We start from the raw sequence: 72089 nt of genomic DNA, 5'->3' as shown, positions 1-72089 counted from the left end.
CACCATCTTACTACATACAATGCAGCATTGCACCTGAAATCTAATGGATATTTTGTCACACACTTGCACTTTAGCACCTTATCATATGGCGCATATATCTATGAACGCTTTGCTAAGTATCACTGTCTAGTATGTGCTTCTGATGAACCTATTTTAGGAAAACGTGTCGAGGTTTGGCATACTATGTACTTGAGTTTGGCGTACTATGTGCTTGTTGGTAAATTCTATTGCCATCTATAATCTACTAGATATTATAATGTCTCTGGTGGGATGCCCCATGCCGAATTGTTGATAACTGACTATGAGCATTGTCCTCTATTTCTTATCTACTATGGTTACAGGTTGATGTGAAGAGAGCTGTGCCATTGGTAGCGATTTTTCTACTGATTTGTCAGTTATATTTATGTTAGTTTAGCAAATTTCTGCTTGTAGGGTCTAATGTTTTAGCATAGTGTATGTTCTGTGAGCTAAATTGTCATACTTATGCACTAGATAGATTATAAATTGTGATGCTTATGTACAAGATAGATTATTAGTTTAATCGGTGATTTTTTAAATATTTTTTAACATCAGGAGACTCAAGAATCGCATCTTACAGAAGACAAGAAGCCTAAATGCCGAAGGGTGATGACCTGTTGATGGCCCACAGCTGGAGGGTCATTACTTCTTGATGGCACAAGACTGGAAAGAAGATAAAAACATTTGATGGCACACAGCTGGAGGGTGATGACCTATTGATGGACATAGCCAGAGGGTCATTACCTGTTGATGGCACACAGCCGGACAGAGGATCATTACCTGTTGATGGCACACAGCCGGATGGTCATTACCTGTTCATGGCACACTGCCGGATGGCCATTACCTGTTGATGGCACACAGCCGGAGGGTGATGACCTATTGATGGCCATAGCCAGAGGGTCATTACCTGTTGATGGCACACAGCCGGACAGAGGATCATTACCTGTTGATGGCACACAGCCGGATGTTCATTATTACCTGTTCATGGCACACTGCCGGATGGTCATTACCTGTTGATGGCACACAGCCGGAGGGTGATGACCTATTGATGGCCATAGCCAGAGGGTCATTAACTGTTGATGGCGCACTGCCAGATGGTCATTACCTGTTGATGGCACACAGCTGGAGGGTGATGACCAGTTGATGTTTCACTGCCGGATGGTCTTTACCTGTTGATGGCACACAGCCGGAAAGAGGATCATTACCTGTTGATGGCACACAGTCGGTCAGAGGATAAGAACTTTTGATTGCATACACCGGGTCCCTCCCTGATAACAAGGAACCCTGGGGAATACTGGTCATCTTGATCCCCCACTGACTATATACTTGCTCCACCTCAGCCTACACCATCATGGAGGACACTTCCACCTGTGTTCGCTGTAAGGTTGGACTTTCTTTTATAATTACAGCAGATTAATAAACATCATAAAGCTGTAAAACTATCGAGTAATTTATTATAAATTATTATAAAGAAATATAAAGTATAATAGATAGCTATAAAGGGCACATAAGACGACTAACTATAGAAAGCATAGTATTGCCTGATATATACTGTATATTCGAGATGGCGCTATTACACTAAATACATCACAACCTCCAGGGTGATATTACCGTACAATGCGAGATCACTAATAATGGCCACAGATTATGAGAAAATGACCAGCTCCATAGTCCTGGAGTTATTATAAATGTCTCTAGTGTGAGGCAGGGACTGGACGAGTGTTGGAGGGAGGTATATTCCCCCAGGACGTCCTTTAAGTATCCATGCTGTAGAATCTGCCGTATACTTCTGTTCTAGCAGTCAGACATTTCACTCTGCAGATCACAGGCTCAACATTGTGTAAAACTACCACCTTATATAAGAGCACTCAGAATATAAACTAGCGGCAAGCCGTGCACTGCCCACGTCATGTGTACGGGATGTGACGCGCCCCCTGGGCCATGTTCAAGGGACACCCGGAGCCGGATCTGGATAGGGGTAGTAGTCCTTGTGGCGGTGACCCGGTCCGTGCCCAGGGTGGTCAAACTAAGTGTGTGGCAGTCTTTTGTAGATGTTGTTTAAGTGTCGACTACGCCACCCGTTGATTTGCGGCTAGGAGGCCGCCGCTGCAGAGCAGACCGCTGAGGCCGGTGGTAGGATGGTGCAGCAAGGATGGTATAACCCCCAACGGGAGGGGTATGGCCTCAGGGCAGCAGATGTGGAAGATGGTGGTTGTGATGGTGCAGCAAGGAAGCTCAGAGACATGCGATGCAGTTTCAGGGTTTTTACTCACAGGTGTTGTTCCGGTCACTCCGGCCTTGAGTGACCACCCGAGCCGTGCTGCGTCCACCAGGTGTGGGACTCGGCCAACTCCCAGGCAGTCCAGAGCGTGGTCCTGAGCTCCCCTCTCTTCCTTCCTACTGGCCGTTCCCACCAGGGATCCACCTTTGTCCGGCTCCCTCGGGCCTCTTGGTGGTAAAACCTTCTCTGGCTTTCCTGACCCTATTCGTGGTGTGCCTTCCTGGTGGATGTGGTGAGGGTCGCGCCAAAACTTGACCACGACCTCCGGTTCCTGGCTGAGGATCATTAGCCTCCACCAGTTTGGGATCCGGTACCCTGATCTGCCAACCCTTCACCCGTTAGCTTGTGGGATCTCAGGGTTCCCTCTTGTCCTGCGTCTCTGGGCCTCTCTTCCTCCTCCTCTCCACTGCAGGCCTGGCCCTGGAGCTGGGCCCAGCCGGAGCCACAGATCCCTGTCAGCCCTCCTGGCTGAACTCTCCCTCTCACTCTCTCAGCTCTCCCTGTCTCTAGATGGTGCCCACCATATATACTCCCTCTATGTGTGAGCCCAGGTGACTAGCACCCAATGGGCTCCTACCTCTATGCCCAGAGTCCCTCCCCTATCTGCCCCTACACTACTGGGATGTTCCTCCCCCCCTCCCACTCCAGCCAGGGACAGACGCTGTCGTACCTGCACATCTATCTGGTGGGAGTACCGTTGTTCTGTCCCCCGGAAATGGGATGAGTGTAGTGCATGCAGCTAGCTGAGCTCAGTCCCACACTCCATCCTTACCCGGGAGTGGAATACCACACCTCTGCATCGAGGTGCAATACCCCTGTAGCAGCCGAGTCCTCGGGGTGCTACATTCCCCCCTGGTAAATCACAGCACGTCCTCGGGCTGTAAAAGAATAAAACATACCAAAACATACAAAATTTTTAAAGTACACACTAACATATAAAACATTATAAAACATTATCAGAATATAATATGACAGGTAACTTATATATCATTCTAGCAATATAAACTTTTTCATATAAAACGTTCTTGTTCCTCCGGTCACGGTGCAACTTATGACCGGGTAAAGTGCAACAGTCACTAGAAGAAAATCAGTTCTTCCTATAAAACCGGTAGGGGGCGCTTTAGGAAGCGCAACTATTTACAGGGTATGGCCGCTCTCAGTCCTCGGCCAGTGGGGAAAAGGGATGGCTGCTCACAGTCCTCAGCCTGTGGGGAAGAGGGATGGCTGCTCACAGTCCTCAGCCTGTGGGGAAGAGGGATGGCTGCTCACAGTCCTCAGCCTGTTCAGGGATAGGGACACACAGCAAACAGTTCACACTAGTCCCAACGGGGACCACACTCTGATTTGCATCATATCAAGTACCCCTACGGGTAACTATATACAGTTCTCTTTATGCTACTTCCCTTCAGCAGCGGTGTCCTCTCCTTATCTCCTCCTGAGGGTAATCTTAAAACCCGTCCGGGTCCTTTTGTTCCTCCTCATCCCGCAGCTCTTCCTCCGTCAGCCGGTGCACATGAAGGGAGTACGGTCCTTTGGCACACTGATGCCGGGTGAAGGTGACCTCGTCACCCAGGTAAAGGTCACGTCCGCGGTGTCCCTCCGGCAGGTGAGATTCGACATCCCTGCGGGTGACAAAGACGTCGCCGGGGGTTTTGTGATCCCTGATAAAGCCCCAACCGTGCTCCAGTTGGAACTTGATTACAGTCCCGGTGGCGCGGGGACCGTGGGCTGCACGGGGGTTTCTCCGGGTCCGGCTTTTCTGCTCCGCGCTCTGGACCTGCAGCCGCTCCTCGCGGATCCGCCTCTCTCGCCGTTCTTTGTTGAAGACCTCCAGTTGTTGTTGGCAGCACTCCGCACGCTGGGCTGCGGCCGCCCGGGTCTCTTGGGTGAACCCCATGAGGTTTTCACCGGTGGGGTCCCATGCGAACTGCGCCTCCTCTAACGGGATTGGGGTGATCTTGGCGGGTGCCGGAGCCGGGATCAGGGGCTCACACAGGGGCGATTCCTTCCGGAATCGGGAATTGAGGTATTCCGGTGGCCACTCAAAGGGCTGCCCATCCGGGCAAGTATGTTGCGCAAATAGGTCTTCGCCTAGGGGCAGCTCTGTGAAGGTCGAGGGCGCGGTGGTGGTAGCGGCGCCCGGATTCACCAGGCCTTGCGACCAGGCCGGTGGCATTTCCTGCTTGGCCGCTCTCAGGGTTAAGGCGCGTGACGTCTCAGGGGGCGTGGCCGCGACTCCTGCCGCTTGAGGCCTAGTTCGGAGCGGTGGCAGTGCAGCAACGGGCACGGTCGGTGGGATTTCGGGCTCTGCGACGGGGAGCTGGGGCAGGCTTACGGCTTCTAGGCTTGGGGTAGTAACGTCCCCTTTACCTGCTTCCATCTCTTCAGCTCCTTCCACGGCGTCGTCTCCGGCCTTCGTCCCTCCTGCACCATCCTCAGAGGCAGACAGACTCCTCGTCCCGGGTGTCGTCCTTTGCTGGCGGGTTCCAGCCTGCAGGGCCATTTCTCTGCTCCACTCTGTCAGCACTTCTTGCTGCACTCGGGCCATCTTCCGAGCCAAGCCCTCCAGCGCGGTCTGTGCATGCTCCCGATCTTTGGGGAGCTGTGCCAGGATCTCCACCAGGCCTTCTGGGGTGGCGGCCTGCAACAGGCTCCTGACCAGAGGGTCGGTGCTGCCTGACTCTCCCTCCATCTCCGGGTGCGATCTTTCCAGACTCCTCCAGGCTGCACCCATCCTCTCTCTTTTGTTCTTGATCCGCCCCTCCTGAGGGTGGTCCCGGGGCCACTTGGTGATTGTCAGTTTCAGGGGCAGACCCCTCGCTCTGATGGACATCTCTATCATTGCAGTCTCTGCTGGTGGGGGCGGTCTCCGCTTTTGGCGCTCTTCTCGGACCAGACCCACGATGGGAGGTGGTCTCTTGCCACCCTCTGGCACGCCCATAATGGCGTCCGCTCTGCCAGGGCGGGAAATCGTCTCAGATGGCCGGAATCGTCTCCTTATGGCGGGAAACTCCGTGGATGGCGGGAAAAGGCTGCAGATGGCGGGCAAACGGCGGGAAACGATCCGAGATGGCGTCCGATGGCGGGGACCCTCCGGAACCGGCGGGAGACTTCTTCTTACGGTAAATATGAACTTTTCTTCAGGCACGCAGTACCCGGTGGTTGCGGGCACGTAATCCTGCCGACTACGCCAAAGTTGACGCGCCCCCTGGGCCATGTTCAAGGGACACCCGGAGCCGGATCTGGATAGGGGTAGTAGTCCTTGTGGCGGTGACCCGGTCCATGCCCAGGGTGGTCAAACTAAGTGTGTGGCAGTCTTTTGTAGATGTTGTTTAAGTGTCGACTACGCCACCCGTTGATTTGCGGCTAGGAGGCCGCCGCTGCAGAGCAGACCGCTGAGGCCGGTGGTAGGATGGTGCAGCAAGGATGGTATAACCCCCAACGGGAGGGGTATGGCCTCAGGGCAGCAGATGTGGAAGATGGTGGTTGTGATGGTGCAGCAAGGAAGCTCAGAGACATGCGATGCAGTTTCAGGGTTTTTACTCACAGGTGTTGTTCCGGTCACTCCGGCCTTGAGTGACCACCCGAGCCGTGCTGCGTCCACCAGGTGTGGGACTCGGCCAACTCCCAGGCAGTCCAGAGCGTGGTCCTGAGCTCCCCTCTCTTCCTTCCTACTGGCCGTTCCCACCAGGGATCCACCTTTGTCCGGCTCCCTCGGGCCTCTTGGTGGTAAAACCTTCTCTGGCTTTCCTGACCCTATTCGTGGTGTGCCTTCCTGGTGGATGTGGTGAGGGTCGCGCCAAAACTTGACCACGACCTCCGGTTCCTGGCTGAGGATCATTAGCCTCCACCAGTTTGGGATCCGGTACCCTGATCTGCTAACCCTTCACCCGTTAGCTTGTGGGATCTCAGGGTTCCCTCTTGTCCTGCGTCTCTGGGCCTCTCTTCCTCCTCCTCTCCACTGCAGGCCTGGCCCTGGAGCTGGGCCCAGCCGGAGCCACAGCTCCCTGTCAGCCCTCCTGGCTGAACTCTCCCTCTCACTCTCTCAGCTCTCCCTGTCTCTAGATGGTGCCCACCATATATACTCCCTCTATGTGTGAGCCCAGGTGACTAGCACCCAATGGGCTCCTACCTCTATGCCCAGAGTCCCTCCCCTATCTGCCCCTACACTACTGGGATGTTCCTCCCCCCCTCCCACTCCAGCCAGGGACAGACGCTGTCGTACCTGCACATCTATCTGGTGGGAGTACCGTTGTTCTGTCCCCCGGAAATGGGATGAGTGTAGTGCATGCAGCTAGCTGAGCTCAGTCCCACACTCCATCCTTACCCGGGAGTGGAATACCACACCTCTGGATCGAGGTGCAATACCCCTGTAGCAGCCGAGTCCTGGGGGTGCTACAGATGCAGGACCTGCAGGACCTGGTACGGCCATTATAGTTGATAGATTAATGATACCTGTGCAGATGAAGGGAAAAAAAATATGTGCAACAACAGGAGGAGAAAGTCTCAAAATGTAATTTGAAGAGTATAATAGAGAAATGGGAAACTTCTGGAGATGCAGATAAGTGGTACCAGGGCGAAACGTAAGTGTAGTCAGACAAGGGAAAAGTGCAAATGATCCAGCGTAAAGGTTTGTCTAGTAGAAAAAATATCAAAACTTAGCTTTTATTAGCCATATAAAACACTGCTCCACAAAGAATACAGCAAATGTGCAACTATCATAGCTTACAGACCTACGCGTTTCAACAAATCATGTCTTAATTATGGCCCTACTACTAGAATGACAAAAAGGCGCATATATATATATATATATATATATATATATACATACATATACATATATATATCCACGTGCCTGTATGACCTCCCTACAATGCCTGGGCATGCTCCTGATGAGGTTGCGGATGGTCTCCTGTGGGATCTCCTCCCAGACCTGGACTAAAGCATCCGCCAACTCCTGGACAGTCTGTGGTGCAAAGTGACGTTGATGGATGGAGCGAGACATGATGTCCCAGATGTGCTCAATCGGATTCAGGTCTGGGGAACGGGCGGGCCAGTCCTTAGCTTCAATGCCTTCATCTTGCAGGAACTGCTGACACACTCCAGCCACATGAGGTCTGGCATTGTCCTGCATTAGGAGGAACCCAGGGCCAACCGCACCAGCATATGGTCTCACAAGGGGTCTGAGGATCTCATCTCGGTACCTAATGGAAGTCAGGCTACCTCTGGCGAGCACATGGAGGGCTGTGCGGCCCTCCAAAGAAATGCCACCCCACACCATTACTCACCCACTGCCAAACCGGTCATGCTGAAGGATGTCGCTCACCACGACGTCTCCAGACTCTGTCACGTCTGTCACATGTGCTCAGTGTGAACCTGCTTTCATCTGTGAAGAGCACAGGGCGCGAGTGGCGACTTTGCCAATCCTGGTGTTCTGTGGCAAATGCCAAGCGTCCTGCATGGTGTTGGGCTGTGAGCACAACCCCTATCTGTGGACGTCGGGCCCTCATACCACCCTTATGGAGTCGGTAACTAACCGTTTGTGCAGACACATGCACATTTGTGGCCTGCTGGAGGTCATTTTGCAGGGCTCTGGCAGTGCTCCTCCTGTTCCTCCTTGCACAAAGGCGGAGGTAGCGGTCCTGCTGCTGGGTTGTTGCCCTCCTACGGCCCCCTCCACATCTCCTGGTGTACTGGCCTGTCTCCTGGTAGCGCCTCCAGCCTCTGGACACAGCCAACCTTCTTGCCACAGCTCGCATTGATGTGCCATCCTGGATGAGCTGCACTATCTGAGCAACTTCTGTGGGTTGTAGAGTCTGTCTCATGCTACCACGAGTGTGAAATCACAACCAACATTCAATAGTGTCCAAAACATCAGCCAGAAAGCATTGGTACTGAGATGTGGTCTGTGGTCCCCACCTGCAGAACCACTCCTTTATTGAGGGTGTCTTGATAATTGCCAATAATTTCCATCTATCGTCTATTCCATTTGCACATCAGCATGTGAAATTGATTGTCAATCAGTGTTGCTTCCTAAGTGGACAGTTTGATTTCACAGAAGTTTGATTTACTTGGAGTTATATTCTGTTGTTTTAAGTGTTCCCTTTATTTTTGGAGCAGTGTATACAGATACATACAGTGAGTACGGAAAGTATTCAGACTCCTTTAAATTTTTCACTCTTTGTTTCATTGCAGCCATTTGATAAATTCTAAAAAGTTCATTTTTTTTCTCATTAAAGTACACTCTGCACCCCATGTTGACTGAAAAAAACAGCAATGTAGAATTTTTTTGCAAATTTATTAAAAAAGAAAAACTGAAATATCACATGGTCATAAGTATTCAGATCCTTTGCTCAGACACTCATATTTAAGTCACATGCTGTCCATTTCCTTGTGATCCTCCTTGAGATGGTTCTACTCCTTCAATGGAGTCCAAATGTGTTTAATTAAACTGATAGGACTTGATTTGGAAAGGCACACACCTGTCTATATAAGACCCCACAGCTCACAGTGCATGTCAGACCAAATGAGAATCATGAGCTCAAAGGAACTGCCCAAGGAGCTCAGAGACAGAATTGTGGCAAGGCACACATCTAGCCAAGGTTATAAAAGAATTTCTGCATTACTCAAGGTTCATAAGAGCACAGTGGCCTCCATAATCCTTAAATGGAAGAAGTTTGGGACCACCAGAAGTCTTCCTAGACCTGGCCGTCCAGCCAAACTGAGCAATCGTGGGAGAAGAGCCTTGGTGAGAGAGGTAAAGAAGAACCCCAAGATCACTGTGGCTGAGCTCCAGAGATGCAGTAGGGAGATGGGAGAAAGTTCCACAAAGTCAACTATCACTACAGCCCTCCCCCAGTTGGGCCTTTATGGCAGAGTGGCCAGACGGAAGCCTCTCCTCATATGAAAGCCCGCATAGAGTTTGCTCAAAAACACATGAAAGACTCCCAGACTATGAGAAATAAGTTTCTCTGGTCTGATGAGATGAAGATAAAACTTTTTGGTGATAATTCTAAGTGGTATGTGTGGAGAAAACCAGGCACTGCTCATCACCTGCCTAATACAATCCCAACAGTGAAACATGGTGGTGGCAGTTGTTAGAACCCTTCTGTTAGTTTTTTCTATTTTGTGGTCACGTGACCTTCTGCCTATTTATTCCAGCTCCGCCCTTCAGGCTTTGCTGGACTTCAGTGTTACTTTGACTCTTAATCTAGCCAGGTGCTTTGTACCTACTGTATCTCTCTAGTTTGTTTGGTCCTTGGACCACTAAGTACTTTTGTCTGTTTGTCTTCTTCTGCTACTACTTCTGCCAGGAGGTGTCCAATTTTGTCCCAGTCCTTAGTTCTTTTAGGGACCCCTCCCTTTAATCTTTAGGTCTGCGTTCAGACTAGCCACGGACGAAGGCGGGTCTGTTCACAAGGAACAGGTTGCCCGCTGCATCGTAGGGAATCAGCTTAGTCCTATTGTATGGACAGATTTCCTCTCTTTCCTTAGTTCTTGTAACAGATCATAACAGCAGTATCATGCTATGGGTGTGTTTTTCAGCTGCAGGGACAGGACGACTGGTTGCAATTGAAGGAAACATGAATGCGGCCAAGTACAGAGATATCCTGGATGAAAACCTCTTCCAGAGTGCTCTGCACCTCAGACTTGGCCAAAGGTTCACCTTCCAACAAGACAATGACCCTAAGCACACAGCTAAAATAACAAAGGAGTGGCTTCAGAACAACTATGTGACCATTCTTGACTGGCCCAGCCAGAGCTCTGTCCTAAAGCCAATTGAGCATCTTTGGAGAGACCTGAAAATGGCTGTCCACCAACGTTTACCATTCATCCTGACGGAACTGGAGAGGATCTGCAAGGAAGAATGGCAGAGAATCCCAAAATGCAGGTGTGAAAAACTTGTTGCATCATTTCCAAGAAGACTCATGGCTGTACTAGCCCAAAAGGGTGCTTCTACTCAATACTGAGCAAAGGGTCTGAATACTTATGCCCGTGTGATATTTCAGTTTTTCTTTTTTATTAAATTTGCAAAAATTTCTACATTTCTGTTTTTTTTTCAGACAAGATGGGGTGCAGAGTGGACTTTAATGAGAAAAAAATGAACTTTTTAGAATTTACCAAATGGCTGCAATGAAACAAAGAGTGAAAAATGTAAAGGGGTCTGAATACTTTCCGTACCTAGTGTACATGCATGGAAATAAATGCAGAATTATATTTCTTAATACTGCAGTATCAGATCCTGTCTTGAATTTAACCCCTGTGGTATCCAATGTGAAAATCCACAGGGACTCCCGGTTCAGAAGTTTGCACTTATGATTCCCCCCTCGTGTGGATCTATATACCTTCTCTGTCTCCATATATTTAAAGAATGAGGTGTCACCTTTATGAACTCTCGCAAAATGCCTCGATACTGCTGATGTATTTATGGCTTCCAAATTAATCGCATCAGAAAGATGTCTTCTGATATGGACTTTCAGCGCACCTGTGGTACAACCCACATAGTGGACCTTCCACAAGGTGCATTCTATAAGGTATATAACCCCTGATGAATTACAATTGAGGAAATCATGAATTTTATATTCTCTATCATTACTTAAGGACATAAAACGATCTGTTTTAACCGCGTGTAGACACGCTTTTCACCGTTTGGCTCCACATCTGAAGAAACCTTTTGTGCTGAGCCAATTTGGTTGTACAGTATTAGTCTCACTGGTGTATAAGCTAGGAGAAAGGATGGTTCCCAGAGCGGGCGCTTTCCTGGCTACAAAGCGGATGGCATTAGAAAGTAGGTTTTTTAGTTTCTTGTTCTGATATATAATAGGGTTATACTTTTTAATTCTAGATGTAATTTTCTTATACTGAGGACTATAGGTGGTAGAAAACGTTACCCTAGTATCCAATGTGTTAATGTTATTTTTCTGTTTATTTCGGAGTATATCTTTCCGATTTATATTGGAGACAATTCTACTCGCTTTTCTTAAAGACCACTCGGGATAGCACCTATTGGATAGTCTGTTACACATTTTTTCTGATTCCTTCTGAAAAGTGATGTTATCTGAACAATTTCGTATTGTTCGTATTAGCTCACCGTAAGGGATATTTCTCTTAATATGTGGCGGATGACAACATTTAGCTGATAGAATAGAATTTGAGGCTGTAGATTTTCTGTGGGGATTCATTTTGACCAATTCTTTCTCCTTGGTAGCCTCAAGTTCGAGATCCAAAAAGTAATTTTGGATGAATGGTAGAACTAAGTGAATTTAAGATTAAAATGATTGCAGTTGATGTACTGTACAAATTGTACCACCTCCTCCTGTGTGCCCCCCACACCAGGAGGAGGTCATCAATAAATCTACCGTACCACACAATGTGTCCACTATATGTGTTATCATTATGGTAAATGAAAAGCTCCTCCACCTACACATCACTATGTTCACTAGCGAAGGAGAAAATTTGCTGCCCATGCTGACTCCTCTTTTCTGTAAAAAAAAACCTTTTATCAAAGCTAAAATAATTACGCTCTAAGAGGAACTGTACTGCTATGACCAGAAATTCTTTTATTTCTATAGTGTACTAACTGTATGTGTCAAGGTGGTAGGTTAAACATGCTAAAGCAATATGGGGTGGAATTGAGGGGGTATAATGCCACCACATCACAGGACAATCATCCAAAGTTTTTTGGCCATTCAAATTTATCAAAAATGGTCACTATGAATTTTGAATCCCTAATGTAACTCGGAGTTTCCTGAACCAGAGGCTGTAGGTAAAAATCCATCCAGGCACTTAATTTTTCACCATGGTAACCAATCCCCACCACTATGGGTCTTAACCCCTTTACAGCCCAGGGCGTACTAATACGTCCTGTACCTGCGCCCTGGGCTTTAAGAGCCAGGTACGTATTAGTACGCCCTGTTGATTTCGGCCACACACAGGCTGTGCGGGCGCGATCGCCGCCGGGTGTGAGCTGATTTTTGCTATGTGCTGGGAGCGGTCACGCACGGCTCCCAGCACATTAACCCCCGCAATGCTGCGATCGAAGTCGATCACAGCATTGCGGAGGTAAGTACTGCATACTCACCTCTTCCCCGCCGTCGCGCGCTGTCTGAGGCTGGGTTCCGTGGTTGTCATGGCAACCCAGATGTCGTCATGACAACATCCGGGTCACCAGACAGCAGAAAGATACTTTGATCATGCACAGTGCATGACCAAAGTATCTTCTGCATCTACAGCGCTGACAGCCTGTATAGCACAGGGATGATGCTCCATCCCTATGTTATACAGGCGATCAGAGTATAAAAAGTGAAAGTCCCATAGTGGGACAAAGTATAAAAGTAAAAAAAAGTGGTTTAAAAATGAAAAAAAAAAAAATCCACCAAAAATAAAAATATAATGTACCCATCAATAAATATTATAATGAAAAAAAACAAACAAAACAATAAAAGTACACATATTTGGTATCGCCACGTCCGGAACGACCTGACCTATAAAACTGTCTCACAAGTTAACTCGTTTAGTGAACACGATAAAAAATTAAAATAAAAAACAAAGCAAAAAACGATGCTTTATCATCATACCGCCAAATAAAAAATGGAATTAAACGCGATCAAAAAGATGAGTATAAATAAAAATGGTACCACTGAAAACGTCATCTTGTTCCACAAAAAACAAGCTGCCATACAGCTCCATCAGCTGAAAAATAAAAAAGTTATAGCTCTCAGAATAAAGTTATGCAAAAAAATAATTTTTTCTAGAAAATAGCTTTTATTGTGTAGAAGCGCCAAAACATAAAAAAAATATAAATGTGGTACCGCTGTAAACGTACAGACCCAAAGAATAAAGCTACCTCATCAATTTTACCACACGCGGAACAGCATAAAAAAATTAAAAAAACAATTCCTGAATTGTTGGTTTTTGCTTATTCTGCCTCCCAAAAATTGGAATAGAAAGCGATCAAAAAATGGCATGTGCCTGAAAATGGTACCAATAAAAACGTCAACTCATCCCGCAAAAAACAAGTTGTCAAATGACTCTGTCGGCCAAAATATGGAAAAAGTATAGCTCTCAAATTATGGCGATGCAAAAACTAGATTTTGCAAAAAAATGTGTCTTTTAGTGTGAGACAGCTGTCAATCATAAAAACCAGATAGGATTCTGGTATCGCTGTAATTGCACCGACCCAAAGAATAAAGTCGTCTAATCACTTATACTGCACAAGGAACGGTGTAAAAAATAAACTCTAGGGTTAGGGTTGTGCTAGGGTTGGGATTTTTTTCAAAAGCAAAAAAAAAAAAAGATGACGATATGGCGACTAGTGTTGAGCACAAGTGCTCGCTACTTGAGTTTGCATCGGGTGCTCGGGTATGCATTGAATATTGCGGGTGCTCGAGTCTCTGCCCCATATGCTTCACAGTCAAAAAAAACGTGCGGGGATTGCCTGCCATGCACCAGCAATCCCTGCATGTTTGTTTTGGGTGTCTAATAACCGTGAAACATGTGGGCAGGACTCGAGCATGTCACTCGAGCACGTGCGATACATGGTGCATACCCGAGTACACGATGCAAACTCAAGTAGCGAGCACTTTTGCTCAAGACTAATGACAACTTATTCAATATGATGACCTAATGTTATCAAATTATGTGTCGTACCGGGTTCAAAATGTTCATTATACCCCTTGATAAAATCCTTGAGGGGTGTAGTTTCCAAAATGGGGTCACTTGTGGGGGGTTTCAACTATTTAGGCACATCAGGGGCTCTTCAAACGTGACATGGCGTCCGCCCTCAATTCCAGCCAATTTTGTGTTCAAAAAGTCACACAATGCTCCTTCCCTTCTGAACTCTGCCGTGCACCCAAACACTGTATTTTCCCCACATATAGGGTATTGGCGTACTCAGGAGAAATTGCAAAAAGTTTTTGGGGTCCATTTTCTCCTCTTACCCTTGTGAAAATAAATAAATTGGGGCTAAAACATAATTTTTGTGGAAAAAGTTTGATTATTTATTTTCATGGCTCCATGTTTAAACTTCTGTAAAGGTTCTCTGAGGGGTCTAGTTTGCAAAATGGAGTCACTTGTGGGGGGTTTCCACTGTTTAGGCACATCAGGGGCTCCCAAACACAACATGGCGTCCGCTAATTATTCAAGCAAATTTTACTTTCAAAAAGTCAAATGGCGCTCCTTCCCTTCCGAACTCTGCCGTACGCCTAAACAGTGGTTTTTCCCCACATATGGGGTATCTGTGTGGTCAGGGGAAATTGAACAACAAATTTTGGGGTCCATTTTTTCCTGTTAACCCTGTGAAAATAAAAAAAATTGGGTCTAAATTAACATTTTTGTGAAAAAGTTAAATGTTAATTTTTTTCTTCCACATTCCAAAAATTTCTGTGAAGCACTTGAAGGGTTAATAAATTTTTTGAATGTGGTTTTGAGCACCTTGGGGGTGCAGATTTTAGAGTGGTGTTACTTTTGGATATTTTCTGTCATAAAGACCCCTCAAAGTGACTTCAAATGTGATGTGGTCCCTAAAAAAATGGTTTTGTAAATTTTGTTGGAAAAATTAGAAATCTCTGATCAACTTTTAACCCTTATAGCTCTCTAATAAAAAAAAAAAAAATTGGGTTCCAAAATTGTGCTGATGTAAAGTAGATATGTGGTAAATGTTATTTATTAACTATTTTGTGTGACATATCTCTCTGATTTAAGGGCATAAAAATTCAAATTTTGAAAATTGCTACATTTTCAAAAATTTTCGCCAAATTTCAGTTTTTGTCACAAATAAATTCAAGTGTTATCGGGGAAATTTTACCACAATCATGAAGTACAATATGTCACGAAAAAACAATCTCAGAATCAGGGGGATCCGTTGAAGCGTTCCAGAGTAATTACCTCATAAAGTGACAGTGGTCAGAATTGTAAAAATTGGCCTGGTCATTAATGTGCAAACCACCTTGGGTAGTAAAGGGGTTAAAGGTGGTGGGAAAATATTTTTATGTATTTTTGGAGGCGAATGGTAAACTGGAACAATTGGGTGATCTACGTATAAATATTCCATTAATTTTTTTTTTAGGGCCCCTCAGTGCAAACCTTCGTTTAATAGATTATACATAGCAGCATTAAACTCAACAGTAGGATCTCTAGCTAACTCCAAATAAACATCCCTATTTTCTAAATCCATCAAATTCAATTTTTTATACAATCCTGCATTCAGTACTATAGTGCCACCTTTATCCGCTGAGCGGACTAGTATGTCTGAATTATCCTTTAATTTTTTCAGAGCGTCTTTTTCTCTATATGTCAGATTAGAGTCCAAATGATTAGTAGAAGATAATTCATTCTTTAATTCCACTAGTTCTTTTTCAATTAAGTCCTGGAACTGATCCAGAACCAATGGTCTGGACTGAAGTGGGTAAAAGAAAGGATTACCAGCCCGAAAGTCGTCATTTAAATTCACATTTGGAATTAAAGATTCCGTCTCGAATTGTTTCATTTGTAATAAAGACTGTTGTTCTGTGAATAATAACATGGAATCCTGGCTTGTCCTAGGAGAAACTTCTTCTGAAGCTGTATCCTGTGGATTTTTCATGTCCATAAAATGACATCGGATGGTGAGGTTACGTGCTAGTTTGTTAACATCCAGAATTGTTCTGAAAATGTTGAATTCGTTAGAAGGTGAAAAGCTCAGGCCTTTAGCCAGAAGAGAAATTTGACTCTCAGATAAGATGTAGCTAGATTCCAAACAGGTGACTCTAATAATGGCGTTTTTTCCTCTGTGTCGGGTATTTGTTTGCATTTACGCTTACGTCCCGTCCCGCCCTTGTGTGACCCGCCACTAGCTGTTTCAGTAGCGGCTAGCCCTCCCTTGGAAAGGGGTGTACTCGGACGGCGGGCCCAGTTGGTAGAATGGGGATGCAATAGCGGCCTCGGCCCGGTCCGTGCCCAGGGCGCACACATTAAAAATAGGGGCCAGTTCATGAGTGGCAATTATGAGTGGATAAACGACTACGCCACCTGTGGTGTCTGGTGATGCGCCACCAGCGCTCCTGCAGTCCTCTGAGGCGGGATGTTGTGGCAGCCGATGGTAGTACTACTCCCCACAGGCGGAGCAGGGCCTCAGGGCAGAGGAAAAAGGAGGATGAGGGGAGTCGTAGTAGGTGTAGTGGAGCGGTGTGGTGTCGCGCTGCAATAATGGACCAGAGGCAATGGATGTAGTCTTCCAAGCTTTACTCACGTTGATAGAGGTCAGCTGCAAGGCTTCTCCTTGCTCCTCATGGCATGCTGTGGCCACCAGAGAAGGGTAGCTTCAGGTGCGTCTATCAGGACACCCAGCACCAGTGTGTTCCTAGAAATCTCCCCCTTGGGCCTCTCCTGTCCGTGTGCAGTGCGTGTTGCAAGGCTGGGTCTCCCTCTGGCTATATACAGAACAAGGGCACGGGTGGCGACTCCGCTCCGTCCGTTACCCGGTGGGAACCACTTAGCCTCCGGGCTTTTCCGACTGAGACGTGAAGTAACAAAGTCAGATATCGGGGGCCGGTACCCCTCTTGCAGCAGGAGTCCCTCTAACTAGGCCAGAATGGAGAGTACAGGTGGCGTATGCTGCTCTGACCGTATTCCCAGGGATCCTTTTGCCTGCGGAGCTCTCCTCCTCAGCTCCCCTCCAGGCCTTCTTAAGGAGGGACCTTGACCGGGTAGAGACCTCCGATAACTCTATCCCACTCCTCGTCTCAAGGCCAGAGCACGAGGACCGTGCATCTCCAGCACGCTGCAGGCTCCTACACAAGGCCACTGCCAGCTGTGAAGACCACAATCAAACAACCTTGAACTTAAGATGGCTGGCTATTAAATATGTACTGTATCTACAAGTGTAACCTAAAAGTGCATCCTCCACCCTCACCCACTACATGGTTCCCCCTATCTTTGGTTCCCTCATCTCCATTATCCTGCTGGGGCAGCACACTAGTGCATACTAGCCCCCCATAGGACAGGAGTGTGTAGTGTTGAGTGATGAGGTCGGGTCCTGACAGGTACTCCATCCTTACCTGGGAGAGGAGATACAACACCTCTTTCACAAGATGCAGTACCCCTCTGTGGCGACCGAACCTTCAGGGGCTCCACATTCCCCCCTGGTGAAACACCGCACGTCCGCGAGCTGCAAAGAGAGCAAAGCATGGTACAGCCTTTTTATATGCTTTTTCACAACAATCAACAATCTTCCCATTATGGGAGGCTCTGATTCTTAAAAATTGCAGATAAATAGTACAAAAGTATAAAAACATCAAAGAGACATTATGCATGTAGACAGCTTGGTAGGAAAATAGAAAAAGAGGCAGTTCAGCAGCAAGAGGGACCTGTCCCAAACCCTCAACGTAGGCCCTGGGGTGGCTGCAGGGCATGGAGATCCTGTGATAGACCTCCAGGAGAGCCACTCCAGACAGGTTTTGCTTCTGAGGTCTGAGGTAGAAGTAGAAGTGGGTTTTGTATAAAACCAATAGGGAGTACCTAAATAGATGCATAACTATATACAATAGAGTCTGTCTACAGCCAGTCCGCAGGGACGAATGTCTCTCTAAACCGGGAGGAAAACATGGTAATAAACATAAACAATCAACAAGTCAACTCAAAGGTACAGCATCCGGGGCCGTTTAGTCCAGGTACCTCCACCTAGGGAAAGGCTCGTTCTTGCTCACGGAGCCAGACCGGTCCCCTACCGGCAGGTGCGCAGGGGCCTCACCCTGGAATACTTTATGCACATCCAGGGCGTACCACCCACGCTCCCCATGGTGGCGGGTGTACGACACCAAGTCACCCGGGTAGAGATTCTGGCCAGGGTCATCCCTCCTCAGTTGTGGCTCGAAGTCTCAGCGGTTCACAAATACGTCCTGAGCAAACTGGGGACTCCTGATGATGCCCCACTCCGCCTCCTGGTGGAAGCGGACGATCAGCCCTTCATCCCGGGGGCTCGGATGGGCTGCCTCCTCCTGGCAGGCCTTGGAATTGGCAGCCTTAGCGCACACCTCCAGGCGCTCGCAGCGTACCCGCCTCTCCTGCTGCTTCTTGTCCAGCTGGAGGAGCTCCTTGCGGCAGAAGTCCTTACGCCTCCGCGCTTCCGCCCGGGTCTCCTGGGGGAAGCCCATTAGGTCCCCCCCTGGTTGTCCCAGACCATCTCCTCTGCCGCCGGGCAGGTAACCAGAGGCGCTGGCAGCGGCGACAGCAGGGGTTGCTGCAGGTCCTTCGGTGACGTGGACCAGTCCGGGTTGGGGCAGGTGGTGTCCCCACTAAGCACAGGCTCTTCTAGGCCGGGATTCGGGAGACATTGCAGGCCTCCGGCGGAGAACGACACGTGGGCTTCCAGCTTCGGAGCGAAGATCTGCTCCCAAACAACGGCGCCCGGAGACAGGGGTGCCGGCATTAGATCCAATAGGGCTTCCGTGCGTCTCTCACCCGGGACAGGGGTTTGTATCTTACCCAGTCCTGGGCTGCACGCAGCCTCTGAGGTTTCTTCCTCCTCGGTTGCTGCTCCGCTTTCTTGGCTTGCAGCACCTTGGCTGCGGGACCGGATCTTCTGCAGCACCTCCTCTCTCCATGTCCCCATGCTGCGGACACCGCACGCTGGGCCTCTGCGACCTTCCGGGTCAGGTCCTGTGACTCCACTCGGAGGAACTCGGCCTCCTCCGGGGTCAGGTGAATCCCCCGTATTCCGAGCGAGGCAGCAGTTGGTGGGGCGGCATCGGAGCATCTCTCCTGCACTGCTTCCATCCTCGCTGCTGGGTGTGGAGTCTCTAGGATTGTTGTGGCCACACCTTGTTGTTGCTTACTCCTCCTTCTCTTGGGGCGGCTCCAGGGCGGCTGGCTGACAGGCACTCCTTGGGACGTCCCATACGTCTTGATGGACACTACCTCGCGGACAGTCTCTAATGCAAGGGGCGGTCCTAGCTGTTGGCGCCATGGGGGAAGCCAGACCCACGATGGGAGGTGCTGGGTGGTTGTCCTTTTTGCACACAATGGCGTCCGTTCTTCTTGGGCGGGCGCCATCTTGGGTGTTAAAGACAGTCTGTTGTAAAGGCGCGCAGTACCCGCTGGCAATGGGAATCACTTCTTCTGTTGCTGCGGGCACGCAATCCTGCCGACTACGCCAGTGATGTTTGACCCACCACTACCTGTTTCAGTAGCGGCTAGCCCTCCCTGGGAAAGGGGTGTACTCGGATAGCGGGCCCAGTTGGTAGAATGGGGATGCAGTCGCGGCCTCGGCCCGGTCCGTGCCCAGGGCGTACACATTAAAAATAGGGGCTAGTTGATGAGTGGCAATTATGAGTGGATAAATGACTACACCACCTGTGGTGTCTGGTGATGCGCTACCAGCGCTGCTGCAGTTCTCTGAGGTGGGATGTTGTGGCAGCCGACAGTAGTACTACTCCCCACAGGCGGAGCAGAGCCTCAGGGCAGAGGAAACAGGAGGATGAGGGGAGTCGTAGTAGGTGCAGTGGTGCGGAGGAAAACATGGTAATAAACATAAACAATCAACAAGTCAACTCAAAGGTACAGCATCCGGGGCCGTTTAGTCCAGGTACCTCCACCTAGGGAAAGGCTCGTTCTTGCTCACGGAGCCAGACCGGTCCCCTACCGGCAGGTGCGCAGGGGCCTCACCCTGGAATACTCTATGCACATCCAGGGCGTACCACCCACGCTCCCCATGGCGGCGGGTGTATGACACCAAGTCACCCGGGTAGAGATTCCGGCCAGGGTCATCCCTCCTCAGTTGTGGCTCGAAGTCTCTGCGGTTCACAAACACGTCCTGAGTAGTGTTGAGCCACCCCCGTAGTGTTCGAGTTCGGTTCGGTTCGTCGAACACCCGTGTGTTCGCCAAACTGTTCGTCGAACTGTTCGTCGAACACCTTCGAACACCGTTAAAACCAATGGCAGGCAAACAAAAACACATAGAAACACATAGAAAACACCTTCAAAGGTGTCCAAAAGCTGACAAACTGCTCAGAAGACACAACTAACACATGGAAAAGTGACAAGTACATATAGTCATGCGAAAAGAAAAGAGGTGGAGGAGTAAAAGGAGGGGGAGACACAGATATAGGCATGTCATGCCCTTCTAAAATCCAAAAAGTGAGAAGCCGACACGGCCAGTCCGCTCCTGCCCGTGCCACCTCCGCGTCGCCGGGTTTGTGCCAGAGCCGCGGTGAACCCTGACGGCCAGCCCCCCTCTCCCAATACTGGTGCCTGTCCGCTGGTGGGTCGAGCGAGCCCCCCTGTGGTGGAGGCAGCTCTAAGCTTTTTAATTTAAATTGTCTCTCTAATTTGAATGAATACACTTTAAATCCATTTACAAGGATCTATTGGAGGGCAAGTCTCATGCCAGCAGCCGCGTAATTCCAGCTCCAGTAGCGTCCACTAAAGCTGCTGCAGTTAAAAAGCTTTTATAAGGATCAAGCTCGGCTGTCCACCGCAAGGCATCCTACTGCCAGTCCCAGCCCCTATGCCTTGGGGTGCCTCCTGATGCTCTTCACTGAGTATCCCGTGGTCCCGAAGCATTTCCTTTGAAAAAATTAAGTGTCCAAACTACAGGTGGTGTAGCTTGTTTAACAGCTGGGATAATCCGCTGACTAGCAGACACTGCTACTAGGCACAAAGTATTTCCTGGGCTAGATGCAGTTAAAAATTTGTAATTAGATACTCTCGTTGGATGCTGAGAAAGCATTCCATAGAGTCTCCTGGCACGCCATATATGATTCTCTTAAAAAGCTTGGGGTAGGGGTCTAGGGGACCCTTTTATAGCCAAAATCACAGCCCTGTATCACAATACGTCACCTAGGCTGAAGATAAATGGAACTGTAGCACCCTGAGGGCTCGGTTGCTACAGAGGTATTGCACCTCACCCAGAGGTGTGATATCTCACTCTCAGGTAAGGATGGAGTGTGGATCAGGACCCGACACCTGCATGCATTACACCACATTGCCGTGGGGCAGGGCGACCAATATGCCTCTGAGATGGGCACGACAGTCCCTGTCCCTGGCTGGAGTGGGGGGAGGGAACACTGAGGAAGGGGATCCCTGTAGTGCAGGAGCAGGGAGGAAGCAGTTCCTGGGTGCATTGAGAAGGGAGTATAAAAGGTGGGCACCATCTTAGTTCAGTGCAGAGAAGTCTGAGCAGAAGTGGCAGGGAGCAGGGGCTCTGCATGGGCTCAGCTCCGGAGGCGGGCCTAGTAACAGAGGCCCAGGCCTGGAAGAGGGAGAAGGAAGGAAGAGGAGCGGAGAAGGCTCCAGGAACGAGGAATGAAGGGATCCCAGGGGTGCGGACGGGCGAGTCGCCACCTCACGCCCGAATCCACCTGCGTGGAGGGGTCAGGCCAAAGGGGGAGACCGGTCCCCGAAACTAGTGGAGGCAGGAAACGACCCTCAGCTAGAAACCGGAGGCTGTGACATTTTATGTGGCGCAGCCCCTCGCTACACCCGCTAGGAAGGCACCACATAGGGTCAGGGAAACTGGCACCAAGTTTACCAAGAGGAGGCCCGAGGCAGCCGGACAGAAGGGTTGGTAAGAAAGGCCAGACAAAGGACACACAAAGGGGGTCCTGTGAAGCGCTCCAAAGTTATCTGGGAGTTGTCTGAGCCCCTCACCTGGTGAGTACAGTACGACGTGGGCAGCCGTTACCTGCAGACGTGGTCTGCATAATAAGAACTGTGAGTAAAGGCCCTGGACTGCATCACTGACTCCGTGTCGTTACTGCTGCTGCCCTGCACCATCACCCCCATCCTCCGCATACACTGCCCTGAGGCTATACTCCTCCCGTGGGGAGTTATGCTACGCTCTGCTGCACCCACAACACCAGCCTCAGCGGTCTGCCCTGCAGCGGCGGTTCACTCTGACCGCAATCCACGGGTGGCATAGTCGGACATTTAAACATCAAAACCACATAAATAGTTCCGCCACTGGTTTGACCACCCTGAGCCACGGAACCGGGTCGCCGCCACGAAGACTACAACCACCAGCATCCACCAAAAAGGGTCCGGCTCCGGGTGTCCCAAGGCCCAGGGGGTGCATCAGAACATTTTCATCACCTTTCACAATCACCAATGGGACAAGGCAGGGATGTCCTCTGTCCCCTCTCTTATACATCCTAGTGACGGAGCACCTGCTCTCATCAATTCGCCATAACCCCAATATTAGGTGGATTGAGGTGGGAGGCACCGAGTACAAGTGCTCTCTATTTGCTGATGATGTCCTAGTATATATCACTCAATCACATATATCCATCCATGCTGTTATGGCTGAAATAGATCACTTTGTTACATGGTCAAATTTTAAAATCAATGCAGCGAAGTCTGAGGCCCTCGATGTCTCCCTCCCCAAATCCATATAGGATTCCATCCAGTCCAACTTTCCCTTTGCCTGGCCCTCACAGGGTATCAAATACTTAGGAATTCCTATTCATAGAGACCTCTCCCATCTATGTTATCTTAATTTTGGGCCCTTTATTGAACAACTCCATACAGACCACGGTTGGCAAGTTAGAACTGTAAGATTCACTACGTAAACCACTGGTGTTTTGTGGAAAAGCACATGTACACTGTGTTCCAAATTATTATGCAAAAAGTGTTTAGGAGTGATAAGGGAAGAATTTGTTTGTTTGTCAGTTAAACTCATTGATGGTGATGTGTGTCAGGGCTCTTTATATCACTGTAAGCAATTGCAGACACCTGTGCTAATTAGTTTGGCAGGTGTGTCCAATGAAAGGCAAGACTACTTAAGAAGGCTGTCTCACATTATTAAGCAGCCTACATTTTCTGCCAAAATGGGAAAGAAAAAGGATGTGTCGGCTGCTGAGAAGCAACAAATTGTGGAGTGTTTAGGTCAAGGCATGACTACAATCAACATTGTGCGATGATCAGGATGAAGTGTCTTGGCAATCAAGAAGTATGTAGCTGATTCACAGTACACACGTGTGCGTGCTGATAAGGGCAAATTGAGGACTCTTTCCTACAGGCAATTACGTCAGGTTAAAAGAGCAGCGGCAAAAAAGCCTTGTCATAGCAGCAAACAAGTTTTTGAAGCTGCTGGTGCCTCCAACGTCCCCCGAACGTCCCCCGAACAACAAGATGCAGGGTCCTTCAGAGGTTTGCAGCTGTGCATAAGCCATCCTGTCGACCTCCTCTATCCACTTCACACAAGCAGAAACGGCTCCAGTGGGCCAAACATTACATGAAGACTGATTTCAAAACTGCGCTCGATGGTCCAGATGGATGGAGTGGAGGATGGCTGGTTGATGGACACCCCACGCAAACACGGCTACAGCGCCAACAAGGAGGAGGTGGAGTAATGTTTTGGGCTGGAATCATGGGGAGAGAGATTGTCGGCCCCTTTAGGATCCCTGAAGGCGCTAAAGATGAACTCCATAATGTATGTGGATTTTCTCAAACAGCTCTTCCTGCCATGGTTCAAGAAGAAGAACCGTGTATTTCACAGCAAGATCATTTTTTTGCATGATAATGCACCATCTCATGCTGCACATAAAACATCTGCATCTCTGGCTGATATGGGCATAAAAGGGGACAAACTTATGGTGTGACCCCCATGCTCCCCTGACCTCTACCCCATTCAGAACCTCTGGAGCATCATCAAAAGGAGTGTCTATGATGGCGGGAGGCAGTTCACATCTAAGCAACAGCTCTGGGAGGGTATTCTGTCCTCATGCAAAACAATTGAAGCAGAAACCATCCAAAACCTGACAAATTCAATGGACGAGAGAGTTCAGAAGCTCCTTTCGAACAAGGGGTCCCATGTGAAAATGTAACATCACCTAGAATAAAGTTTTGAGTTGAAAACTGTTTGATTTCAGTTTCTAATAACCTGCTAATGCTTATAATTTCAAAAATGACCATTTTTTTGGTCTTTATTAAAATGAAAAGGTTGATCGAAAAGTTTGGGGGATCTAAGAGTGTGGCAACCCAGTAGTCATGATTACTTCAAATTCTGACAATATGAGGGTCATGTTGCAGGTAGTGCAGCAAGAAGGCACTTAGTATAGATGGCCTAATAGGATCAGTGCTGCACACTGCTACAAAGCCCAAATTATTTTCCAGTCAAGATACAGATAAACATGATTAGTAATTTTAAATCTGGTGGAGCTTATTATAGATGGCCTAATAGAATCAGTGCTGCACACTGCTACAAAGCCCAAATTATTTTCCAGCCAAGATACAGATAAACATGATTAGTAATTTGAAAGCTTAAAACGGTTGGTAGGGTGATTTTAACCAATCATCAAGCTTTTACTCTCCCCAGGATGACACAGGGGTAGAAAAGTCATTTCGGATCCATGATTTGTTCATCTTTATGAACGTGAGTCTGTCTACATTATCAGTGGAGAGCCGCGTGCGCTTATCTGTCAGCACACCACCAGCAGCGCTGAACACACGTTCAGACAGAACGCTGGCTGCGGGGCATGACAAGATCTCCAAGGCGTAAGTGGCTAGTTCCGGCCATTTATCCAGATTGGAAGCCCAAAAAGAGCAAGGGTCCAGTGACACAGTCATGACTTCAATGTTTACTTGGAGATACTCCTGTACCATCGTCTCTAGGCGTTGACTATGTGTCAGACTTCTTGTCTCCTGTGGCCTTGCAAAGGATGGGCTAAAAAAGTGGTGAAATGATTCCGCAAAATTGATGTTACCAGCAGATACTGTGGTTCTGTTACGGTTTGAGTGCTGAACACTTGACGGTCCCACGGTTGGCAAGTTGGAACTGTGAGATTCACTACGTGCACCACTGGTGTTTTGTGGAAAAGCACATGTAAGATTCTGCAACAGTCTCTGCTGATACTCCTGCATGTGTGCATCCCTTTCTATGGCAGGAATAATTTCTGCAAATTTACTTTTGTACCGGGGATCTAACAGTGTGGCAACCCAGTAGTCAGGATTATTTCTAATTCTCACAATTCGAGGGTCATGTTGCAGGTAGTGCAGCAAGAAGGCACTCATGTGTGTTGCGCATCCAGGAGCACCAAGTCCCTGTTGTGTTGGTGGCGAGGTAACAATCATGCTTCCTTCCTCTGTCCTCTCCCCCCAACCTCGCACAACAGAAATGTGATCAAGGTCTCCCTCATCTGATGAGTCTTCCATCAGTTCGTCCTCCACTTCTTCCTGGGCTCCTGCACCTTCCTCACTAGTTTGGCTGCTACCATGCGCCCTGGTAAAACCATCTCCCCCACCCTCACATGCCTGCCGCCTTGGTGCTGCCGACCGTCTGGACCTTGCAGATGTTAGCCCTTCCGCATACAACTCCTCCTCCTCTACTTCCTCCACCTCCTCTTGTGCCACCACCTGACTCCGAATTCTGTTTAACATGTGCTCCAGCATGTAAATCACCGGAATAGTCATGCTGATAATGGCATCGTCAGCACTAAACATCTTCGTCGCCATTTCAAAACTGTGCAGAAGGGTGCATAGGTCCCTGATCTGAGACCACTCCTCCAGCGTGATTTGCCCCACCTCTGGATCTCGTTGGCCCAGGCTATACGTCAGAACGTATTGCACCAGGGCTTGTCGGTGCTGCCACAGTCGCTGCAACATGTGCAGAGTTGAATTCCACCGGGTAGGCACATCGCATTTTAGCCGGTGAAGTGGCAGGCCCAACGACTTCTGTAGAGATGTAAGTCGCTGAGCTGCGGGATGCGAACGGCGGAAGTGAGCACACAGCGACCGTGCCCTCTGCAGAAGGCCATCTAGTCTGGGATAGTGGGCTAAAAATTGCTGGACAACCAGGTTCAACACGTGAGCCATACAAGGCACGTGTGTGACATTGCCCCGGCGAAGGGCCGCACCCAGGTTTGCAGCATTGTCGCACACGGCCTTCCCTGGTTTCAGGTCCAGTGGAGACAACCATTCATGAAATTGGTTCTCCAGAGCTGACCACAACTCCTCAGCTGTGTGACTCACATTTCCCAGACATTTCAAAGTAAAAACCGCCTGATGACGTTGAGTCCTACTGCCAGCATAGTAAGGAGGTGTGCAGGATCCCTTCTGCGCAGTTAGAAAGCTTGTGGCATGACCAGACAGGCTTTGGGTGCAGGTGGAAGACCGAGAGGAGGTTGAGGAGGCAGAAGCAGTGGAGGAACTTTGACATAAAGAGGATTGACACACAACTCGTGGGGACGGCAAGACTTGGACAGCAGCCCCTTGTCCTGCTGTCACCATAGTTACCCAGTGCCCAGTCAGCGACATGTAACGCCCCTGTCCATGCCTACTCGTCCAAGTGTCTGTGGTGAAATGCACCCTGTTACACACAGAGTTTCTCAAAGAAGCGGTGATGTTGTGTGCGACATGCTGGTGGAGCGCAGGCACACCTTTCTTTGAGAAGTAGTGCCGACTGGGCATCTGGTACTGGGGCACTGCGACGGACATAAGGTCTCGAAAATCCTCTGTGTCCACCAGGCGGAAAGGCAGCATTTCTGTAGCCAAGAGCTTGCAGATGGTGAAATTCAACCTCTTAGCTTTCTCATGGCTAGGAGGAAATGGTCTTTTACTTGTCCACATCTGAGGGACCGAGGGCTGGCTATTGTGCTTAGACGGGGTTGATAAGGGTGTCCCCGGCAAACTGCCGGTCTGTGAGGAAGATGCAGGCGGACATGTTAGGTTGCCTTGATCCAAAGGTGGTGCTATCGATGTCGGACAGCGCTCAACACCAGCTGGTGTTACCACCTCCAAAGAAAATGATGACCTGCCAATCACGCTGGCTGTTGTGGGTAAAGAGGTGGCAGGTCTGCGCCCCAAAACAGGTGTGACTGCTGTCCCCCCAGTCACAGAGGATGAAGAGGCCGCGGATGCACAAGATATGGCAGACGGTGGTTGGCCCGGCCGGCTAGGCCGCATTGTAGCACACTGAGCTTCCCACTGCAACTTATGCTTCATGTCCATGTGCCGGTTCATGCATGAAGTACTCAAACTATGTATTTTTTGGCCTCTACTTAGCTTTTGCTGACAAATGTTACAGATAACACGAGTTGGGTCATCTTTATCGATCTGAAAAAATGCCCAGGCTATACAAGGCTTAGCACCCATGCGACCTGAAGAGCCACCACGACTTGTGGTGAGAGGCAGAGTTGTGTTTGAGGATGCAGTTGTTGACGTGCTTCCAGTACTACGTCTCTGTCCAGGAAGGCGCAACCTGACCTCGTCGTCACTAGCATCTTCCTCCACCTCCTCTGCTGACCTCATCTCTTGCTGACTGTGGGTTGACAGTAAGTGGGATCTCCAACCTCATCATCATCACCCTGTGCGTTATCACACCCGTCGTCCTCAGAGCCAACCTGTTCCTGCCCTGACAAAAAACTAAAGTTGTCGCTCCAATCAGGTATTTGAGTCTCATCATCGTCTTCCTCATTGTCTCCACCAACAGGAGTTACAGTTTGGGAATGAGGGTCTACATTATGGTCAGAACCTTCTGCGTCTGGTCCTGGATCTGACTCATAAAGATTCTGGGCATCAGTGCAGATCATTTCCTCGTCTGGATTCACAGAAGCGCTGGAGTCGACCTCTGATTCCCAGGCTATAGTATGAGTAAACAACTCTGCAGACTCAACCATCTGTTCTACCTCATACTCAGACGGGCAGCTGGAGATTTGGGAGCTGTGAGGAAGCAAGTGCGATTGGGGTGACACCTTTGAGGACTGGAGTATTTGGGATGTTGAAGTTGATGTGGAGGAGAGCCCACTTAAAGGAGCACTTGATATCCGTTGAAGCACCTGCTGTTTTTGTGCCTCATCTGGAATTTGTAGCGATTGGCGTGGCCGTAAGAAAGGGATCTTATCACATTGTCCGCTAAAAGAAGTAGACATTTTAGTTTGGCTGGAAGATGGTCTTTCTTCTGCAGATGTTACTGTTGCTTTAACACCTACCCCACGGACACAACCTTTTTTCCTCTTCCCAACACGCCTATTCCCCTTTCCACCAGCAGCAGGCCTTTTTCCACTCATTTTGGTGGTTAACTAATTCACAACTCTGGAGTTGTTTGCACAAAAAAACAATGGATGGGAACCGAGCAGAGCTGAGTGGCCAAACTGTGGTATTAGGCCAAAACTATTGGCTGGGTTAGATGCAGAAAAAAATTATATTCAATTTGCAACCTGATGGAGGTCAGTATAGATGGACTAATAGAACAAGTCCCACACACAGCTAGAAGCCCAAATATTTTTTCAGAGGTAGATGCAGAAAAAAATTGTATTCAGTTTGCAACCTGATGGAGGTCAGTATAGATGGACTAATAGAACAAGTCCTACACACAGCTAGAAGCCCAAATATTTTTTCAGAGGTAGATGCAGAAAAAAAATATATTCAATTTTCAACCTGATGGAGGTCAGTATAGATGGACTAATCGAACAAGTCCCACACACAGCTAGAAGCCCAAATATTTTTTCAGAGGTAGATGCAGAAAAAAATTGTATTCAGTTTGCAACCTGATGGAGGTCAGTATAGATGGACTAATAGAGAAAGTCCCACACACTGCTAGAAGGCCAAATATTTTTTCAGAGCTAGATGCAGACAAAAAATTATTTTTAATTTGCAACCTGATGGAGGTCAGTATAGATGGACTAATAGAGAAAGTCCCACACACTGCTAGAAGGCCAAATATTTTTTCAGAGCTAGATGCAGAAAAAAATTATATTCAGTTTGCAACCTGATGGAGGTCAGTATAGATGGACTAATAGAACAAGTCCCACACACAGCTAGAAGGCCAAATATTTTTTCAGAGCTAGATGCAGATAAAAATTATTTTTAATTTGCAACCTGATGGAGGTCAGTATAGATGGACTAATAGAGAAAGTCCCACACACTGCTAGAAGGCCAAATATTTTTTCAGAGCTAGATGCAGATATAAATTATTTTTAATTTGCAACCTGATGGAGGTCAGTATAGATGGTCTAATAGAGAAAGTCCCACACACTGCTAGAAGGCCAAATATTTTTTTAGAGCTAGATTCAGAAAAAAATTATATTCAGTTTGCAACCTGATGGAGGTCAGTATGGATGGACTAATAGAGAAAGTCCCACACACTGCTAGAAGGCCAAATATTTTTTCAGAGCTAGATGCAGACAAAAAATTATTTTTAATTTGCAACCTGATGGAGGTCAGTATAGATGGACTAATAGAGAAAGTCCCACACACTGCTAGAAGGCCAAACATTTTTTCAGAGCTAGATGCAGATAAAAATTATTTTTAATTTGCAACCTGATGGAGGTCAGTATAGATGGACTAATAGAGAAAGTCCCACACACTGCTAGAAGGCCAAATATTTTTTCAGAGCTAGATGCAGAAAAAAATTATATTCAGTTTGCACCCTGATGGAGGTCAGTATAGATGGACTAATAGAACAAGTCCCACACACAGCTAGAAGCCCAAATATTTTTTCAGAGGTAGATGCAGATAAAAATTATTTTTAATTTGCAACCTGATGGAGGTCAGTATAGATGGACTAATAGAGAAAGTCCCACACACTGCTAGAAGGCCAAATATTTTTTCAGAGCTAGATGCAGACAAAAAATTATTTTGAATTTGCAGCGTGATGGAGGTCAGTATAGATGGACTAATAGAACAAGTCCCACACACTGCTAGAAGGCCAAATATTTTTTCAGAGCTAGATGCAGAAAAAAATTAAATTCAGTTTGCAACCTGATGGAGGTCAGTATAGATGGACTAATAGAACAAGTCCCACACACTGCTAGAAGCCCAAATATTTTTTCAGAGCTAGATGCAGAAAAAAATTATATTCAATTTGCAACCTGATGGAGGTCAGTATAGATGGACTAATAGAATGATGCTATGCCCAAAAGATTTTACTTCACTAGGTGCAGTAAAAAAATTGGTATTCTATACACAGGTGGTATATCTTGCAACACAGATAGGCTACTCCACTGACTAACACACTCTGCAATAGGCCAAAAAGGATTAGCTTTGCTAGATTCAGCCAAATGCTGTGAAAAAAACTTGCACAGCACTGGCACAGACCTGCCTGGCAAAAACTGATAGGAACTGATGTAACCTAGTCCTGAAAAGGACTGCAATTACAATTAGTCTTTACTCCCACAATCTATCTATTTAAGAGCACAGACCTGCTTGATAAAAGTCGTAGGAAATGCTGTAACCTAGTCCTTAAAAGGACTGTAATCACAACTATTCCCTACTCCCAAGCTATCTGTAGATTTGTGCGAAAATTGGCTTGAAATTAACAAGGTATAGCACACACAGCAACAGCGGTGCCGTCTAACACGCAGCTGCAGCAGTGAGAAAATGGTGGCGACGGGGAAAATGGCTTGGTCTTATAGGGCAAGGACATGTGACATACACTGCCAATGACACATGCCCTTGCTTGTGTGAAAAAAAGCACTTCGCTCCGTGTGTGCGCTGCTGATAGGCTGACAGATTGCACCTCCCCACTGTAAATGCGGGAAAGAGAAAAAAAAATGGAGATCTTCATTATTCCTGCAGAGATCCATCCCCTGCCCCTCCCCCCACCCCGCTGTACACTCAAACTGCGTATTAACATTAATTTTCATCATTACTGAGAAAAAATCCAGTTATGATTTTGGTGCACGAACAGTTATCGAACATAACCTCGAACAGCCGAATTTTTCTCAAATCGTTTGTGTTCGCCGAACGGCTCGAACACCGCCCAAAACAGCTCGAATTTGAGATTGGCGAACAGTTCGAGTCGAACAACGCTCATCTCTAGTCCTGAGCAAACTGGGGACTCCTGATGAAGCCCCACCCCGACTCCTGGTGGAAGCGGACGATCAGCCCTTCCTCCTGGGGGCTTGGATGGGCAGGCCTTGGACTTGGCGGCCTTAGCGCGCACCTCCAGGCGCTCGCAGCGTACCCGCCTCTCCCGCCGCTCCTTGTCCAGCTGGAGGAGCTCCTTGCGGCAGAAGTCCTTACACCTCCGCGCTTCCGCCCGGGACTCCTGGCGGAAGCCCATTAGGTCCCCCCTGGTTGTCCCAGACGATCTCCTCCGCCGCCGGGCAGGTAACCAGTGGTGCTGGCTGTCGCGACAACAGGGGTTGCTGCAGGTCCTTCGGTGACGCGGACCAGTCCGGGTTGGGGCAGGTGGTGTCCCCACTAAGCACAGGCTCTTCTAGGCCGGGAGGCATTGCAGGCCTCTGGCGGAGAATGACACGTAAGCCTCCAGCTCCGGAGCGAAGATCTGCTCCCAAACAACGGCGCCCAGGGACAGGGGTGCCGGCATTAGATCCACTAGGGCCTCCGTGCGTCTCTCACCCGGGACAGGGGTTTGTATCTTACCCAGTCCTGGGCTGCACGCGGCCTCTGAGGTTTAAATATGTATCTACAAGTGTAACCTAAAAGTGCATACTCCACCCTCACCCACTACATGGTTCCCCCTATCTTTGGTTCCCCCATCTCCATAATCCTGCTGGGGCAGCACCCTAGTGCATACTGGCCCCCCATAGGACAGGAGTGTGTAGTGTTGAGTGATGAGGTGGGGTCCTGACAGGTGCTCCATCCTAACCTGGGAAAGGAGATACCACACCTCTTTCACAAGATGCAGTACCCCCTGTGGCGACCGAACCCTCAGGGGCGCCACAACCTCTTCCTTCGTTTTTTGCAATCGTTCCACCAGCACTAGATAATTTATTTTTGATAAAATACAATTGTTGCATTTCTCCCATTCAACTCATAGATGAATCTGAGTAATAATCAGAGATGGCAGCAAAAGAATTATCCGTAACATCATCATGCTCCTTAAAACTCCCTCTTCCAGATCTCTGAAAACGTTTGTGGGAGCGTTTTTTTAAGATGGATGGTAATTGTTTATTCCAACTATAAATCTTGTTCTGCGCATAGTCCTCACTGTCCCTTTTGAACTTGGATCTTTTTATATCCATAATGGTGTTCTCCAACTTGGCCAAATTAGATTTCAGTTTGTCATTACAAATATTAAATTCTTTTAGTTGCACATATTTCCCCAAAGACGATTGTATATTTTTAATATCCAATTTAATTTAAGTCAGTTCCAGTTCCTCATGTTTGATTATGAGGTGCATAAGATTCAGTGAACATTGACTAAGAATCGCATTCTGATCTTCTGGAAAACCGTCATTGTATATAGTGGTGGCGACTTTTTTTTAAACGCAGACCTCTAGGGATCATTTCCTTTTTTATATATGTGTCCAAGGTTGTGAGATCCCACCAAACTTTAAGTTCTCTGGTCATTTTGTTTTCCATCTGGAACATGAGATCTTTAAATTCATCCGGTTCTGTTGTCACCACTGACGGTTTATTATCAAAAATAGATGCTAGTTTGTTCAGTCTAGCCGAACAATCCTCTGTGTCACTGAAATTCATTATGTCAAATTGAGGGGATGTGAAAATCCACAGGACCTCTCGGTTCAGAAGTGTGCACTTGCAGTCAGACAAGCCAATGGCCTGGTAACAGGGGCCAAGCAGAGCCGGGTAAGTGGTAATACAAGTGGGCAGTGGAATGAGTCGAGGTTTTGGTAATCATGGTGTAACAGATCGGGCAGACTGACTGGGCAGGAGAGAATTTCATGTTTTCTTGATTATAGCATCATGCGGAGAATTCCTGCTCCTTAATATTAAAAGGGGTTGTCCGGGACTTTTTTTTTTTTTTACCATGGACCTAAGAACTAACAGGCAAGTATTTGCTAACTATGTGCCTGTTGTGCCAGGCGCCGATATCTGCTGGTTCAGAGTGGTCACGGAGCGCTCCTGACAGTGATTTTTCAGCTCCCGCTCTGATCTGTTGATGGGGTGTGACTGCCGGTGTCATGCTGATTGACAGCTGGCTCCCTGCTGCCTAACTGCAGGGAGCAGTCTGTCAATCAGCATAAAGTTGGCAGTCACGCCTCTTTGACAGAGCAGTCGGGAAGAGGAAGAGCTGTTCTGTTGACGTGAAGCAGCAGAATCGCTGTTAGGAGTGGTTCAGGAGCAATCTTAGCCACCACAGGGTAGAACAAGCACGTAATAAGCAATTACCTGCCTGATAGTTCTTAGGCTCATTGCATTTTTCTATCTCACCCTGTAGGAGTCACCTTCTCCTGAACCAAAAAGAGAAGGTGCATATCCACCGACATTGTGATACGCCAGCTTCCAGATCCAATTGCAGATAAAATTATGATTTGATTGTTAATCCATTAAAAAGATATACACATTGCAAAAATAAAATAAATAAAGGTGGAGACCTCTGTGAAACCTACACGTTTCGAACGCCAAGCGTTCTTCGTCCTGCTATAGAAATACATGTAGGGAGTTACAATTTACATGCTCGACCGCGCCATCATATGGGCGTGTTGATCGTTCCTCACGCCCAATTTTCTAAGTAAAGAAATGATAGGGTGTGGGAATAACAGAATAAAAACAAGTGATCTAATCTTGAAAAGTAGGCAGTGTGTATAAAAAATACACAAAGATGATACGAACAATATGATATATACATTAACATAAAATCAAAAAGATAATAAAAGAAAAGTGCTAAACCTGTGTCAGAGAAATAGCTCAGAGCTTAGCGCAAGGAAGCACTCCTTAGAAGAACTCCTTAGGAAAACAGATACAACTACAGCAAGCTGTACCTTCCAGGACTGACCAATGACCAAAATCCAAGCTCTGATTTAATAAGATCACGGTTACACCCACATACCTTCTATTGGTGAGCTCATATGAGGACTTGTCATAGGTGTGCTAGATCTTTTAGAAGTTTATGAGATCCCCAACTTTCAGGATATCTTCGCCCATGGAGGTCTCGGGCGGGAAATATCATGGTCATGTTTTCTATCATGATTTTACCTTTCTATAGAGATGAAACATGGCATGGATAGCATTATCCATCTAAGCGATATTAAGTTGGGGGTGTTCGGCTGGCCTTACAATGATGTGAGTGAATGCATTATGATCGTCCCTTTGCTACGATGTCGAAAATACATCTCCCATGAATATTGGATCGATGCAAACCCCAATATTCATCACTGACCACAGTCTTCAGAGTGTCTGAGACAAGTCCTTTGAAAAGAGGAAGCCCTTGCTTCTGAAATGTACTTATCCACCTCTGAGTATGCAAATTCTAGACTTGTTGGCTGTTTCTCATCAGATTCTTTGTTGAATTTACCTGACCACGGCAGGAGGCCCTACGTCAATAGAGGTTGAAGTGTCAGCTCTTTCTCACTTTTCTAGTTATAATCCTATATGTTCAATGTGAGGGTGATATGTCCCCTCTCCAGAGATGTCTTTTTGGATTTTACAATTTTTTTTTACGACAGGGTGCAAAATTACCCTCCCCACCCCCAACCAGGATCAAACTGGGGTGTCTGGGGCCCCAATAGGAATTGATTCTAGGGGCCCACACTACAGCTGTATATGAAAACCTGTTAGCCATTATCTCGATTATAGTGGAGCGTCGGCTGTAAAATACAGGAGGCTCCTGCACCTCTTACTGTGCGATACCATAACTGGGATGTACAATTACGGTAATTTGCAGTAAAGGACTTTGTTGGTGAAAACAAGTTATGACCATAGGATCCACAGGAGAGGTGATAACTCCATAGGATCCACAGGAGAGGTGATATCTTATTGGTCAGTGATTGATTGGTCTGACCATTTGGGACTGTACCGATTGGAAGAATGGGGAATTTTTATCCCTGACAGGGCACTTTTATTCCTATTGTAAAATGGAGCGGCAGATCGGGTGTGTCATCTTCTTTGCCAGAAAAAGCCAAGTGCAGTGCTCATATAAAATACATATAATACAGACTGTCTTTGATGTGAGCTCAGGAGCAGATGATGGGAGTGTTACAGATTCCCCTTTAAAAAGGACCTTTTGCTGACAGCCTCTTCACATGGAAGCTCTGTGCTTTGCTCCTGCTCTGCATCCTTTCATTTCCACCTATTAGCAGTGAAATATTGATTCCTTCACACCAAAGGCTGGGGGAAAGTACACAGAGAAGCTTAAAGTGCACTCAGACATGACCAGAAGCAAGCATCAGAAGGAGCAGAGTCCAGATAGTGGGCCTTCCAACATGGCGCCTCCTCCCCCACACCAGCCAGAGTGAGAGATGCTGAGGCTGCTGCAGCAAAGCTGGGGAGATTTGCCAGACTGACCTTAGATTCTGACCCTTCAGATGATTTACAACCTGATCAGGTATGCTCACAGAGGAAGAGAGATACAGAGACTGTGCAGGGGAGGCAATGTGGCACCACTCTCACAGCAACAGTTAAACGGAGAAGTGCAGGAAATGCAGAGCACTAACAACACCTATGGAGAAGTCAATGATTCTGGGCAAGAGCCTACACGACAAGATGTTTTCTCTGCTGGAAAATCCTGTAGCTTCTCATTAGAAATTCTCAACAAACACATGGGAGGGCTTAGAGAGGACATTAATCTCATCAGACAAAGCATGAAGAAAATAAACAGCCGAGTCAATGAGTTGGAGGAAAGAGTGAGTTCTGTTGCGGACCAAATGCCTACTATACATAAATATCTCAGGAGAGGTCTTCAGAATATCAATGCCCTTCTCAAGAAGGTTGATGACCTAGAGAATAGGCATCGGCGAAATAACATACGTTTAGTCAGGGTTCATGAAAAAGCGGAGGGTCGTAATTCAGTTGATTTTTTTTTAATCCTGGCTGACTACAATGGTCGGCAAAGACACTCTCTCTCAATTTTTTGCAATTGAAAGAGCTCACAGAGTTCCTACACGTCCTTTGCCACCGGGTGCTCCACCAAGACCTGTACTCATCAAATTACAAAATTTTAAAGAGAGAGACCTTATCCTACGAAAGGCCAGGGACCACTCTTCACTTACCCTTGATGGAAGGAAAATATCTATTTATCCTGACTTTTCAACATAAGTTTAGAAGAAGAGGGTCAAGTTCTGGGATAGAAAAAGGAGGCTCTGTGAAAAGCAAATTTCCTATTCTATAATCTACCCTGCTCGGCTCAGGGTGGAGTTCATGTTTGACTCCCTTCCAGATGCTTTATCATGAATGGATGCCAATAAGAGATCTCTGCGAAATGGAGCTGGATGAGAGACTTCTCCTTGAGGCGGTTTTCTCCAAGCACTTTTCATATACCATTATGAAAAAATGCCTATCCCTGAATCTATTCCGTTATTCTATTATGAGCGGGAAATGTTGAGCTATGATGAGTTATGTACCTGCCTTATTGTACATACAAAGTATTCTTATTTTGTGAGTGGAGCATCTGTGGAGAAAATCTCTTTTGACAGAAAATTTCATCCACTATACTTTTACTTTCAATTATTTGTGTATTTTTCTTGTTTTTGGTTTCTCTTCATCCACTATAAGTTCATGCTCAAAACGTATAATTCTGCTCTCCATCCGGCTAAACAAGTCTACTTTACCACTCTCATCACATCTCTAGCCAACAATCCTAAACGACTCTTTGAAACCTTCCACTCCCTCCTGAGCTCTAAAATACAGACCCCGTCACCAACCTAAGCGCTGACGATCTGGCCACTTATTTCCTACAAAAAATCAATCATATCTGTCAAGACATTTTTACACAATCCCCTCAGAGTCTGGATTCCCTTCCCTCCCGCACCTCAAGTTCACCTTCCATCTTCGAGCTGGTCACAGAAGAAGAAGTGACCAGACTCCTCACTTCTTCCCGCCCTACAACCTGCAACAGTGACCCTATTCCCTCACAGCTCATTCAGTTCCTTTCCCCAGCTGTCACTGTGGAGGTTTCACCAATTTAAGATACACTAGGTAACTGCTCTCCTCCTAATTAAAGATGTCCGAGTGAATGCAAATCAACCAAATTTGCTAATATGGTTGAAAAACTTCACTCAGAGACTAAACCACGCAAAATGACATACTTTATTATGTAGACATGGGGTTATATAGTATTCTACTTCTAGGTGGGATTAGTAAAATTCATTGCGCCTTCTGATAACTTGGCACTCTGCAATTTGCTCATCCATGTATCTCCTGGCCTCAGTAACACCTTAGGAATTCTGATGGGAGGGGTGAAGTCGTCTCTCAGCGTCATCTTTGCCAACTCGACATGAATCTCTCTGTTATCAGCCATGCACATACATACATCATTCCCAGGAAATCATTTAGATGTTCATGTCTACAATAAGGCTGTGTGCCCACGATGCGTTTTTTAAGCGTTTCCGCAGCGGCAATTCCGCTGAAGAAACACTTAAAAAACGCTTGGTAGAAGGCCTGCCATGTTCCCCAATGATAATCCGCATGTGCTGTGCACATGCTGCAGAAATTTCCGCTGCGTCTTATCATTGCGGAAAAAAACGCAGCACGATCAATTATTTTGCGGAAGCGCTGCGTTTTCGCCGCCATTGACTTGCATTGGAACGCATGGAATCCGCATCACTGGATCTGTACATGCGCATTCCATGCGTTTCAATGTGCGGATGGCACCCGGGTCTGGAGAAGAGGAGACTCTCCTCCGGACCCAGGTACCATAGTACCTGTAAAAAAAGAATAAAAAAATAAATAAATATTATACTTACCTTCTGATGGCCCCCGGTGTGCTTGTCTTGGCTTGCCGGCAGATCGCGGTGGACTCAAGGACCTGCGCTGACGTCATTTAGTCATGTGACGGCAGGTCCTTCAGTGTACCGCGAGCTGCCGGCAAGCTGAGACGCATCGGATAAAGACACCGGGGGCCATCAGAAGGTAAGTATGACATTTATTTTTTATTTTTTAACATTCTTTCGGGCACACTATATAAATCCATGCCGTTTGCATGGATTTATATAGTGTGACCAAGTTGTCAAGCACTTTCGCTTGGAAAGCGCTTTTCAATGCGCATGCGGAAATGCATGTGAAGAAATCTTCACATCCGCTTGTCCCTGGCAGGAAAAACGCATGTAAAATCCGCATGTACAATCCACATGTAAAATCCGCATGTACAATCCGCATGTAAAATCCGCATGTACAATCCGCATGTAAAATCCGCATGTACAATCCGCATACATTTTTTCTGCCAGGGAGATGCAGAAACGCTCAGGAAAAATCCGGAGCATTTCTGCATCGTGGGCACATAGCCTGAGAACAGAAACTGTTATATATCATTAACTATTAACATAATCAATGTGCATATACACATTTGCAAACATACATACACATAGATTATTCCATCATCTCTATATTAATTCACACTGATTAGGTAATCTATTAAAATAAAATAATTGATTTTCTATAATATATATATTTTACCTTGACATCACTACCCACCTAACTAAAATATTTGACCTCTCTCTTTCTTCAGGTTTCTTTCCCTCCTCACTTAAACATGCCATCATAACCCTTTTACTGAAAAAGCCATCCCTGGACCAGAACTGCACTGCTAACTACAGACCGGTCTCTAATCTTCCCTTCATCTCTAAACTCCAGGAACGCCTGGTCCATTCCCGCCTAATCCGCTATCTCTCAGATAACTCTCTTCTCAACCCTTTACAATCCGGTTTCCGCTCCTCACACTCTACTGAAACTGCCCTCACTAAAGTCTCTAATGATCTACTAACAGCTAAATCTAATGGTCACTACTCCCTGCTGTTTCTCCTGGATCTCTCTGCCGCTTTTGACACTGTAGATCAGGGGTCTCAAACACGCGGCCCGCGGGCCGCATGCGGCCCTTGAGGTTGCTTTATGCGGCCCGCAGGCACAGACCCCTTGACGATCCCGACCTGGTCCAGGAGGAGCCGCCGACAGCAGCGCTGAATTGCCACACTGAGACTGTCTCCCAGCACTGCATTTCCAATGCCAGCCGCTGGCCAATCAGAGGCCAGCAGCTGATATCTGCGTGTCGGCGCAGCGAGTATGACGTCATTGCCATATGCAGATGTCAGCTGCTGGCCTCTGATTGGCCAGCGGCTGGCATTGAAAATGCAGTGCTGGGAGACAGTCTCAGTGTGGCAATTCAGCGCTGCTGTCGGCGGCTCCTCCTGGACCAGGTCGGGATCGTCAAGGGGTCTGACTCTGTGGTGCCTGCGGGCCACATCTGCAGGAAGGCCGCCGAGGGAACGGAGGACAGGTGAGAATCATCTTTTTTTTTTTCTATTTTATGTGTGTGAAGAACAGCACAGGGGGCACATAGCCACAAGAGGGGACCTGGATGGGGCACATAGCCACAAGATGGGGACCTGGATGGGGCACATAGCGACAAGATGGGGACCTGGATGGGGCACATAGCCCCAAGATGGGGACCTGGATGGGGCACATAGCCCCAAGATGGGGACCTGGATGAGGCACATAGCCCCAAGATGGGGACCTGGATGAGGCACATTAGTACAAGATGGGCGCCAGGATGGGGAACGTTGCCACAGGATGGGGACCTGGATGGGGCACATAGCCACAAGATGGGGACCTGGATGGTGCACAGAGCCACAAGATGGGGACCTGGATGGGGCACAGAGCCACAAGATGGGGACCTGGATGGGGCACAGAGCCACAAGATGGGGACCTGGATGGGGCACAGAGCCACAAGATGGGGACCTGGATGGGGCACAGAGCCACAAGATGGGGACCTGGATGGGGCACAGAGCCACAAGATGGGGACCTGGATGGGCACAGAGCCACAAGATGGGGACCTGGATGGGGCACAGAGCCACAAGATGGGGACCTGGATGGGGCACAGAGCCACAAGATGGGGACCTGGATGGGGCACAGTGCCACAAGATGGGGACCTGGATGGGGCACAGAGCCACAAGATGGGGACCTGGATGGGGCACAGAGCCACAAGATGGGGACCTGGATGGGGCACAGAGCCACAAGATGGGGACCTGGATGGGGCACAGAGCCACAAGATGGGGACCTGGATGGGGCACAGAGCCACAAGATGGGGACCTGGATGGGGCACAGAGCCACAAGATGGGGACCTGGATGGGGCACAGAGCCACAAGATGGGGACCTGGATGGGGCACAGAGCCACAAGATGGGGACCTGGATGGGGCACAGAGCCACAAGATGGGGACCTGGATGGGGCACAGAGCCACAAGATGGGGACCTGGATGGGGCACAGAGCCACAAGATGGGGACCTGGATGGGGCACAGAGCCACAAGATGGGGACCAGAGCCACAAGATGGGGACCTGGATCGGGAACATTGCCACAGGATGGGGACCTGGATGGGGCACATAGCCCCAAGATGGGGACCTGGATGAGGCACATTAGTACAAGATGGGCGCCAGGATGGGGAACGTTGCTACAGGATGGGGACCTGGATGGGGCACATAGCCACAGGATGGGGACCTGGATGGGGCACATTAGTACAAGATGGGGACTTGGATGGGGAACATTACTACAAGATGTTTTCCATTATTACTATATGATGCTAATTGTAAGACAATATTACTGTATGTGGCCAATTGGGGGAAATAAAATTGTAAAAAAAATCAAAAATAAAATAAAGCATGAAAAAATATTGGGCACTAAAAATGCTGTTTTATATGTAAACTAAAGTAAACACAAAAAAGTGCACGTTTATTATCGCCACATCCATAACGACCCAAGCCATAAAAAAATAAACACGGCAAAAATGTTCAAAAGGTGTATACAAAAAAAATGGTATCACTAAAAATGTCACATTGAACAAAGAATGCGGCCCCCCAAATTCAAATTTTTTCCATGTGCGGCCCATATACCCAGCCGAGTTTGAGACCCCTGCTGTAGATCATCAGCTCCTCCTCACTATGCTCCGCTGTATAGGCCTCAAGGACACTGCTCCCTCCTGGTTCTTCTCCTACCTCTGACCGATCCTTCACGGTATCTTTTGCCGGCTCTTCTTCCTCTAATCTTCCTCTTACTATCAGGGTTCCACAAGGATCAGTCCTAGGTCCCCTCCTCTTCTCCTTGTATACTGCTCCTATTGGACAAACCATCAGCAGATTTGATTTCCAGTACCATCTCAATGCTGATGACACCCAACTATACACCTCTTCACCTGACATCACCCCCACTCTAATACAAAATACCAGTGATTGTCTGTCTGCTGTCTCTAACATCATGTCATCCCTCTATCTGAAACTGAATCTCTCCAAAACTGAACTCCTTGTTTTTTCTCTCTCTACTAACCTACCTATACCTGACTTTTCAATTTTCTTGGGTTGCGCCACCATAACCCCCAAGCAGCAAGCTCGATGTCTTGGAGTCATATTTGACACACAACTTTCCTTTATCCCCCATATACAATCATGTAATGCAGGTGCGGGAATGCAACGCACAGAGACACAAGGCGAGAACAGTCTGAAATGAAAATAAACAATTTTATGCAACAGGTATTCTGAACAAGGGATTAGTAACAAGGGTAATGAATCGTAATTCAATATATCAGCAAAAGGCAAAATCTCTCAAAATAAGACGCAGTCTCTCAAAGTAAGGTGAAGCCTCTCAAAGTAAGGTGAAGTCTCTTAAGTAAGGTGCAGTTTCTTTAGTACGGTGAAGTCTCTTAAGTAAGGTGAAGTCTCTTAAGTAAGGTGAAGTCTCTTAAGTGGGGTGATGCCCCCAGTCATGGGAGACACCACGTAAGTTCTTTAACTGTACATTTGGCCCTAGCGGGGGTCACCGGTTATTCCCGCTAGGCCGTGAGTCTCTTCCGCATAAATTCAATTAGATCACGTTGTGCTCCTTTAGTCCCAACCGTTCCCCTCCCAACCTGAGTATCTAAACCCAATTGTCCCCGGTACCGTGGGTGAACAGTGGAAGTGACGGCCCTGTTCACGTATGCAGCTCCTCCGCTTCCGCTGGCGTGACTTTCCTGGGGCAACCGTCTCTCAACTCTTCTCTGCTTGGCTGTTGGAGGCAGTCTCTCGAGCCTTGGATAGGGTGGTCCAGGCCTCGTCTGTCGGCGGGCGATGTCGGGTTCCGCGAACTCACTCAGCACCGCAATCAGGTTCCTAGTCTCCTCAGCAGGCACAGCACTCAGGTAACATCCGCGAGATATACGGAGCTCTTTTACCGGTGCCCGGCTGTGGCACCTCACAGGTCTCTGGCTTAGGCCTGTCACGCGGGGTTTCTCAGGATGCAGGGAACACGTCTGCTCCTTTCTGCTGCTTGGCGCCAAAGACCCCTCAGGTTTGGCGCGCTGGCCTCTTATTTTCTCCGGAACTCCTTCCTTGAAGTCACCTGATCAGGTCCAGCGTCTGAACTTGCTCTCCCTGCAACTTCCCTTGCATATCTTGGTTCCGCTTGACTGCGTCTGGCCAGTAGATGGCAGTCTCTTTCCATCCTTGGAACATCATGTAGAAGTTCTTTTACAAGCTCTCTTAACTGGGCTACATTCCTCCCTCCTTTTTGCTCGCCAGTCCTTGGGCGAGTGGGCTTCTCGCAGAACTGATGCCTCCTTCCAGGCAGTGCAAGCTCAGACAGGAGTTGGGCACACTCCTGCATTTTCTGTTGGATTTGAGACCAGATGAACTCTTCCTGAGAATACCGCTTAGGAGGGATTCCGGCATTAGCCTGCTCAGTTCTGCGGAGCTCTTCTTGCGGAGGTGACTCCGGGAGATCCGAGGAATCAACCACTGGGGATTGCAAATCATTTCCCGACTCATTTGGAATTCCACTCGAGGTTGGCATCAACGGTTCTGACGGGCCCAACTGCATTGTGGCCCATCCTTCTTCATCCCCTAAGGTTCCTGCATGTGGCACTTCAGCCAATACGTCTGGGGGCCCAACTCCGTTACAGACTTCTGCTTCAGAGGAGCAAGGTCGCAGCATATTACGGTGCAACACCCTGGGTGTCGCGGCGTCATCCCCTTCGGGCCTAACCTCGTAGACTGGGTTGTCTGGGTGAACTTTCTTCACCACCCGATATGGTATCGCCTCCCAACGATGGTCCAGTCTACTTCCAAATCGTTTAGCCCTCACCAGCACTCGGTCTCCTGGCTGAAGTGATCCACCTGTCGTCGGGGGCCGAACTGCATGCTCTACTTCCTGAAACTTCTGAGCAACCAGTCTTCTCACTGTATGGAGCCGACGCCGGTGTTCTCGAATCCAGGTACTTGGGCTACCGCCCGGGCCGGGGTCTTCTAAGTCTAGCTCCAGTTCAGTGATTTCTCGGCCACTTCTTCCAAACAGCAACATGTAAGGGGTGTAGCCGGTGGTCGCATGAACTCGATTATTATACACCCACACCAGCTCGGACACATATTCGGACCACTTCATCTTTTTGTCCGCTTCCAGCGCTCGCAACATTTGCAACAGGGTTCGGTTAAAGCGCTCGCATGCGCTGTTCCCTTGCGGGTGGTAGGGCGTTGTTCGGGAACGGTCGATTCCATAGATGCGGTACAACTCATCCATCACTCGCCCTTGGAAGCAGGCCCCCTGGTCAGAATGTATTCGCTTCGGGCACCCATAAATCCGGATGAAATCTTGACAGATGGCCTTAACTGTGGCTTCTGCCGTCTGGTCTTTAGTAGGCGTCACTACTGCGAACTTGTTGAAGTGATCAGTTATGACCAAACAGTGTCCATAACCATTGTATGAAGTTCCTATCATCAAGTAGTCAATCATCAAGACCTCCAAGGGGGCAGAAGTTCGGATGGTCTGAATGGGAGCTCTTTGTTCCGGTGGCTTATTTAACTCACACTGGCGACATGCTCGGCAGACTCCCTCGACTTCTTGCTGCAGTTGAGGCCAAGACACCAGCCGTTGCAACCACCGAAAGGTCTTTTCTACTCCGAAGTGAGCACCTCTTCCATGAACTTCTTGGGCTAGCTGTGTTACTAGCGCTCCTGGAACTACCACCTGCCAGGTAACATCAAACTCTCGAGGCAGCTGGATTCCTCGGCATAGCAAGCTGTCCTTCAGGAGAAGCCTCTCCCACTGACCTAGGATTTGTAGGGTAGTTGGAAGTGAAGCGGCTCTGGTTTCCTGGTCGGGTCTTTGATTAAGGGCGACCCATTCCCTCAATTTTGCTAACTCCGGATCGGATTGCTGCAGATGTATCCATTCGTCTCTTGAACGGCCCAGAATCTGAGTGGGCTTCGGCTCCTCTCTGGTCTCTTGGGCAGCGACGAACTGGCTGAAATCCGGAATCTCATCGCCTTCGAGCTCCTCATCTCTGTCCTCCTTCGGCCCCGCCTGAGTGACCCGGGACAGGGCATCGGCATGGGTGTTCAGGGCCTTGGACCGATAGGCAATCTTATACTGGTATTTGGACATCCTTGCGACCCACCGCTGTCCTAACGCGCCCAGTTTGGCGTTCTCCAAGTGGGCCAAAAGGTTGTTATCTGTCCGCACTTGCACTTCTGACCCTGACAAGTACTCAGTATATTTCTCGGTCATGGCCCACACCAGTGCTAGTAGCTCCAGCTTAAACGAACTGTAGTTCTCTGGATTCTTCTCCGTATCTCGGTGTGACATGCTGGCATACGCGATCACTCGCTCTTTTCCTCCTTGTACTTGAGCCAGCACTGCTCCCAGTCCATGCAAGCTTCCATTGGTGTACAACTCGAAAGGCTGCGAAAAGTCGGCGTAGGCCAAGATTGGGGCATCTGTTAGTGCCATTTTCAATGCTCGGAATGCCTCTTTTTGTCGTGGGCCCCACTAGATGGGCTTTCGCTTGGCTCCCCCAGCTGTTCCTCTCAGCAATTCATTGAGCGGGATCGCAATCTTAGCGAAGTCTTTAATGAATCTGCGGTAGTATCCAGCAAGCCCCAGGAACGCCCTCATTCCCTTAGGTTGGCGGGCGTGGGCCACTTCTGCACGGCAGCTACTTTCTCTGCAGTGGGGTGTACTCCTGCACTGGACACAGTGTGCCCCAGATACTCAATTTCTCGTTTGAAGAGACGACACTTTCGAGGCTTAATTTTCAGGCCGTGTCTCTGAAGCCGTTCTAACACTTGTTCCAATCGGCGGAGATGATCCTCAAACGTAGCGGAATAGATAATTATATTGTCCAGATATATTAAAGTGGCTTCAAAGTTGAGGTCCCCCAAGCATCTCTCCATCAGCCGTTGGAAGGTCCCTGGCGCATTTGTTAGTCCGAACGGCATCCGATTGAACTCAAACAGGCCCATAGGGAGAACAAAAGCGGTCTTCGGACGATCCTTCTCAGCTACTGGGACCTGCCAATAGCCACTGGCCAGGTCGAGGGAAGAGAAGAATTTGGCGCTCCCTAGTGCAGATAGAGACTCTTCGATTCGGGGGAGTGGATAGGAGTCCCGGACTGTACAGGCATTCAGCTTTCGATAGTCCACGCAAAATCTCAGGGTACCATCCTTCTTTCGGACCAGCACGATCGGAGCCGTCCAGGGGCTCTGACTTTCACGGATCACACCGTTCCGCAACATGTGAGCCAACAGCTCTTTCACCTCCTGGTACATTTGAGGTGGGATCTGCCGATATCTCTCTCGGATGGGAGCAGTATTTCCGGTGGGTATTTCGTGCTGAATGTCCCGAGTGCACCCGAAATCATCTTCATGCTGTGCAAACACTCCCTGATATCGCTGTAGAAGTTGTTTGATCTGCCTTACTTGTCCAGCAGAAAACTCAGTCAGATTAGCCTCCATTTCTTCCAGAAGGTGGCATCCAGCCAACGGTTCTCTTCCATTCTCCTGGCTGTTGAGGGACACCTCCAGGGTCCATGGTTTTCCTTCCACAGGTGCCAGCCCTATAGCGTCCGCTCTAGTAAGGGCCTCTGGCATTATGTACACTCGCGCCACCTCTTGTCGGGGCAACAACTGTAAACTGGTGCCACCTAAATTGATGCAGCGCACGGGTACTCGGCCGTGCCGCACGGTGGGCAGGTTTCGAGCAATCAGGAGTCCAGAGGGCGCTTCTTCTCCTTCCATCGGTTCAGTTTGAATGTCCACGCCCTCTAAGGACACATGTGCCAGCACCGGCAACGTGAGTACAGTCTGTCCCACCGGCAGTGTCATTGTGGATTCAGGCGGTATCGATACCTTGCCAAGGTACTGAGAGGTAGCGGGCAATTTTTGAATCTGGCTGACCCGCACGAGGTGTTGGAACACTCTCTTGCTAGCTGGGTCTCGAGTGGCGCGGGTCCAGTTCTTTTTGCTACAGCCCTCAGCCAGGAACTGTCCGACTTCTTTCAGCACATTCATGCCCAGGGTTACAATGGGCCCATCGCCTCCGGGCCCTGTGGTTAGTACGATCCATTTTCGACCGAGGTCCTTTCTACATGCCCGCATGGACATCCATACTACTCCCGCTACTGGGATAGGTAATTGATTGGCCGCCACCAATTTGACAGTGGGTTCCCGGCAGGAACGAGTGACTTCAGGAAAGTGACTTTGGAAATACGTCTCAGGCATAGTGGTCACTTGAGACCCGGTGTCCATCAAACAGCGGATCCGCTGCCCATTGAATTCAGCCCAGATGATGGGCCTCTCGGAGACAATGTCTTCAGAGCTCCCTCTTCTACTCTCTGAAGCACGAGACCCCACGGTATTCTCGACAACCGTGGGGCATTTTACTTTAACGGCTGTCCCCTCCTCCTCCTTTCTCCGTTGGGACAGTCTTTGGAGATATGCCCCCTACCTTCGCAAGTCCAGCACTCCGGTCCTCTTTCTGCCGATAGGTCGGGTACATGCCGTGCTGGGGCCGGGTAGGAACGTCTCTCTCGTTCTGGTCTCCGTCCGCGTTGAGCAGAACGGTCCGTCGGCAAGGGAGCAGTAGGGGGCTTTCTAATAGCATTCAGCTCACCCCGAATGTCTCGAATTTCCTGATGTATTTCCCGTACCCAATCAGGCTCTTGATTGGTGAATCCAGAAGCAATTGCCTCTTGACTTCTAACTGTGGCTTTGAGAACAGGAACTTCTCTCTCCAGGACTCTAGCTTCAGCCCCTACCTCCAGGAAGCCCATATCAGGGCTCAATCTCAGCCGCTCCTTCAGGATCTGCCTCGGGGAAGGGTCTTTCAAGCCGGCAATCAGTTGGTCACGCAAGACCTCATCCAATTGTCCCAGTCCTCGGTTCCCATCTCGAGCTTTCTTAGTGATATGGGCCGTCACTTCCTGCAACGCGTTAACATACTGATTTACTGTCTCATTTTCCCCTTGGACCCGCTGGAACAACCGTAAACGCAAGTGTCCCAAATCAGTAGTGTCACCGTGCATGTCCTCTAAAATTTTATCACTTTATCCACGGTGTCACGGTCCCCAGGTGGGCGGTACATCACAGTCTGTCGGGCCTCTCCATCAAGGGTTAGGAGGGCCAGCTCCGCCTGGGCTAGGGGATCAAGGGGGTACATCCGTAGCATACTTCTCAGTCTTTCTACCCAGTCCCACAGTGACTTGCCATCCCCTGAAAACTTGGGAAGATGGCTGATCATAGCCCCCACGGGTATATGGGTCCAACCGGACCCAGCCACAGACTGATCCCCCATCTCTGCGTCTGAATGTTGCATCCTGCCGACTACGCCAAATGTAATGCAGGTGCGGGAATGCAATGCACAGAGACACAAGACGAGAACAGTCTGAGATGAAAATAAACAATTTTATGCAACAGGTATTCTGAACAAGGGATTAGTAACAAGGGTAATGAACAGTAATTCAATATATCATCAAAAGGCAAAATCTCTCAAAATAAGACGCAGTCTCTCAAAGTAAGGTGAAGCCTCTCAAAGTAAGGTGAAGTCTCTTAAGTAAGGTGCAGTGTCTTTAGTAGAGATGAGCGTTGTTCTACTCGAACTGTTCGCCAATCTCAAATTCGAGCTGTTTTGGGCGGTGTTCGAGCCGTTCGGCGAACACGAACAATTTGAGAAAAATTCGGCTGTTCGAGGTTATGTTCGATAACTGTTCGTGCACCAAAATCATAACTGGATTTTTTCTCAGTAATGATGAAAATTAATGTTAATACGCAGTTTGAGTGTACAGCGGGGTGGGGGGAGGGGCAGGGGATGGATCTCTGCAGGAACAATGAAGATCTCCATTTTTTTTTCTCTTTCCCGCATTTGCAGTGGGGAGGTGCAATCTGTCAGCCTATCAGCAGCGCACACACGGAGCGAAGTGCTTTTTTTCACACAAGCAAGGGCATGTGTCATTGGCAGTGTATGTCACATGTCCTTGCCCTATAAGACCAAGCCATTTTCCCCGTCGCCACCATTTTCTCACTGCTGCAGCTGCGTGTTAGACGGCACCGCTGTTGCTGTGTGCGCTATACCTTGTTAATTTCAAGCCAATTTTCGCACAAATATACAGATAGCTTGGGAGTAGGGAATAGTTGTGATTGCAGTCCTTTTAAGGACTAGGTTACAGCATTTCCTACGACTTTTATCAAGGAGGTCTGTGCTCTTAAATAGATAGGTTGTGGGAGTAAAGACTAATTGTAATTGGAGTCCTTTTCAGGACTAGGTTACATGAGTTCCTATCAGTTTTTGCCAGGCAGGTCTGTGCCAGTGCTGTGCAAGTTTTTTTCACAGCATTTGGCTGAATCTAGCAAAGCTAATCCTTTTTGGCCTATTGCAGAGTGTGTTAGTCAGTGGAGTAGCCTATCTGTGTTGCAAGATATAACACCTGTGTATAGAATACCAATTTTTTTACTGCACCTAGTGAAGTAAAATCTTTTGGGCATAGCATCATTCTATTAGTCCATCTATACTGACCTCCATCAGGTTGCAAACTGAATATAATTTTTTTCTGCATCTAGCTCTGAAAAAATATTTGGGCTTCTAGCAGTGTGTGGGACTTGGTCTATTAGTCCATCTATACTGACCTCCATCAGGTTGCAAATTAAAAATAATTTTTTTCTTCATTTAGCTCTGAAAAAATATTTGGGCTTCTAGCAGTGTGTGGGACTTGTTCTATTAGTCCTTCTATACTGACCTCCAGCAGGTTGCAAATTGAATATAATTTTTTTCTGCATCTAGCTCTGAAAAAATAGTTGGGCTTCTAGCGGTGTGTGGGACTTGGTCTATTAGTCCATCTATACTGACCTCCATCAGGTTGCAAATTAAAAATAATTTTTTTCTGCATCTAGCTCTGAAAAAATATTTGGGCTTCTAGCAGTGTGTGGGACTTGGTCTATTAGTCCATCTATACTGACCTCCATCAAGTTGCAAATTAAAAATAATTTTTATCTGCATCTACAGTACCTCTGAAAAAATATTTGGGCTTCTAGCAGTGTGTGGGACTATTTGTATTAGTCCATCTATACTGACCTCCATCAGGTTGCAAATTCAAAATAATTTTTTTCTGCATCTAACCCAGCCAATAGTTTTGGCCTAATACCACAGTTTGGCCACTCAGCTCTGCTCGGTTACCATCCATTGTTTTTTTGTGCAAACAACTCCAGAGTTGTGAATTAGTTAACCACCAAAATGAGTGGAAAAAGGCCTGCTGCTGGTGGAAAGGGGAATAGGCGTGTTGGGAAGGGGAAAAAAGGTTGTGTCCGTGGGGTAGGTGTTAAAGCAACAGTAACATCTGCAGAAGAAAGACCATCTTCCAGCCAAACTAAAATGTCTACTTCTTTTAGCGGACAATGTGATAAGATCCCTTTCTTACGGCCACGCCAATCGCTACAAATTCCAGATGAGGCACAAAAACAGCAGGTGCTTCAACGGATATCAAGTGCTCCTTTAAGTGGGCTCTCCTCCACATCAACTTCAACATCACAAATACTCCAGTCCTCAAAGGTGTCACCCAAATCGCACTTGCTTCCTCACAGCTCCCAAATCTCCAGCTGCCCGTCTGAGTATGAGGTAGAACAGATGGTTGAGTCTGCAGAGCTGTTTACTCATACTATAGCCTGGGAATCAGAGGTCGACTCCAGCGCTTCTGTGAATCCAGACGAGGAAATGATCTGCACTGATGCCCAGAATCTTTATGAGTCGGATCCAGGACCAGACGCAGAAGGTTCTGACCATAATGTAGACCCTCATTCCCAAACTGTAACTCCTGTTGGTGGAGACAATGAGGAAGACGATGATAAGACTCAAATACCTGATTGGAGCGACAACTTTAGTTTTTTGTCAGGGCAGGAACAGGTTGGCTCTGAGGACGACGGGTGTGATAACGCACAGGGTGATGATGATGAGGTCGGAGATCCCACTTACTGTCAACCCACAGTCAGCCAAGAGATGAGGTCAGCAGAGGAGGTGGAGGAAGATGCTAGTGACGACGAGGTCAGGTTGTGCCTTCCTGGACAGAGATGTAGTACTGGAAGCACGTCAACAACTGCATCCTCAAACACAACTCTGCCTCTCACCACAAGTCGTGGTGGCTCTTCAGGTCGCATGGGTGCTAAGCCTTGCATAGCCTGGGCATTTTTTCAGATCGATAAAGATGACCCAACTCGTGTTATCTGTAACATTTGTCAGCAAAAGCTAAGTAGAGGCCAAAAAATACATAGTTTGAGTACTTCATGCATGAACCGGCACATGGACATGAAGCATAAGTTGCAGTGGGAAGCTCAGTGTGCTACAATGCGGCTTAGCCGGCCGGGCCAATCACCGTCTGCCATATCTTGTGCATCCGCGGCCTCTTCATCCTCTGTGACTGGGGGGACAGCAGTCACACCTGTTTTGGGGCGCAGACCTGCCACCTCTTTACCCGCAACAGCCAGCGTGATTGGCAGGTCATCATTTTCTTTGGAGGTGGTAACACCAGCTGGTGTTGAGCGCTGTCCGACATCCATAGCACCACCTTTGGATCAAGGCAACCTAACATGTCCGCCTGCATCTTCCTCACAGACCGGCAGTTTGCCGGGGACACCCTTATCAACCCCGTCTAAGCACAATAGCCAGCCCTCGGTCCCTCAGATGTGGACAAGTAAAAGACCATTTCCTCCTAGCCATGAGAAAGCTAAGAGGTTGAATTTCACCATCTGCAAGCTCTTGGCTACAGAAATGCTGCCTTTCCGCCTGGTGGACACAGAGGATTTTCGAGACCTTATGTCCGTCGCAGTGCCCCAGTACCAGATGCCCAGTCGGCACTACTTCTCAAAGAAAGGTGTGCCTGCGCTCCACCAGCATGTCGCACACAACATCACCGCTTCTTTGAGAAACTCTGTGTGTGACAGGGTGCATTTCACCACAGACACTTGGACGAGTAGGCATGGACAGGGGCGTTACATGTCGCTGACTGGGCACTGGGTAACTATGGTGACAGCAGGACAAGGGGCTGCTGTCCAAGTCTTGCCGTCCCCACGAGTTGTGCGTCAATCCTCTTTATGTCAAAGTTCCTCCACTGCTTCTGCCTCCTCAACCTCCTCTCGGTCTTCCACCTGCACCCAAAGCCTGTCTGGTCATGCCACAAACTTTCTAACTGCGCAGAAGGGATCCTGCACACCTCCTTACTATGCTGGCAGTAGGGTTCAACGTCATCAGGCGGTTTTTACATTGAAATGTCTGGGAAATGTGAGTCACACAGCTGAGGAGTTGTGGTCAGCTCTGGAGAACCAATTTCATGAATGGTTGTCTCCACTGGACCTGAAACCAGGGAAGGCCGTGTGCGACAATGCTGCAAACCTGGGTGCGGCCCTTCGCCGGGGCAATGTCACACACGTGCCTTGTATGGCTCACGTGTTGAACCTGGTTGTCCAGCAATTTTTAGCCCACTATCCCAGACTAGATGGCCTTCTGCAGAGGGCACGGTCGCTGTGTGCTCACTTCCGCCGTTCGCATCCCGCAGCTCAGCGACTTACATCTCTACAGAAGTCGTTGGGCCTGCCACTTCACCGGCTAAAATGCGATGTGCCTACCCGGTGGAATTCAACTCTGCACATGTTGCAGCGACTGTGGCAGCACCGACAAGCCCTGGTGCAATACGTTCTGACGTATAGCCTGGGCCAACGAGATTCAGAGGTGGGGCAAATCACGCTGGAGGAGTGGTCTCAGATCAGGGACCTATGCACCCTTCTGCACAGTTTTGAAATGGCGACGAAGATGTTTAGTGCTGACGATGCCATTATCAGCATGACTATTCCGGTGATTTACATGCTGGAGCACATGTTAAACAGAATTCGGAGTCAGGTGGTGGCACAAGAGGAGGTGGAGGAAGTAGAGGAGGAGGAGTTGTATGCGGAAGGGCTAACATCTGCAAGGTCCAGACGGTCGGCAGCACCAAGGCGGCAGGCATGTGAGGGTGGGGGAGATGGTTTTACCAGGGCGCATGGTAGCAGCCAAACTAGTGAGGAAGGTGCAGGAGCCCAGGAAGAAGTGGAGGACGAACTGATGGAAGACTCATCAGATGAGGGAGACCTTGATCACATTTCTGTTGTGCGAGGTTGGGGGGAGAGGACAGAGGAAGGAAGCATGATTGTTACCTCGCCACCAACACAACAGGGACTTGGTGCTCCTGGATGCGCAACACACATGAGTGCCTTCTTGCTGCACTACCTGCAACATGACCCTCGAATTGTGAGAATTAGAAATAATCCTGACTACTGGGTTGCCACACTGTTAGATCCCCGGTACAAAAGTAAATTTGCAGAAATTATTCCTGCCATAGAAAGGGATGCACGCATGCAGGAGTATCAGCAGAGACTGTTGCAGAATCTTACATGTGCTTTTCCACAAAATACCAGTGGTGCACGTAGTGAATCTCACAGTTCCAACTTGCCAACCATGGGACCGTCAAGTGTTCAGCACTCAAACCGTAACAGAACCACAGTATCTGCTGGTAACATCAATTTTGCGGAATCATTTCACCACTTTTTTAGCCCATCCTTTGCAAGGCCACAGGAGACAAGAAGTCTGACACATAGTCAACGCCTAGAGACGATGGTACAGGAGTATCTCCAAGTAAACATTGAAGCCACGACTGTGTCACTGGACCCTTGCTCTTTTTGGGCTTCCAATCTGGATAAATGGCCGGAGCTAGCCACTTACGCCTTGGAGATCTTGTCATGCCCCGCAGCCAGCGTTCTGTCTGAACGTGTGTTCAGCGCTGCTGGTGGTGTGCTGACAGATAAGCGCACGCGGCTCTCCACTGATAATGTAGACAGACTCACGTTCATAAAGATGAACAAATCATGGATCCGAAACGACTTTTCTACCCCTGTGTCATCCTGGGGAGAGTAAAAGCTTGATGATTGGTTAAAATCACCCTACCAACCGTTTTAAGCTTTCAAATTACTAATCATGTTTATCTGTATCTTGACTGGAAAATAATTTGGGCTTTGTAGCAGTGTGCAGCACTGATCCTATTAGGCCATCTATACTAAAGCTTCACCAGATTTAAAATTAAAAATAATTTTTAGCTGCATCTAGCCCGGAAAATAATTTTGGGGCTCCGAGATGCGCAAGGCACATAAGTGCCTTCTTGCTGCACTACCTGCAGCATGACCCTCATATTGTCAGAATTCGAAGTAATCATGACTACTGGGTTGCCACACTCTTAGATCCCCCAAACTTTTCGATCAACCTTTTCATTTTAATAAAGACCAAAAAAATGGTCATTTTTGAAATTATAAGCATTAGCAGGTTGTTAGAAACTGAAATCAAACAGTTTTCAACTCAAAACTTTATTCTAGGTGATGTTACATTTTCACATAGGACCCCTTGTTCGAAAGGAGCTTCTGAACTCTCTCGTCCATTGAATTTGTCAGGTTTTGGATGGTTTCTGCTTCAATTGTTTTGCATGAGGACAGAATACCCTCCCAGAGCTGTTGCTTAGATGTGAACTGCCTCCCGCCATCATAGACACTCCTTTTAATGATGCTCCAAAGGTTCTGAATGGGGTAGAGGTCAGGGGAGCATGGGGGTCACACCATAAGTTTGTCCCCTTTTATGCCCATATCAGCCAGAGATGCAGATGTTTTATGTGCAGCATGAGATGGTGCATTATCATGCAGAAAAATGATCTTGCTGTGAAATACACGGTTCTTCTTCTTGAACCATGGCAGGAAGTGCTGTTTGAGAAAATCCACATACATTATGGAGTTCATCTTTAGCGCCTTCAGGGATCCTAAAGGGGCCGACAATCTCTCTCCCCATGATTCCAGCCCAAAACATTACTCCACCTCCTCCTTGTTGGCGCTGTAGCCGTGTTTGCGTGGGGTCTCCATCAACCAGCCATCCTCCACTCCATCCATCTGGACCATCGAGCGCTGCACGGCACTCATCCGTGAACAAAACAGTTTTGAAATCAGTCTTCATGTAATGTTTGGCCCACTGGAGCCGTTTCTGCTTGTGTGAAGTGGATAGAGGAGGTCGACAAGATGGCGCATGCACAGCTGCAAACCTCTGAAGGACCCTGCATCTTGTTGTTCGGGGGACGTTGGAGGCACAAGCAGCTTCAAAAACTTGTCTGCTGCTACGACAAGGCTTTTTTGCCGCTGCTCTTTCAACCTGACGTAATTGCCTGTAGGAAAGAGTCCTCAATTTGCCCTTATCAGCACGCACACGTGTGTACTGTGAATCAGCTACATACTTCTTGATTGCCAAGACACTTCATCCTGATCATCGCACAATGTTGATTGTAGTCATGCCTTGACCTAAACACTCCACAATTTGTTGCTTCTCAGCAGCCGACACATCCTTTTTCTTTCCCATTTTGGCAGAAAATGTAGGCTGCTTAATAATGTGAGAGAGCCTTCTTAAGTAGTCTTGCCTTTCATTGGACACACCTGCCAAACTAATTAGCACAGGTGTCTGCAATTGCTTACAGTGATATAAAGAGCCCTGACACACATCACCATCAATGAGTTTAACTGACAAACAAACAAATTCTTCCCTTATCACTCCTAAACACTTTTTGTATAATAATTTGGAACGCAGTGTACATGTGCTTTTCCACAAAACACCAGTGGTTCACGTAGTGAATCTTACAGTTCTAACTTGCCAACCGTGGTCTGTATGGAGTTGTTCAATAAAGGGCCCAAAATTAAGATAACATAGATGGGAGAGGTCTCTATGAATAGGAATTCCTAAGTATTTGATACCCTGTGAGGGCCAGGCAAAGGGAAAGTTGGACTGGATGGAATCCTATATGGATTTGGGGAGGGAGACATCGAGGGCCTCAGACTTCGCTGCATTGATTTTAAAATTTGACCATGTAACAAAGTGATCTATTTCAGCCATAACAGCATGGATGGATATATGTGATTGAGTGATATATACTAGGACATCATCAGCAAATAGAGAGCACTTGTACTCGGTGCCTCCCACCTCAATCCACCTAATATTGGGGTTATGGCGAATTGATGAGAGCAGGTGCTCCGTCACTAGGATGTATAAGAGAGGGGACAGAGGACATCCCTGCCTTGTCCCATTGGTGATTGTGAAAGGTGATGAAAATGTTCTGACGCACCCCCTGGGCCTTGGGACACCCGGAGCCGGACCCTTTTTGGTGGATGCTGGTGGTTGTAGTCTTCGTGGCGGCGACCCAGTTCCGTGGCTCAGGGCGGTCAAACCAGTGGCGGAACTATTTATGTGGTTTTCATGTTTAAATGTCCGACTACGCCACCCGTGGATTGCGGTCAGAGTGAACCGCCGCTACAGGGCAGACCACTGAGGCTGGTGTTGTGGGTGCAGCAGAGCGTAGCATAACTCCCCACGGGAGGAGTATAGCCTCAGGGCAGTGTATGCGGAGGATGGGGGTGATGGTGCAGGGCAGCAGCAGTAACGACACTGAGTCAGTGATGCAGTTCAGGGCCTTTACTCACAGTTCTTATTATCCAGACCACGTCTGCAGGTAACGGCTGCCCACGTCGTACTGTGCTCACCAGGTGAGGGGCTCAGACAACTTCCAGATAACTTTGGAGCACTTCACAGGACCCCCTTTGTGTGTCCTTTGTCTGGCCTTTCTTACCAACACTTCTGTCCGGCTGCCTCGGGCCTCCTCTTGGTAAACTTGGCGCCAGTTTCCCTGACCCTATGTGGTGCCTTCCTAGCGGGTGTAGCGAGGGGCTGCGCCACATAAAATGTCAGAGCCTCCGGTTTCTAGCTGAGGGTCGTTTCCTGCCTCCACTAGTTCGGGGACCGGTCTCCCCCTTTGGCCTGACCCCTCCACGCAGGTGGATTCGGGCGTGCGGTGGCGACTCGCCCGTCCGCACCCCTGGGATCCCTTCATTCCTCGTTCCTGGAGCCTTCTCCGCTCCTCTTCCTTCCTTCTCCCTCTTCCAGGCCTGGGCCTCTGTTACTAGGCCCGCCTCCGGAGCAGAGCTCATGCAGAGCCCCTGCTCCCTGCCACTTCTGCTCAGACTTCTCTGCACTGAACTAAGATGGTGCCCACCTTTTATACTCCCTTCTCAATGCACCCAGGAACTGCTTCCTCCCTGCTCCTGCACTACAGGGTTCCCCTTCCTCAGTGTTCCCTCCCCCCACTCCAGCCAGGGACAGGGACTGTCGTGCCCATCTCAGGGGCATATTGGTCGCCCTGCCCCACGGCAATGTGGTGTAATGCATGCAGGTGTCGGGTCCTGATCCACACTCCATCCTTACCTGAGAGTGAGATATCACACCTCTGGGTGAGGTGCAATACGTCTGTAGCAACCGAGCCCTCAGGGTGCTACAGTTCCATTTATCTTCAGCCTAGGTGACGTATTGCGATACAGGGTCGTGATTTTGGCTATAAAAGGGTCCCCTAGACCCCTACCCCAAGCTTTTTAAGAGAATCATATATGGCGTGCCAGGAGACTCTATGGAATGCTTTCTCAGCATCCAACGAGAGTATCTAATTACAAATTTTTAACTGCATCTAGCCCAGGAAATACTTTGTGCCTAGTAGCAGTGTCTGCTAGTGAGCGGATTATCCCGGCTGTTAAGCAAGCTGCACCACCTGTAGTTTAGACACTTAATTTTTTCAAAGGAAATGCTTCGGGACCATGGGCTACTTAGTGAAGAGCATCAGGAGGCACCCCAAGGCATAGGGGCTGGGACTGGCAGTAGGATGCCTTGCGGTGGACAGCCGAGCTCGATCCTTATAAAAGCTTTTTAACTGCAGCAGCTTTAGTGGACGCTACTGGAGCTGGAATTACCGCGGCTGCTGGCATGAGACTTGCCCTCCAATAGATCCTTGTAAATGGATTTAAAGTGTATTCATTCAAATTAGAGAGACAATTTAAATTAAAAAGCTTAGAGCTGCCTCCACCACAGGGGGGCTCGCTCGACCCACCAGCGGACAGGCACCAGTATTGGGAGAGGGGGGCTGGCCGTCAGGGTTCACCGCGGCTCTGGCACAAACCCGGCGACACGGAGGTGGCACGGGCAGGAGCGGACTGGCCGTGTCGGCTTCTCACTTTTTGGATTTTAGAAGGGCATGACATGCCTATATCTGTGTCTCCCCCTCCTTTTACTCCTCCACCTCTTTTATTTTCGCATGACTATATGTACTTGTCACTTTTCCATGTGTTAGTTATGTCTTCTGAGCAGTTTGTCAGCTTTTGGACACCTTTGAAGGTGTTTTCTATGTGTTTCTATGTGTTTTTGTTTGACTGCCATTGGTTTTAACGGTGTTCGAAGGTGTTCGACGAACAGTTCGACGAACAGTTCGGCGAACACACGGGTGTTCGACGAACCGAACCGAACTCGAACACTACGGGGGTGGCTCAACACTAGTCTTTAGTAGGGTGAAGTCTCTTAAGTAAGGTGAAGTCTCTTAAGTAAGGCAAAGTCTCTTAAGTAGGGTGATGCCCTCAATCATGGGAGACACCACGTAAGTTCTTTAACTGTACATTTGGCCCTAGCGTGGGTCATCGGTTATTCACGCTAGGCCGTGAGTCTCTTCCGCATAAATTCAATTAGATCACGTTGTGCTCCTTTAGTCCCAACCGTTCCCCTCCCAACCTGAGTATCTAAACCCAATTGTCCCCGGTACTGTGGGTGAACAGTGGAAGTGACGGCCCTGTTCACGTATGCAGCTCCTCCGCTTCCGCTGGCGTGACTTTCCTGGGGCAACCGTCTCTCAACTCCTCTCTGCTTGGCTGTTGGAGGCAGTCTCTCGAGCTTTGGATAGGGGGGTCCAGGCCTCGTCTGTCGGCGGGCGACGTCGGGTTCCGCGAACTCACTCAGCACCGCAATTAGGTTCCTAGTCTCCTCAGCAGGCACAGTACTCAGGTAACATCCGCGAGATATCGGGAGCTCTTTTACCGGTGCCCGGCTGTGGCACCTCACAGGCCTCTGGCTTAGGCCTGTCACGCGGGGTTTCTCAGGACGCAGGGAACACATCTGCTCCTTTCTGCTGCTTGGCGCCAAAGACCCCTCAGGTTTGGCGTGCTGGCCTCTTATTTTCCGGAACTCCTTCCTGGAAGTCACCTGATCAGGTCCAGCATCTGAACTTGCTCTCCCTGCAACTTCCCTTGCATATCTTGGTTCTGCTTGACTGCGTCTGGCCAGTAGATGGCAGTCTCTTTCCATCCTTGAAGCATCATGTAGAAGTTCTTTTACAAGCTCTCTTGACTGGGCTACAATCACTCACTCACTCATGTCACCTGAACCTTAAAAACATCTCCAGAACCCCACATTTTCTCACCTTTGATACTGCAAAAACTCTTACTGTCGCTCTTATTCACTCTCGTCTGGACTACTGCAACTCTCTTCTAATCGGTCTCCCTCTAAACAAACTCTCTCCTCTCCAATCCATTCTGAATGCAGCAGCCAGGGTCGTATTTCTATCAGGCCGCTTCACCCACGCCTCTAACCAGTGCCAGTCATTGCACTGGTTACCCATTCACCACAGAATACAATACAAACTCATCTCTCTCACCCATAAAGCCCTCCACAGTTCTGCACCACCCTATATCTCATCCCTCATTTCTGTCTATCACCCCTCCCGTGCCCTCCGTTCTGCAACTGATCTAAAACTAACATCCTCCTAAATCCCAACCTCGCAGGGGGAGGGGATTTTACCACCTACCTCCACCCTTTCTGGGATAAATTCCATACTGGAAATATTTTTCAAAATGCACAATATACATCTCTACATTATCTGCTAGAGGAGGTAGGCATAGTGGACCTATGGAGAATACGGCACACTGATGTCAGACAATATTCCTGTTACTTCGCCTCCCATCATTCTTTGTCAAGAATAGACCAAGCTATTGGCTTTGAATCAATCATACCCTATATTAAATCGGTGAGGTATCTGCCAAGGAGTGTCTCTGACCACTCGCCTATACAGGTACAACTGCAGATGGGTGCTGTGAGGTCTCCGGGGGAATATACATGGCACATCAATCTTTTTTGGCTGCAACTAATTGGTCCTACTCTTAGCTCTAGAATCTTAGAATATTTTCGTTTTAATGATGGGTCATCATCTACGAGATTTATATGGGATGCTATGAAAGCATATGTACGGGGAATATGCATAGGGGAGATCAATAAGATAAAATCCAAAATAAAGGAGTTAACCCAAAAATTGAAACAGAATGTTTGCGAAAAGGAGGCACAAGTAGAATGAAATGGGAAAATGCACAGAAAATATTGCCTGATCATTTGCTATCATTAGCTTCTCAGAAACAACTGTTTGTTAAGCAAAGATACTTTATAAAGCAAGGGTCTCAAACTCGGCTGGGTAGATGGTCCGCATTCTTTGCATGACAAAATGACATTTTTAGTGATATAATTTTTTTTTCTATACACCTTTTGAATTTGTCCTCATCTTGTATTAACCCCTTTACAGCCCATGACGTACTAATACGCGTCTGTGCCCTGGGCTTTAAGAGCCTGACCCGTATTAGTACGTCATGGCGATCGTGCGCGCACACAGGCTGTGCGGGCGCGATCGCCGCCGGGTGTCAGCTGATTGTCACAGCTGACACCCGGTACTATGTGCAGGGAGCGGTCCCGCACTGCTCCCGGCACATTAACCCCCGCAATGCTGCGATCGAAGTCGATCGCAGCATTGCGGTGGCAAGGGGAGGTGATCGCAATACTCACCTCCTCTTCCGGCCTCCAGCGCTGTCTGCCGCGGCTTCCCGGGTGTTGCCATGATGACCCGATGTCGTCATGACAAGATCCGGGTCACCAGACAGCAGGAAGATTGATTGGTCTCACTGTGCAGCGCTGACTGCCTGCATGTGTAAAACCTCTCAGAAAGTGAAAAAAATTTTTAAAAAAAATTGTAAAAATATTAAAAAAAAAATAAAAAAATTAATCCACCAAAAATAAAAATATAATGTACCCATCAATAAATATTATTATGAAAAACAAAACAAAACAATAAAAGTACACATATTTGGTATCGCCGCGTCCAGAACGACCTGACCTATAAAACTGTCCCACTAGTTAACCCCTTCATTGAACACGGTAGGAAAAAAAAAAAAAATCAAAAAACAATGCTTTATCATCATACCGCCAATCAAAAAATGGAATAACACGCGATCAAAAGGATGAATATAAATAAAAATGGTACCGCTGAAAACATAATCTTGTCCCGCAAAAAACAAGCCAACACACAGCTCCATAATCTGAAAATTCAAAAAGTTATAGCTCTCAGAATAAAGCGATGCAAAAAAATAATTTTTTCTATAAAATGTCTTTTATTGTGTAAAAGCGCCAAAACATAGAAAAACGATATAAATGTGGTACCACTGTAAGCGTACTGACCCGAAGAATAAAGCTACCTTATCAACTTTACCACACGCGGAGTAGAATAAAAAAAAAAAAAAAAAAAAACAATTCCTGAATTGTAGGTTTTTGTTTATTCTGCCTCCCAAAAGCTGGAATAGAAAGCGATCAAAATATGTCACGTGTCTGAAAATGGCATCAATAAAAACGTCAACTTGTCCCGCAAAAAAAAATCCATCACATGACTCTGTCGGCCAAAATATGGAAAAATTATAGCTCTCAAAATATGGCGATGCAAAAACTAGATTTTACAAAACATGTGTCTTTTAGTGTGTGACAGCTGTCAATCATAAAAACCTGATATCATTCTGGTATCTCTGTAGTCGCACCGACCTAAAGAATAAGGTCATCTAATCACTTATACCGCATGAGGAACGGCGTAAAAAATAAACACTAGGGCTGGGGTTGGGGTTAGGGTTGTGCTAATGTTAGGGTTGGGGTCAGGGTTGGGCTAGGGTAGGGTTAGGGTTGGGGGTAAGGGTTGTTTTTTTTTATTAAAAAAAAAAAGAAAAAAAGATGACGATATGGCAACTAGTGTTGAACACCATTGCTCGCTACTTGAGTTTGCATCAGGTACTCGGGTATGCATTGAGTATCGCGGGTGCTCGAGTCTCCGCCCCATATACTTCACGGCCAAAATAACCTCGCGGGGATTGCCTGCCATGCTCGAGCGATGCCCGCATGTTTTTTTGGGGGTGTCTAATAACCGTGAAACATGCGGGAGGGGACTCGAGCATTTCACTTGAGCACCTGTGATACATGGTGCATACCTGAGTACCCGATGCAAGCTCAAGTAGCGAGCACGTGCGCTCAAGACTAATGACAACTTATTCAATATGATGACCTAATGTCATCAAATTTTGTGTCGTACCTCTGGGTTCAAAATGTTCACTATACCCCTTGATAAAATCCTTGAGGGTTGTAGCTTCCAAAATGGGGTCACTTGTGGGGGGTTTCAGCTATTTAGGCACATCAGGGGCTCTTCAAACGCGACATGGCGTCCGCTATCGATTCCAGCCAATTTTGCGTTCAAAAAGTCACACAGTGCTCCTTCCCTTCTGAACTCTGCCGTGCGCCCAAACACTGTATTTTCCCGACATATGGGGTATTGGCGTACTCAGGAGAAATTGCACAAAAGTTTTTGGGGTCCATTTTCTCCTCTTACCCTTGTGAAAATAAAAAAATTGGGGCTAAAACATCATTGTTGTGGAAAAAGTTTGATTTTTTTATATTCACGGCTCCATGTTATAAACTTCTGTAAAGGACTTGGGGGTTCAAGGTGCTCACCACACATCTAGATAAGTTCCCTGAGGGGTCTAGTTTCCAAAATGGTGTCACTTGTGGGGGGTTTCTACTGTTAAGGCACATCAGGGGCACATCCGCTAATTATTCAAGCAAATTTTACAATCAAAAAGTCAAATGGTGCTCCGTCCCTTCCGAACCCTGCCGCGCGCCCAAACAGTGGTTTTCCCCCACATATGGGGTATCTGCTAACTCAGGAGAAATTGAACAACAAACTGCATAGTGCAATTTCTTCTGTTACCCTTATGAAAATGAAAAAGTGGGGGCTGAAAAACATTTTTGTGGGAAAAATGAGAAAATTTTATTTTTACGGCTCAATGTTATAAACTTCTGTGAAGCACCTGGGGGTTCATGGTGCTCACCACACATCTAGATAAGTTCCCTGAGGGGTATAGTTTCCAAAATGGGGTCACATGTGGGGGGTTTCCACAATTTAGGCACATCAGGGGCTCCCCAAATGCAATATGGCGTCCACTAATTATTCAAGCAAATTTTACATTTAAAAAGTCAAATGGCGCTCCTTCCCTTCCGAACCCTGCTGTGCGCCCAAACAATGGTTTTCCCCAACATATGGGGTATCTGCTTGCTCAGAAGAAATTGAGCAACAAACTGCATGGTGCAATTTCTCCTGTTACCCTTATGAAAATGCAAAAGTGGGGGCTGAAAAACATTTGTGTGGGAAAAATGGGAAAATTTTATTTTTACGGCTCAATGTTATAAACTTCTGTGAAGCACATGGGGGTTCAAGGTGCTCACCACACATCTAGATAAGTTCCCTGAGGGGTCTAGTTTCCAAAATGGGGTCACTTGTGGGGGGTTTCCACTTTTTAGGCACATCAGGGGCTCCCCAAATGCAATATGGCGTCCGCTAATTATTCAGACAAATTTTACATTTAAAAAGTCAAATGGCGCTCCTTCCCTTCCGTACCCTGCCGTGCGCCCAAACAGTGGTTTTCCCCCACATATGGGGTATCTGCTTACTCAGGAGAAATTGATCAACAAATTTTGGGGTCTATTTTTTCCTGTTACCCCTGCGAAAATAAAAAAAATTGGGTCTAAAATAACATTTTTGTGAAAAAAGTTAAATGTTAATTTTTTTCTTCCACATTCCAAAATTTCCTGTGAAGCACCTGAAGGGTTAATAAAGTTCTTGAATGTGGTTTTGAGCACCTTGAGGGGTGCAGTTTTTAGAATGGTGTCACTTTTGGGTATTTTCTGTCATAAAGACACCTCAAAGTGACTTTAAATATGATGTGGTCCCTAAAAAAATGGTTTTCTAAATTTTGTTGGAAAAATTAGAAATCGCTGGTCAACTTTTAACCCTTATAGCTCCCTAGTAAAAAAAAATTTGGTTCCAAAATTGTGCTGATGTAAAGTAGACATGTGGGAAATGTTATTTATTACCTATTTTGTGTGACATATCTCTCTGATTTAAGGGCATAAAAATTAAAATTTTGAAAATTGCTAAATTTTCAAAATTTTTGCCAAATTTCCATTTTTTTCACAAATAAACGCAAGTGATATCGAAGAAATTTTACCATAATCATGAATTACAATATGTCACGAAAAAACAGTCTCAGAATAAGGGAGTCCGTTGAAGCGTTCCAGAGTAATTACCTCATAAATTGACAGTGGTCAGAATTGTAAAAATGGGCCTGGTCATTAATGTGCAAACCACCTTGGGTTGTAAAGGGGTTAATGACTCATCCTGGTCCTCATCTTGTAGTAATGCCTCATCTAATGCCTCATCCTGGTCCTCATCTTGTAGTAATGTCTCATCCTGGTCCTCATCTTTTAGTAATGACCCATCCTGGTCCTCATCTTGTAGTAATGCACCATCCTGGTCCTCATCTTGTAGTAATGCCCCATCCTGGTCCTCAACTTGTAGTAATGCACCATCCTGGTCCTCATCTTGTAGTAATGCCCCATCCAGGTCCCCATCTTGTCGTAATGTCCCCCATCCAGGTCCCCATCTTGTCGTAAGGTCCCCCATCTAGGTCCCCATCTTGTTATAATGTCCCCATGTTGTAGGAATGTCCCCCATCCAGGTCCTCACATTGTAGAAATGTTCCTATCCAGGTCCCCACATTGTAGATATGTCCCAATCCAGTTCCCCATATTGTAGATATGTCCCCATCCAGGTCCCCACATTGTAGGAATGTCCCTATTCAGGTCCCCAGATTGTAGATATGTCCCCATCCAGGTCCCCATATTGCAGGAATGTCCCCATTCAGGTCCCACATTGTAGGAATGTCCCCATCCAGGTCCCACATTGTAGGAATGTTCCTATCCAGGTTCCCATATTGTAGGAATGTCCCCATTCAGGTCCCTATATTGTAGGAATGTCCGCTGTTTCATTCTTCACATACATATATAAGAAAAAAAAAGTCTCTTCTCACCTGTCCTCCGTTCCCTCGGTGTCCTTTCTGCATATGCGGGCGCAGGCACCATAGACCCCTTGACGATCGCGGCCTGGTCCAGGAGCTTCTGGCAGCTGCGCTTTAGTTCAGTGTATTGCTGCGCAGAGACCAATGCCTGCCACCGGCCTATCAGAGGCCAGCAGCTGACATCTACCCATGTTAGTGATGTCATGCACCGCTGCGCTGGGACGCGGATGTCCGCTGCTGGCCTCTGATAGGCCGGTGGCTGGCATTGGTATTGTATCATGCAGAGAGCCGGTCTCTGCGCAGCAATACACTGAACTAAAGTGCAGCTGTCGGCAGCTCCTGGACCGGGCCGCGATCGGGGTCTATGGTGCACACAGGCCGCATGAACCAGTCTGAAGGGCCACATGCGACCCACGTGTTTGAGACCCCTGGTTTAGGATGAGTCTGTCTCTCATACTCTGCTGACCTCACCCCTCCTTGGATAAACCCCCTTCCCACTGCCCCCTTTACTTTTTCCCTGCCCCTCTTCAGGGACGCCTGGAGCTGGTGCTCACACACTATCATACAGGTCACCACTCAATAAAGGTAATATGAAGCAATTAAAGTAGTGAAAGAGGTTAAAACATAACCTTTAATGAATACGTAGGTAAAAAAGATATAAAACGTCACTAGGACCTAAAATCCAGTTAATGCCTGCCAATGGTAGTAAAACAAAGCTACCTATCATAAATATGTACTCGTTATAAACAGGAATTTATATGGCATGAACAGCAAATGTATCCAACCTGTATATTTAACAAGACAGTGGCAAGAAAAATGATAGAGCTGTCAATAACACATCTCAATAAGCGTGCAACATATCCGACGACCAGTCCTCACACTGTACTCACACAGTGGGTCCTCACACTGTGTGCAGGAGGCTGTGTGGGTCCTCATACTATATGCAGGAGGCTGTGTGGGGACTGATACTGTATATAGGAGGCTATGTGAGGGCTCATACTCATATAGGAGGTTGTGTGAGGGCTCACATTGTATATAGGAGGCTATGTGGGGCTCACACTGTACAGTATATGGAAGGCTATGTGGGGCTGTAAAAAGGAGACTATGTGGTGGCTCCTGTTCAGCAGCCACAGAATATTCATCTGACCACTGAACCACGGTTCTACAAATTGCTCGTCTCTATATACCAGTCATACTGCATATTGTCCTATATATATTGTACTGTATGTGGTATACTATGTATACTATGTGCACGGACATCAGATGAAGCACTCAAGATAATTAGTGACTGCTACATCATATACTATTATGTGGAGTTGAAGTTTACAATGATGATTTCATTGATCAAGTATGTTTGAAAACATATACAAAATAATAATTCATAGGTATCTATCTAGCAGACCTGGGCTTATGTGTGACCACCTTTACTCTGCTGATATGTTATTTTAGGAGTGTAGAAAAACACAGCGTACTACACAGGGGCGGACACAGACTGTAGTGGGCCCCTGTGCAAGAATTTTTTTGGGGCCCCCCCGCCCTTCATAGGGGGCATGAAGGGCCCCCCCCCCCCGTGCATCTCTCATCCCCCCGTGCATCTCTGATTCCCCCCACTCCAAGTTAATTAATTGTATGTAAAAATACAACTTGTTATACTTACCCCCAGGGCCGGCTCCAGGTTTTTGTGGGCCCTGGGCGACAGAGTTTCAGTGGGCCCCTTTAACACATACCATGATTCATGATGCACAGATACCGCAGAGAAATATATATATATAGTACAAGGCCAAGGATTTCACTTACTACATTACATGAGCGATATCTATTGTAAATTCTACAATAGCTCAGAAACCGGCGAATCCTCACAACGCACAGTGCAGACCGGACAGTATAGTCCTCCATACAGTATTATGGGCACCATACCATGCTCCATACAGGATACTGACCCCCTTATAATGCTCCATACAGGATACTGACCCCCTTATAATGTTCCATACAGGATACTGGTCCCCATATAATGCTCCATACAGGATACTGGTCCCCATATAACTCTCCATACAGAATATTGGCCCCCATGTAACACTCCATGCAGGCTGTTCCCCCCTTATAATGCCCCATGCAGGATGACACCCGACTTTTAATGCGCTATGCAGGATGTCACATCTACCCCCCATAAAATGCCCCATGCAGGATGTCACCTCTTCCCCCTATATAATGCCCCTTGCAGGATGTCACTTCCCCCCTTTTCAATGCCCCATGCAGCATGTCAGACCACCCCCTCCCTTATAATGCCCCATGCAGGAGGTCACCCCCCCTCCTTATAATGCCCCATGCATTATGTCACACACCCACTCTCTATATAATGCCCCATGCAGGATGTCAATTCCCCCCTCCCCCTATTATAATGCCCCATGCAGGATGTCACTTCCCCCCTTCCCCTCTTATAATGCCCCATGCAGGATGTCAATTCCCCCCTTCCCCTCTTATAATGCCCCATGCAGGATGTCACTTCCCCCCTTCCCCTCTTATAATGCCCCATGCAGGATGTCACTTCACCCTTCCCCTCTTATAATGCCCCAAGCAGGATGTCACATCCCCCCCACCCCCATATAATGCCCCCATGCAGGATGTCAATTCCCCCCTCCCCCATATAATGCCCCATTCAGGATGCCAATCCCCCCCCTATATAATGCCCCATGCAGGATGTCACACCACCCCCCCATATAATGCCTCATGCAGGATGTCACACCCACTCTCCCCCCACCATTAAATGCCCCATGCCCCCATACATAAAAAAAAAAAAAATCAAATACTCACCTCACTTCTTACCTGCTGCTGATCCGGACTCCAGCGTTGCGCGCGTCTTCCCGCTCTGTGATGTGACAGCTCAGGAGAGAGCGCGCGTTGTAAAGACGTCACCGCGCCCTCTGACCTGAGACGTCACAGTCAGAGGACGCGGCAGACGCTGCGGAGGCACGGGGAGGGGCCCATGCTGAGCGCAGGCACATCTCCGGTCATGTGACGGCGGGGGGTCCTGCGGGGGGGGCCCCATGAGGAGACGCACAAGAGGGGGGCTCCGACCGGCTGGGCCCCATGCTGGAGTCAGTGCAGTCATGCCATGATGGCGGCCCTGCTGGAGGCTGGAGGGGCCCCCTCTCCCTCGGGGGCCCCCGTTCAATGAACCGGCTGCACGGGCGGTAGGTCCACCCCTGGTACTACATCTCTAAAAAGGTATATCTGCTTTAAAAATAGTAATACATAAGAATAATATGTACTATGTCTGACCACTACAAACACTCATCTGAACTGGTCCAAGTGCTGTCAGCTTTTTTCACGGGCAACACTTAGACAATACGGTCGTGTGAATATAGGCTTATGATGCATCTGGTAATAAACATGTTAAGGATGGGCCGCTACTCATGGGCCACTGCTGTGTGCTTGCCCCCCAGGCTAAAATGTGCTAGCCAGCCCCTGCTGCACCGGGTGCCAGAAAACCTAGATACACCTTTGGAATAGGTATCTTGCAAAGTAAGGATGGGGTTTGGTGTTTTTAAGTGATTTTATTGACTCTGTGCATTTATATTTTGTATCAATAATATGATATGGTTATATATATCTTCTGGATATCAGGAGGGCTTATCCCTGTGCATTGACTCTCTCCTTCTCCTTCGATGTCCTGTATAGGCCAAAAAAAACCTACGCGTTTCGAGGACTCACAGTTCCTCTTCGTCAGCATCTCGCTGGTAGTCAAACTGGTAACCTAATAAAGTCCAAACGCCCCCCACAAAGATAATACAACCAAAGAAATGGAGGAAGATCCAATACTATCAAGACGGTGCAAAAGGACATATGGAGGTGCAATAGAACTAAGATAGAATTCCAATAAGAATAGACTGTGTGTGAAAAAAATAATAATAAAAAAGACTTTGTTCAAACTTTCACAATTAGTTAAAAATGAATAAAAATGATATACTTATATTTCTGATGGCTATAAAAAACAGTCTGTTAATCAGTGTATATTACCAGGATAGTATAAATTCGGCACTTAGTATCATCAAGAGATAAAAAGGAAAAAATGAAGGAGAAAAATAAAAACATTATATTGTATCTCCAATAGGGGTATCAATGTATAGAAACAAATACATATATAAAATAGGTGGATTCAAAGGAATATATCCAAAAGACATATTATATTGATAAAATATAAGGAGGTTCATAAAAGTGCAATGTAAATGTTCAATTGGTACTGGGATAAAAAATACATACAGTATATACCGCTGCGAGTTGAAGGCATACAGCTGACTCTCGTGATTAAGGCCCTTCAGAGCCAAGCTATTTAATGTGAAGATCCATTTGGATTCCATCCGCGACATTAATCTCAGGTAATCACCTCCCCTCCATTTTCTGGGGACTAATCGGATCCCACAAAACTTAGTGTCCTTATAAGATTGGTTGTGGAACTTCCGGTAGTGCGGGGACAGTGGATGCCCTTCAAAACCTTCATTCATGATGATAAAGTGTTCCTTCAGCCTTTTGATAACTTGCGCTTTGTACAGACATCTCCTCCTGCCAAGGTATAAAAAGGGCATGGCTTGGGGTGTGGATAGGGGCGTGGTCAGACTACGTGTGCCGCATGGTTTCGCCCTCTTTCTAGTCCTCATAGGTTGGCGGTATGCTTGTACTGAGGAGATCTGGGATATCAGTGATTAGGTCCCATATTGTGCACTGTAAGGTCTGGAAAAGCTCCTTCTATCCGTCTCTGTAGCACCAGAGGAAGAACAGAGGGGAAAAGACAGGATTTTCTACATGTCGCGTTATGTAGATGTTCTGCAGATTTATCACAACCGTCCACAAGAAGAAACTGCCATCACAGAGCCGCCTTTAGCTGTTGGAAAAGTTTAAACTTAGTTTTGAATAGTTGCTATAGGCAGCAGGGACCGTTTCTATTTACGCTGGGTCACATGATGCTGGTGCTGGGTGATGTCATGTGACGGAATGTTGTGGGTGATGATGTCACAGAGGGCGTTGTGATGTCACCCTTGGGGTATATAAGGGGGCTCCATCCACCTGGAGCTCATATCTCATTGGCCATATCTTGGTGCTGAGATACCCCCTGGAGACAATGAGGATCGCCATATTGTTTCTGTGCTGTACCCTGTTCTACCCTGTGAATTACCATAGGCTGCCGGTGAGTACCTGTCTATTATTACATATGGAGGACGTTTAGAATCAGCTGCGGCAGGGGAAGGGGATGGGGAGGGGGGTCCTGTAAGAATTTACCTGCGGGAATAAGAGGTTATGGCAGGGAAAGGAGCTTAGGAAGTGACAGTCAGAGGGGATATAAGTGTGGGGTGACCCCTCTGACTCCCACATTCCTGCCTTGTCCTTGTAGTGATTAATGACTTTGGTGTTGTCCCTTATATATCACTTTGCAGTCACCAGTGATCGCTCCGCACTGTGATCCTAAACTACAGTCTCATTTACCTTTTTGCAAACGCCCAGAAGGGGAGGAGTGACATCACACCCATGTGAGCAGATCCCGCCCACTTTTACTGCAGTCGTAATGCGAGCTAGCTGTATTCTGTTTTCATGGAAATGTCAGCAGCTGCTCCCCCTAGTGTCTACAAGATGAAAACATCAAAAGAGTTAAAATATTTTTTTCAGATTTTATACCATTAAAACCTTTTTAAATATGTATGTGTATTTATATATAAATATAAATACTTTACAATTTTACAATTGTAAAAAATTTGCTGACACTTTCCCTTTAAAAGATCTAAAGACGTTCTGCTTCATGTGCCATTGTGACCAATCACAGCACAGATTATATTTTTTAAACTTTTCTTGAAAAACTGAAGCTGCTCCGTGATTGGAAATCATGTGGAAGGGTTCTCTTTTAGACATTTAGTTAGGTCCAAAGTATCAGTGACATGATGGATAGAACTGTGCAATGATGTCACAGAGGGCTTTGTGATGTCACCCCTGGGTATATTAGAAGCCTCGGCCCATCTGCAGCTTGTATCTCATTGACCATACCTTGGTGCTGAGAGACCTCTGGAGATGATGAGTATCATCCTATCATTTCTGTGCTTTACGTTGCTCTACCCCCACATTACAGTACACTGAGGGCAAGTATGTTCTCATCAATATGGAGGTCACAAGGATCAGCTAATGAGAATATCGCCTCTTGCAGGACTTCTCATACTGGACACGTGACCGTCCGTCATATGAAAGTCCAACTGTAAATAATATTCCATGGACCCTGGAGGTGAATCCCAAACTTCTTCCTGATCTTCTCAATGGGATATTTCTGAAAGTTGCTTGATAATGTATCCATCACTGTATAATAACAAGGGCTCTCTGTTTGACTGGATTGGGTATAAATATACAGGACTTTATTATGTTTTTTTTCTTTATTATAGGATGACCCACTACCCGTGGATCTCAGGAGAAGCACCTATCAAGCTTCCATCAATCTTCCTCTTTGTCTCTTCCGTGGCGCAGTTTTTGTTGCGGTGATGACACTACTGACAATACTAGAGTATTTGGCCTTAAGTCTTGTCCTGAGCAAGTGGGCAATGTCTGAACCTGGTGAAACAATCAGAAAACTCCTGAGAACAAAACCATTCTGAAGGAACAAAGTGCTTGTAAGGAGCCGATTTGCATCCCTCAGATTCAGGAGCAAGACTCCAGGAGAACACCTGTCCTGCCCAATGGCAAATGTTCTACTCCATCCATGACTCCTGCACCGCAAGATGCGAAAAAGGTTCCTAGTTGCAACTATAAGGTGGCGTTCAGTGATATTGTCTGGGTCAGAACGATCCCTCACAACAATATAGGAAGAAGAGCTCGAAGTTCCACGGAGCATAAAGAGAGGTTACTGATTTTTCAGAGAAGCCAACAACCCAGAATTCCAGAGCCAAGAGCACCAGAACCTAGAACACCAGAACCTAGCATGTCAGAACCTAGTATGTCAGAACCTAGAATGCCAGAGCCTGAAATGCCTACAACACCTCCACCCAAAATCAAGAGGAGAAGATGTTTCCTTAGATGTCTTAGAGGCGAGGAAGATTGAGAAGGCAACTGCTTGAACTTTCCCATTGCTCGTGTTTTCATCACAGGTTAGTCCTATACATGCTGTCTGATGGGCACCATCTTACTACATACAATGCAGCATTGCACCTGAAATCGAATGGATATTTTGTCACAAACTTGCACTTTAGCACCTTATCATATGGCGCATATATCTATGAACGCTTTGCTAAGTATCACTGTCTAGTAGGTGCTTCTGATGAACCTATTTTAGGAAAACGTGTCGAGGTTTGGCATACTATGTACTTGAGTTTGGCGTACTATGTGCTTGTTGGTAATTTCTATTGCCATCTATAATCTACTAGATATTATAATGTCTCTGGTGGGATGCCCCATGCCGAATTGTTGATAACTGACTATGAGCATTGTCCTCTATTTCTTATCTACTATGGTTACAGGTTGATGTGAAGAGAGCTGTGCCATTGGTAGCGATTTTTCTACTGATTTGTCAGTTATATTTATGTTAGTTTAGCAAATTTCTGCTTGTAGGGTCTAATGTTTTAGCATAGTGTATGTTCTGTGAGCTAAATTGTCATA

Source organism: Phyllobates terribilis, unplaced genomic scaffold, assembly GCF_046119375.1.
Source record: "Phyllobates terribilis strain yellow unplaced genomic scaffold, ASM4611937v1 Scaffold_98__1_contigs__length_5973952, whole genome shotgun sequence".
Classification (NCBI taxonomy): domain Eukaryota; kingdom Metazoa; phylum Chordata; class Amphibia; order Anura; family Dendrobatidae; genus Phyllobates; species Phyllobates terribilis.
This window is presented reverse-complemented; position numbering follows the sequence as displayed.